The 63316-nt window shown below is 39.9% G+C and overlaps 3 protein-coding genes, 1 long non-coding RNA gene and 1 pseudogene across 5 annotated transcripts; 3 read left to right on the top strand and 2 right to left on the bottom strand.

The window, feature by feature from the left end:
• Positions 1-7111: 7111 nt before the first annotated feature.
• LOC121688918 lies at positions 7112-12206 on the top strand (annotated as a pseudogene).
• Positions 12207-16071: 3865 nt separating this feature from the next.
• On the top strand, positions 16072-17120 carry LOC121688891. The gene is made up of 2 exons (XR_006024719.1): positions 16072-16266; positions 16729-17120. It is a non-coding gene; the product is annotated as an uncharacterized LOC121688891 (long non-coding RNA).
• A 2577-nt stretch (positions 17121-19697) lies between these two features.
• LOC121688887 (highly reducing polyketide synthase 40-like) lies at positions 19698-45485 on the bottom strand. Of its 2 annotated transcripts, XM_042068808.1 has the most exons (8): positions 45425-45485; positions 44906-44950; positions 29299-29417; positions 28862-29015; positions 28607-28767; positions 26285-26488; positions 25720-25901; positions 19698-25455 (listed from the first exon to the last, which is right to left on the bottom strand). In XM_042068808.1, the coding sequence occupies exons 3-8, from the start codon at positions 29342-29344 to the stop codon at positions 19918-19920; spliced, it is 6285 nt and encodes a 2094-aa protein (XP_041924742.1). In that variant the 5' UTR covers positions 29345-29417; positions 44906-44950; positions 45425-45485; the 3' UTR covers positions 19698-19917. The 2 variants fall into 2 exon arrangements, with proteins under 2 accessions (XP_041924742.1, XP_041924743.1); XM_042068809.1 differs by lacking the exons at positions 44906-44950; positions 45425-45485 and adding an exon at positions 30382-30411.
• Positions 44237-47923, top strand: LOC121688890 (patched domain-containing protein 3-like). Its single transcript, XM_042068814.1, is given in 6 exon segments — positions 44237-44959; positions 45427-45554; positions 45951-45984; positions 45986-46103; positions 46233-47237; positions 47240-47923. Coding segments are annotated over 6 exon segments (1998 nt in total). The 5' UTR covers positions 44237-44863; the 3' UTR covers positions 47857-47923.
• Positions 47924-56426: 8503 nt separating this feature from the next.
• Positions 56427-62027, bottom strand: LOC121688821. The gene is made up of 10 exons (XM_042068694.1): positions 61187-62027; positions 60341-60655; positions 59823-60212; positions 59620-59668; positions 59166-59260; positions 58195-58250; positions 57334-57399; positions 57070-57135; positions 56891-56950; positions 56427-56542 (listed from the first exon to the last, which is right to left on the bottom strand). The coding sequence occupies exons 1-9, from the start codon at positions 61287-61289 to the stop codon at positions 56897-56899; spliced, it is 1194 nt and encodes a 397-aa protein (XP_041924628.1). The 5' UTR covers positions 61290-62027; the 3' UTR covers positions 56427-56542; positions 56891-56896.
• Positions 62028-63316: the final 1289 nt, after the last annotated feature.

Genomic DNA, 63316 nt, shown 5'->3' with positions numbered 1-63316 from the left:
TTATATGTAATGTGTCATGTTTCATTTTTTTGTAATGTTTCATACAGTGATGCAGGTCTACTGCAGTGAATAGGCTAAATACAACTTTGATCATTTTTATAGCCTACTACTGTATAGTTAACGTTGGCCTTAGTGCCCTGACATGTGGCCTTTGTGCCCTCCACCAAATATGCCCAACTGAAGGCCAAGTGGCCTTGCCCCCAGAATGTTGAAATTCCAAGCCTGATAACAACTCTCTATACAGATTCCAGCTCGTTCCTTCCCTTTCCTTGCCTTAGTGCTTTTTCTTAGCGTGTTTAATACATTTCCCCTGTGTTATTCCACTTCATTACATGACTATACTTATGGAGTTGTTTGTTTTTATGTGTGGATTACCTGAGTTATTACTAATGCCTGGTGAAAATGTTGTGCCCCCTGTATTTTCACGGGCCCTCTCCTCCATTGGGGCCCTACACTGTCCACCCCCCCCCCCCCCCCCCCCAGTACGACGCCCTTTAATCTGCTGAACCTTCTGCTCGTTTCCAAATATTAAAAAAACTCTCTGCAACTCAATATTGGCCTGCCTGCCTCAACTGCCTGTGAGGGGCTTTTCAGTTGTGCTGGATTACTGTTCACTGCAAAGCGACCCAAGGATGACTGCAACTAACTTTGAAAATTAACTACTGCTCAAACCTAAAGGAGAACTCCGGTGATTTTTCACATAGATCTCCATTTCTCAACGTCCTTTTCAGGCAAGTACCTCCACTCGGCAGCCATATTGCAACAGTTTTTGGGCACTTATCGTGCATCTATTTCAGCAGAAATGTGTGTGCGTAAGGCTTCACAACACCAATCTTGCTCCAGCAGCGAGATCACAACAGATGATTGGCACGATGTCTTCAGTGCACCCCACATGATTGGCTCAATGTATTTTACAACACACCACATGATTGGCTCAATGTATTCACATGTCGACGTTTTGCCGCGGAAGGGTTGTGATATGTGTAGACATATGATGTGTAGACAGCTGCCATATTGGCGTTACAAACTGACCCCATGCATTACTATGGAGGATTTTTTGAGTGCTGTATCTCCTCATTAGAAAGTCTTTGGTAAAACTGGTTGTTCTGGTACCCCCCCAAAAAAAAAAAGTAACTAAGTAACTTTTACTTGAAGTACATTTTAAATTAACTACTTTTTACTTTTACTTGAGTACATTTTTAGATCGGTATTTTAACTTGTACTTGAGTAATATTTCATCAAGGTATTGGTACTTTTACTTGAGTACAATATTTTCGTACTTTTTCCACCTCTGCTAGATATATAGCAAGACCTGCATTTCCAGGAAGCATTGGCAGACCGTTTTTGAACATCTGCAAGATGAAATGGTAATTTATATTAAGGCAACAGAGCTTGGAGTTAACGATTTTGAAAAATGCGGTTAATTCACAGACAAACAAGGTAGGTCTTAGTTGAGATCAAGCAAGTGGTGGTCAAATATCTTGGAAGCCCCTCTGACATTGTTGAGCAATATATTTACCACAATAACTTTACTGAAGCTGTTGAGGAACCAAAAGTTGAGGCGAAAATTACCTTGGTGTTTGCAGATGATTTGGGAATTGCCCATTCCCTTCAGCCCCATTTGAGCTGTAAAAGTGTATACGTGCCATTTGTTTATGGCACGGAAGTGTTGAACAATGGGTTGCAGGTGTTCCAGTTTAGATGGTGAGCAGATTAACTGGTGATATTTGCATAAAATCAGTGAATATTCAACAAGACCCTGCCTACTTCTTTAGAGCGTTCTGCTTTGCCTCCGCCTAGTGCAGGTTTACATTTTCACAAAGTGTTTCCAAGTGAGACAATAACGGATATCGCTGAAAAGATCACCAGTGTATGTCTAATACATGTCTGTTTAAGCATTATCCACACAAATATGACACATACTGAATGAATGGAAAAAAATAAAACTAGCGATCTAGCTGGGATTCGAACCATGCATGGACAAGAAAGTTGATCAGATAAGCTTCTACATCGTCTATACCACTACACTACTTTAACATGGGCATATGCCAGGCTCAAAACAACAAAGTAGGTTCATCTTTGCCTCACATACCAAAACCTAACTGATGTTCTATTACTGCTAGCTTGCTATTTTAGTGAGCAGTTCGAGGCCCACAAGTGATATTCATAATTTTTGCGCACAATGTGTGTTTCTGCACAAAAAACAAACAACGTCTGATGGGGTCATGCCAGTTTGTAGCTGTTTGTGATGCAAAATTAGAGGCAAAATTCATCTGCATTATTCAAGGCATGCATTTGCTGTGTTTGCTCATGTCATAGGCTATCACCAGTTAACATGGACATCAGGATAGTAAACTAGTTGACTAGTCTACTAATGACAAGCGTTGCTCTCTGGCGTATTGGTGATAGTGCTTGGTGCTTGGAACATTTTGCCTCAGTGAGACTCATGTTCAAAACCCAACAAAACCTTTGCTGATTTACTTTGACACATTGATGCTCACCATCTAAACTGGAACACAGGCACTGATGCAGAAGTTGAGTCTCAGATAATATGGACAACTTTGAGGACATTTTGTTTAAGTGGGATGTCACAAATATCACCACTCAGTGGATGCGGTGGTGGAGATTGGGGTTACCTGCTGTGAGATTTTTCGTAAAATCTTTGAAGAGCTGAAATCCATTAGGACAGTGACTCATGGATGTGCAGACAGCACAATCGATCACATCAGCCTCGGATTTGTGCTCTCAGGAATGACAAGAGCGTGTGCCACTGAGGTACCAGATCTCTTGTTTCAGCTGATTGACATCAGCACAGTCTTATCTGAGAATATCAAAGCTCTGGCTAGGATCTTAAGATCATATCAAAATTTCAACAATTAATGGAGTACTAAATTTGCACCATGCCACCAAATACTGCAACTTAGACTATTGCTATTCCTCAGTTGCTACTTTCACTGGGAGTCCTTCTCAGTCAGTCTATGCTGCAGCCAACTCATTCCTGGACATTCTTAATTACCGAAGGCATCTTGGGCTTACTGCACAGTCCATTAACTTGGGTGCCCTAAACCTCGTACTATTGTCAAACAAACATCATCTGCAGAAAATCTTAGAGACAAGAGGAATTATGCTCCTGGAGTTGAATGAAATACAGCAAAGCCTTCAGGATTGCCTGTTACTGAACAAACCACAGCAGCTTATTTATGACCGCCGCTAGCGAAGCGGTCATATAGGGATTGTCAAAGTTTTTTTTTTTTTTTTCCCCCGTCATCTACCGAATTCTTGGTCAACGATACCCGGGACCCCAAACCACCGGGGCACATGAAATTTGGTGGGTATGTAGCCCCACTAGACTTTTACGGAAAAAATTCATTTCGTCCCCGGGGGCCACTCCCCCCCCAGTGCTGGGCCCCCCGAACCGCAAAAAAAGCAGTTTTTCCTAAATAACTACCTGAACCGTGGCACTGAGGATGAAGAATCTTTTATGGTATGTTGGTCTCAAGGGCCCACATCAACCTGGCCCATAATCACTCATTTGTGATTTGCACCCCCCCCCCACCCCGGTAAAAAATGAAAATACAATATTATTCTGCTTTAATCGCCCCTATCTTCAGTTAAGATGTTCAGAACTGCACCAAATTTTATGTGTATGATTGACCTGGCATTCTTTGGGGGTATGCCAAGTTTCGTAGAATTTCATCCATGGGGGGGTCTAAAAAAAATTAGGTTATGTGTACATTTAGTGACTGTACACTCATTGGCCTGTAGATGGCGGTGCACACATATACACATGCACACACACACAGGCACCCACATACTATCGGTATTAGAACGGCCGATACATAATTACAGATTCAGTAGGATTAAAAGAAAGCCAAATATTCATCATCATCATCATGGCTGCATTTCCAGTATTGGCGATAAGTAGTCGTTTGTCCACTAGATGGCGCATCGTTGCAGTGAGACGTAACTTTGTTGGAAGTTAAAAGTGGGTTGGAAAAACAATGGACGCTTCCTACAAGGACTGTAGTTTACCGCAGAGAACGTCTAATAAGGATAGGACGATGTTCACATGAAATGTAATTCCCATTTCTTCTTGAAGCCGAAATAAATCTGAGGATGTTTATCGGACATGCTTGGTTTTTACTGCAGGTACGTTAATCTTATAATATCAATAAGGACCTAGGTAATGTTACCGTTAGCGTTGGTTGAGTGATGGAGGCCAATTCACCCTTCGCTAAGTCCCGCCCTCCTTAGTTACTGTTGCTATGCCTGACAAGCTTTAGCACCCTGCACGTCTAATACATAGGGGGAGAACCGGGACTTTTCAATGAAATGTAATTTACAAAGACATCGTACCACACTGAAAGCTAATATTTTGTCATTAGCAACCTACATCTGCCCTCTGTTAAATACAGTTGGAATTTCATCTCTGAACAAAACCGTTCATGAGTTATTTAAGCAGAAGTCGAATGTGCATTTTGTTTCATTCGACTCTCCTGGCCAGAATGAATGGAACAGGCATGGGGGACGAAAGAAACATACCATTTAAGCTATGTACTTCCCACAACTTCAATATTTGACAACATATCATGAATGTACTTCAAATAGGTGTTAAATAGATTGCTGATGGGCTATACATCTTGGTGAACGTCTGTTAACAACTTCTTGCCGTTATCGTGAAGCGTGTATCTCGCGGTTATGGAAATATCATGCAATATGCCATTTTTTATAGTTAGAACAATATGTGTTCCCAATTATATCATGTTTCTATAGTGTAACATGTTATTTCACTGTGTCTTTACGTGGGTTAGGGCACCACACATCCAAATAAGTGCCCTTCATTACCCACAGGCCTTCAGTCTCCACAGGTTAACATGGCAAAACTCGAAAAGCTTGTCAGACCTCCCGTGCCTAGTGACGGGTTGCTAAGCCACGATTGGCCTGTGGCGGTTTTCGGGTGTGGCTTAGCGAAGGGTGAATTTGATTGATTGCATTTGTAGAAAACTATAAATGCGGTTATACCAAGCAAATTGATAGCAGCACTGTAATTGTATCTTTCGACTGTCATTTGTTGCACGTGCTACAAAAATCATTCTGTGCAATGGAAGATTACCAACGTTACACCGGTCTGATACAGTTTTGCCTATATGCGTGAGACTGAGACGCCTGTTTATTTTTGTTTTAAGTGCGTGCAGGGTGTGAGAGGGGAATCGATGTGCTTTGATTCCAGCTTGGTAGTTGTAGTCTGTGAAATTAAAAAGCACGTGTGTGTGAAGTATCCAAACAATGACACCTTCATTTCATTGTGGCTGCTTTAGCAACACACCTTAAGCTACTGTGTAGTGGGTCCCATTTAGAAGTGGCTACTTCATTCATTCGCGCTTTTCTTGACTCATGGAGCTGCGTGAATTTTATTACAACTTTTCACCACGATATGGCAGTTTAAGTCCGCTTGATACTGTAAGGCGTAAGCCATTGGTTTCCAAAGGAGATTTTATTTGTGTCGCCAGCATAGCCTATTGACAATTTATGTTGTAAATAGGCCTACCTTATAAGCCTACCTGTAGCTTAGAGAAGCTAACAGCTTTCTATTAGGATCTAGTTTGTTAGTTACAGTTTTGTCATAACTCCCTGATGCATTTTTGCATTTAGAATAGCCAGAGCGTGGATATCTCAATCGGAAAATTAAACAATATCGGGTGCCTATGGACTAGGCTGGGTGAACCCAGCCTGATCTGCCCGCTATTTATTTTTTGATTTCTTAAAAGATTGAGCTTGGTCTGGTGAAAGCCAGACTAGCCATGGACCTCAGTTACACAATGCAAGGGAACATGAATCAGCCTATATTTGCACGAACAATAACGGACAACAGCTCTTCAACTTTGGCCAACTTTTCATCAAGGCCCATTTGGACATGTCAGTTATTTGCACCACTGGTTAGATGTAAAACAGCATTTCGTTTCAGACTACTGTTACTTAATTTGTGCATTAACAATGACGTTTCAGACTACTGTTACTTAATTTGTGCATTGACAATAAAGTATTACATGAACTAAAGATGACTAAAATCTTATGTAGAAGAAGAAACATTCACAAAAAATCCATGATCCAAAATGACCTTTGTTTTTGATAGCTGTTAAAAAACGGCATGGAACTGACAGAGATGTTTTTGTTTATAAATAAATAAATAACTAAAATTATGCTGATACCTTTTGCTTTTCCCAAATACAATGTAGCCTACAGGTGTAAGTGACCTTTCATCAATCCAGTTGCAATGGATGAACTGTGATGAACTGCCCTACTTGTGATTGTTTAGAGATTTAAAGGTTTTATAACAATGCTACATCTTCTTTGGCTATTCTACAATCTATTCACCTTTTCAGCACCAGTAGGCTACTTTCTGTGCAGCCGCACACACACACACTCAGGCATGCCAAACAAGCATACACAAAAGTTTCAAGAGTGGGGGATGGAGTAAAATATGGAGACAAATTGAAGTGAGATTTATTTTCGCAGAACGGATGTACAGGACTGAGCGGCGGTCATATTTTGTACCGCTATGCGGTACATCTAGTTATTATTCGGATGAGCCAGTAATGTAAATCTGAGTCTGAAATGTTGGGTACAAACAGTCTATACTGCTGTAACTGCACTGCTCCTATTATTAATTGTTAACTTCCGGGAACTATGAGGCTTCCATTAGCCGCCATTGTTGGAAAAAAATGGAACATTAGCGTCAATGGAGTTGTCGCAACTCTCTATCTATAAGCTCTGGTACATGCTATATCCACTGGATAATTGTGAAATGGAACCATATGACATGAAAACTAGATGTTTAAAGACAATTTAAATTGAAGAGGCAAGAAAATTGAATAGGCAAATCAATTCTAAATTAGTTTTGAAATTACACTGTATACTGTTTTAACAAGTCAATATTATTTTATATGCATCCTCTATTCTCTATTTTCTTTTACCTTTATCATGTCAGCATAAAGTTTTGAAAAATATCAGGTTTTGTTGTCATTCCATATAAGGGTGCTCTATATGCTCTGATAAGTCAATTGTTCAGCAAATGAATGCTTATTAATTTGTTTGATTTCATTAGGTTTGATGAATCGAGACAATGAACTGTCCAAAGTGAATGCCAGCCCAAACATCATAAACCACTGCACTGGCACTGGAATAGCCATGAGCATCGCTGCCAATCGGATTTCCTACACCTTCAACCTCACCGGGCCCTCCCTGTCCATCGACTGTGCCTGCTCCTCGTCTCTTGTTGCCCTTCACTTTGCATGCCAGGCCATAAAACAAGGTTTATTATCCTCATGCCTTTCCCTAGCGTATAGAGTATGACTCATGTGACCTTCCCTCTTTGCTCAATGAGACTTTACATCTCATTGACATGACACTTGAAGACACAGCAGATAAACTTGAGAAACAGATCATAGCTGATCTTCAAACTTTAGCATACTTTACTCACTTTAAGCACAGATACAGAAAGGCCTTACTCTCCACCTCACTGACAGATTTAACTGATCAATTTAGATCTGCTCTCAATAAAAAGATCATCCCAACAAGGCCAGGCCCAAATTAGTGATTGTGTTTTGTGGCAATGGTGTAACGTACAGAGGCATGTGCAGACAACTCCTTAGGGAAGAGCCTGTTTTCCGTGAGAAAGTACAGGAGATTGAGACTCTTTTCCAAAACTACAAAAGCCTAAGCATTATAGAGCATCTAACCACAGAAGCAGATGGTGAAGATGATGACTTCTCAAAGCCTGACGTCATTCAGCCCATCCTGTTTGCCATCCAGGTTGCCATTGCGACTCTCCTAAAACACTGGGGTATAACACCCGATGCTGTCCTTGGGCATTCTGTAGGAGAGGTGGCTGCTGCTCATTGCTCATTGAGGATGCTGTAAAGGTGATTCATTACCGCAGTGCTTTACAAAGCAAGGTCACTGGAGGGAAAATGCTGGTTGTCAGCAATATGGCGGTGTCAGAGGTCTTGAATCTCCTGCCTTCTTACTCAGGAAAGGTTTGTTTGGCAGCCCGCAACAGTCCTCAGTCTTGTACAGTATCAGGAGATGCAGAGGCCATTACCAACTTACACCAACAGTTAAGCTGCAGCGACAAATCCAAAAATGTTTTTCTTCACATTTTGGATGTTCCTGCTGCCTACCATAGTCACATGATGGATCCAATTCTGCCTGAGATAGAACATCACATAGGAACCATGCAAGAAAATGCCAAGGAGACAGAACTCTTCTCAACAGTGACAGGCAATGCCATGTCCCTTACTGATTTTGTCAGTGGCAAATACTGGGCTCAGAACATCCGTGAGCCTGTATTGTTTGAACAAGCTGTGAGGGCAGTGACCAAAGACCGCAAGCATGTGGTCTTTGTAGAGATAGGCCCAAGACAAGCTTTGCAGAAGAACATCATTGAGACTCTGGGTAATGATGTAACAGTTTTCGCCTCTGTGCACCCAGAGAGAGAACACAAGACCATGCTCCTGACAATAGGAAAATTGTTTGAGACTGGGTTCAATGTGGACTGGAATTTCCAATGTATTAGTTTGACAGTGTTAAAAAGGATGTAATTATTGAGTCAGCACACACTACCAAAGCTAGCAGCCATCCTGTGATATCAAAGTCCAGGACGGACTGTAATACCTTCACATGTGATCTGACATCTGACTCACTGTCTTATTTGTATGATCACAAAAATAACGGTGTTGCAATCATTCCAGGGGCCTTCTATGTTGAGCTAGGCCTTGCTGCATATATGGAGTATGCCAAACCAAAGGTCCCACTCAACACTCTGCAGCTCAGTATCAATTTCCAAAGTCCATTTGTTTTCAGCCAGAACACCCCTGACATTGAAAGCACAGCTTGAACCAGCAGGCAATCTGACCAATTTCAAAATCTTCTCCCACTCAACCACCTACGCCTCCAGGACTGTGGAGCACAGACAAGGGAGGCTTGTTGAGGAGCAGAGAATATCACTGGACAGCATTCACCAGAGATGCCAGTCAGTTGTCAATGCGGATGAGTTTTACAAGAACCTCTGTCTTGGGGGGTTTGAGTATGGTCCAGTGTTCAGGAACAAAGGAGATGTGCACTACGGAGAGGACCTCAGGGAAGCCTATTCTGTTGTAACCGTACCTGAGGAGCTGCTTGCTCAGCTACATGATTACTTCATTCATCCTGTTGTGTTAGACTATCTAATACAACTGGTGCCCGTCACAGTTGCTCATGAATTCCTTGCCCGGCCTCGGTTTCCCTCAAGGATAGGGACGTTAACCGTCATGGAGCCTCTACAGAGTGAAATGATGGTCTATTTGCAGGCAGTGAACGTGGGAGTGGATGATTTTGAAATCTGTGGGTGTTTCACAGACAAAGAGGGTGTGGTTTTGGTTGAGCTGAAGCATGTGATGGTCAGATGCCTAGGAAGTCGCTCTCGAGTTGTGGAGTTCTTCTACCATAACAACTTCAACCAAATTAATCCAGACAGTGAAGGCACTGAATTACCAAGAGCTCTGGTCTTTGCTGATCAGTCAGGGGTGTCTGAAACCTTAAAAAGTTATTTGAGCCCAGCATCCAGGTCTGTCTCCTTCAAAAGTGCCAAGGCGTTGTTAAATCATGGGTTCCCACCATTACTCTCAGAGCTGAAAATTCCCAACATGAGAAAATCCTTCATAGAGATTCTATTCATGTGGGGTCATGGAGACATTACCAACCACAAAGTTGATTTACATCCTTGAGAACATGGCCTGTTGCTTTGAAATTCTAAGGCAGATTGTTGCCAACCTTAAAGCTATTCATTTCGCACATTCCATCAGAGTGGTGACTTATCAGTCTACTGGAGATAGAATAGATCACATAAGTCCAGGGTTTGTGCTGACTGACATGACACGAGCATGTGCAGCAGAGATCTCAAACCTCTCCTTCCAGCTGATTGACATGGGCTCTGTCTTAGCAGAAGACATCAGGGCCCTTTCTCAGGTCCTGACTTCCTACCCCTGCAGCAAATACCCAGAACTGGTGGTGAAGGATGGGCAAGTTCTCCAGCCACAAATTACTCGCACCTCAACAACAGCCTTAGATAGTCCAGAGAGAAAAGTAAATTGTTCACAGGCAGACTGCTTTACTTTGCAGACGGCAGATGACCAGATTGTCAGCCATTCCATTAGAGAGAGAGGCTGGTCAGATGGATGAGCACTATGTTGAGGTTAAACTGAATTAATTGTGTGTGCATTCTTCAGACTAGATATTGACTTAGATTTTGGCCAGACAATATACTGGAATAAACACACATCTCAAAACCACAAGCTCCTGGCTCTTGACTTCAATGGCACTGTCACGGCTATGGGGAAAGGTGTGAGCAAACCTAGAGTGGGAGACCATGTTGCAGCCTGCTACCCAATCGAAGCAGCTTCAAGAGTCATTATTCCAGCAGGTGTTTGCTACAACACAAACAAACTTCCCATCTTCAAAGAAGCTCCATGTCTGTCACATTTTGCTCTTGCATGGCAGGTCTTGCATCATGCACTACCAAAGGCAAAACAACATAGCCATCTGGGCATTGTCACTACTGCCCCTAACTCTAATCTTGTGAGGGTCTTAATGCTCACAGCCAAAAAATCTGGATGGAATGTCACAGTAGGAGCTGATCCTAGTTCTGGTTTTAACAAAATCCATGCGATTGTTCTACTTCCTCCATTTCATGAATCTATGGTGGAAAAAGTGTGGAAAATTCCAACCTTCACAGAGGCCATTATCATTTGTGACAGCCACACAAACACTTTACTCACTCAAAGGGCTTACAGAGGTGAAAAGGTTTGAACACAGATTATCTGCATGTCCAGCATTATGCAGAAGTTGTCCCTGCAAACACACAAGCCACATATCTACCAATGGCTCAGATTAATGCTGCTGGACAAGAAGTCACTGGCTTTTATGAAGTGTATATTTCAAAGGAGGAATTCTTGTAGCATAGAATTCCTTCCCACTGAGGAATCAGAATCTTACTTCAGTTGTAAGACGTTGAGGGTGGTGGCGTTGAAAAACACCAATGCCTGATATTCCTTTGCTGCCAAAGCCAAAAACACTGTTCCATAAGAATGCAGTGTACATTGTGGCTGGTGGACTCTCTGGGCTGGGTTTTGAAACAGTGAAGTTCATTGCCCAGAGAGGTCACATTGTTGTCTTGTCGAGGAGCATGCCCACCGCACAAGTCCTGGAGGATTTCAGCAACATCCGAAAGCAATGTGCTGCTGTCATTACTAGCCTCAAATGTGATGTGTCCAATTCTGCAAATGTCCAGCAAGTAGTTGCTCAGGTTGGTCAGAGTTTCCCTGCTTGTCCAATCAGAGGAGTCTTTCACAGTGCTGTTGTGCTTCAAGATGGTCTCATTGAAAACCTCAACAAGTCCCTCTATGAGAAGGTCATGCAGCCAAAAGTAAATGGTGTTTTAAACCTGCACTATGCCACCAAGCACTGTAAGCTAGACTATTTTGTCTGCTACTCCTCCATCACTGCATTCCTGGGAAATGCTTCTCAGACAAACTATGCTGCTGCAAATACATTTATGGACACATTCTGTCAGTATCGCCGGAACCTTGGACTCCCTGGCCAGTCCATCAACTGGGGGGGGTCTGAATCTTGGTCTTCTCCTCAACAAAGAGCATTTTCACAGGTTTCTCGAATCAAAGGGGATTATGATGCTGGACATCACTGAAATCCACAAGAGCCTAGAGCAATGCCTCCTGTTAAACAAACCCCAACAGGCAGTGTGTAAATTCAACTTCAAAAATCTTAGGCACAGTGTGCTCTCTCAGAACACTTCCCTAAACATGCGCATGTCAGCAATAATGGAGGACAGTCTCCGGAGAGCCAAAATGTCTGATCATGAATCAGACCCTATGTCTTCTATGTCTTCGTCAAGTGAATATGTCCGGTCTGTTCTCAGTGAAACCATCTGTGTTGAGTATGATGATCTAAATGAGGAAACATCCCTCTCCACTCTTGGTATTGACTCCATGTTAGCCATGACACTCCAGAATCTCATCTTCCAGGAGAGAGGTGTAAACATGCCTATTGTGAAATTATTGGATCCTAACAGTACTGTTGCTACTCTAGCAAAAATACTGATAGAGCACGCTGAAGATGATCATGAATATGATCATGATGACACAAAGTTGTAAGTAACCTTGAAAAGAAAGTAGTGAGTCGAGTTGAGTAATGATTGTTTATGTTGTTAAAAGAATTATCCGGAGTAAAATGCACTTTAGATCGATTTACGTATGATTGGGAGTACATACGTTGAGTTGACATCCAAATCATGTCATTCGGATGTGTTTTGAGAAAGTTTGATGTTACCGTTTTTAGTCAAAGCTCGTTAGCGTGGAAGTGAGAAGGGTATATTATTTCGCCGCTACAAAACGCTATTTTTATACCTCTTCTACAGTTCCAAACAACATTGCACTTACGTGGTAGTGTACAATCTCTTACATCTCATTCAAACTGCATACTTGCAACGTGCATTAAACTAGGATTGCTGGGTTTTTAGTTACACCATGCTCCATCCGACAACTTCTGCTCTGGTCTCGTTGCTGATGACATCATACTGGCGCGCACGTTCTACAAGGATACAAGGATACAAGGAAGTTTATTGTCACATGCATATAGTTACTGGAAGTAAGAAATGCAGTGAAATTATGTCTGGTGTCAGCCTATTTGTGCATTAATGGGGGGGGGGGGGGGGTAAAAAGTGCAGTAGAAGAGGGGTTTAGTAGATTAAGTGGCAAGGGCTGCATAAAAAAAGGTGGGGGAGGATTGGGATTGGGTGGGGGGCACCAACAAGGAGCACCCAAGAGCAACAGGGGCAAGGAAAAACTCCCTTACCAAGGAAGAAACCTTGGGCAGATCCACGGCTCAAGGGGCTAACCCAAATGCCAGGGGTCTTGGTGTGTGTGTTGGGGGGATGACAGGGGAGATGGGATAGTGTGCTGTGTATGTGGGGAGAGGGCAGTGTGCAATATGTGTGTTGGAGAAGCTTCCTCATGAGACAATGTGCTGTGTATTGGGGGGGGGGGGGGGGCAGTGTGCTGTAAGTATGTTGGGGATGTGTGTTGGAGAAGCTTCCTGATGAAATAATGTGCTGTGTATGTAGGGGGGGGGGGGGGGGGGCAGGGACTTACTATTGCAAGCAGAGTACTGTATGTAATGTATGTGAGTGATGACAGTGAAGATGTGTGTGTGGGGGGGGGGGCAGGGACTTACTATTGTAAGCAGAGTACTGTATGTAATGTATGTGAGTGATGACAGTGAAGATGTGTGTGTGGGCGGGAGGGGAGTGGAGCAGTGACTGTGTGTGTGTGGGTAGGTGGGGGCAGTGTGCTGCAAGTATGTAGAGGAGGCTTACTGTAGCAAGCAGTGTGCTGTATGTATGTGAAGTGATGACAGTGATGATGTAAGTGTGTGTGTTGGGGATGGGGGTGGGGTGGGGGGTGGGGGGTCAGAAAGGCTAGGCAATCAAGGACATGGGTAGATGGAGGAGAAATCAAAAATAATAAATAAAAAGTGTGCAAAAGTTGGAGAAAGTCAGATATATGTGTGTGTGTGTGTGTGTGTGTGTTTTGACGTGTGATGAAATAAGAAAATAAATAAAAGGTCTGTAGCATAGGGAGAGGGATGTAAAAGTGCTAAAAGTCTTGTAGGTGTGTGTGGGTGTGTGTGTGTGTGTGTGGGGGGGGGGGGGTCATGAGTGCTGAGGAGTGAATGAGTGCATACTCATTCTCATTCAGTTCTTAAAGGGACCTTGTGTTTTACCCTGAACACCATATAGCTGTACAGCAGATTGCCCATTCTAAGTGACCCTTTCATCACCTGGCTACATAAATGCAGTATACATTTAAGTAGTTATGTGAATGTTATCGTCTCTGTATCTCAAATCTTAGTCATTTTAAATTCTGTAAATCATAATTCATATTGTATCAATTTACATTTAATATACATTTTAACTCTGAAATTATTGTACATTGTAAAATAAATAAAAAGTGGTTATATTTTTGTTGTGCTGTTGATGCTGTTAGCGTGATGATAATGTTGAAGCTGCTGTGTTGGGAAATTCATACTGTAGCTACACAATAGATCCACATATTAAGAAGTTGACATTTGTGGTCATAAGGTCATTTTTTAATGGGTGGATAGATATACTGTACCTGACTGATCTGCACATCAGTTTAGGATATCAGCTGGACTTAACAAAGTCAAGTTGAGGGAAAATTAGTGTGCTTTTTATTGTGTAAAACAAAACTGTATTTACACCTTATAAATGTGAGAAATTTAAAGTCATTTTACCATATACATCATTGGTGCCTTGTGCCTGCCATATCTTTTCCGATTTATTTTTATACACATTAGGTCTAAATCACTGTACAATGATGGCTCACTGTATTAGGATTCTTGTTTGTAGAGGGAAACAAACTGTCAATCACTGCAGCCTTTGCGACATATGACCTGGGGCCGGTTCCCAGATAACGCTCACTCTTAGCGCGCTAAAAAGACTCAAAAGATATATCTTACCAAAGTTGTTTATGTTCCTAAGTGTGTTCCCCGAAGTGTCCCTTAGGAAGCTTCTTAACACACTGCCTCTTACGTTTGACGTTACAAAGGCACTGTCCTAAGTGAAGGTGCAGAATTAGTTGGCATTGATTGCTCAGGAATCGATTTTCCACTTCACGCAAAGGTGCATGACGGCGTTAAGAAAGACAACACGTTCTATGCAAATGAAACATTCCTCAAATTATTCCAGTAACATTTATTTTAACATAGTGTAGTAGTAACAATGTCTAGGTCAAGGTACACATAGTAGCCAAAATCATAATTCAATCACTTCCTGAAATAATATTTGTTTTCAGTCCCATCCATAACTCAATACTGTTGTATTAAAACCTGGAATATGTAAAAAAAGACACCATTTTGGTCATTGTTTTATCATAAGCCATTACATTTTAATCTGAATTCAGCTAAACTCTGACAAAGCCATTTTATTCCAGGTGATATGGATATGATACACAAAATATTCCCATTGGCTTCCCGTGGGGACTATTTCTGTGGTCTCATCACGCAAAAGTGCTATATTACGTGTTGCCACTACAGATTTCACTCTTAGGAGTTCGTGTTCATTTTACAGATTTCTGTGAGATCAGGTTGAAGAGATCATGGCTCAGATGTGAGGCGTCCCTGATGATCTTGGTTGCTCGGTTCAAGCTGCGTTCAGCATATAGAGAGTGGACTGATGGAAGGTCACAACCAGTGATGTTGGAGGCTTTGGTGACAATTTCCTCTTGGTGCGACTGACAGCTCCCATACCAAACAGTGATTTAAGATGAGATGATGCTTTCAATAATGGTTTTGTATAAGAGCACCAAAAGGATTTTGTTGACATGAAACTTTTTCAGTTGTTTTAGGAAATAAAGTCTCTGATTTGCCTTTTTGATAAGGTAGGTGGTGTTAATGTCCCATTTCAAATTGTGGCTGATATGCAAGCCAAGAAATTTAAAGGAGTCAGTCAAGGTTATAGGCTATAATAGGCGGGGATTTGTTAGGCCACCTTCTCATGTCCACAACCATTTCTTTGGTTTTGGAGGCGTTAAGATGAGGCCAATGATGATGGCGTCATCTGCATACTTCAATACTTTGACAGAGTGATGGTGAGATCTCATGTCAGTGTAGATAGAGAACAGAAGAAGAGATAACACACAGCCTTGTGGTGCTCCAGTGTTGAGGGTCAAAGGGAATGATGTTGTATTGTTAACCTTGACTGGTTGAATTCTATTCCTCAGGAAGTCCAGTGTCCAGTGACAGAGCTGAGTTGATGTTCATGGCTTGTAACCTAAAAAAGAGGATGAGTGGATCAATGGTGTAAAAAGCTGAGCTAAAGTCAGTGAACATCATGCGTGTGTAGCCAGTTCACCTTGTTTCCCTGTCTTTTCCCTATGTCTCCCTGTTTTCCCTACATGTTCCACACTGGCCTGCTCCCGCTAACTAGGGGGGTGTGGTGATTAGTTACAGTTTGTTCGCACTGATTAATGGCCGGACAGTATAAAACCACCCAGGTACGAAGAAGCGTTGTAAGCTCTGCCTGTTTAACCCCCTAGCGTGTTGGATTCAGTCATCAGCTTCGCGGTCACCGGCTAGTCTTCTCCTGCTGCCCGTGTTTTAGACACCATCCCTTATTCATTCTACAGCTGAACGTGGGTGAGTGCTCTCCATACGGTGCTTTGTGCACTAATCGTAGTTACGAACATAGGTAGCGCGGCCCTTTCCATCTACGTGGGGTGCTTAGCGTAGGTCGTGCTGCTGTCTTGTCTGTGGTTAGTTTATTTTGGTGTAGCCTAATTGTGTGCCTTTTTTAAGTAAGGTCCGTGTCTGTTTTGTTTTCTTTTTGTGGGCATTAATTTAGTGTCTACGTCTGCCTGTGTTCTTTGGGTTTATTTGGCGTTTATATGTTGCTTGCCGCATTAGTAAAGAGGAACGGGGCATAAGTGGCATATGCTTCATTCTTGTAACTGCTTATAGTGCCTGTCTGGTGCTGGCTGTCAGTTGCGTGTGTTTGTATTTCTTTTGTCCTGGTCTGCCTGCATAATCTACCGTAACGTCTGTATAGGCCTACTGTATTTTTGCCCTCTTGTGGTGCTGTTTTATTTGTTTGTTTGGCAGATGTGGGGCCCTCTTTGAGGGAGGCTAGTCACCTGGTGGTGGGACCCTGTAGCTGCACGTTTGTGGTGTCATTGTTGCTTGCGGTGGGCTGCTGTGTCACTGGTAAGTCACTTTCTTGCAGTGTGTATGCATGTGTGATGGCTGGAACTTAGAACACACCTCCAGTTAGTCTGTCTCCCTCAGGTAAGCCCCCATCTGCTGTATCTTTTTAGCTCCAGTGGAGCCTTGGCCCCACTTTAGAAATCACCTGTTCATATTGTATTATAATAAAAGATAACAATAATAAATATTTTTGTACTTTCATAACCTCTGACTCGTTTCAGGTATTATTGCAGGACGCTCCTCCCTTCCCCCCTTTGGTAATTTAATAAACTTTTATGATTTGACTGGAATTCGCGTTGTCTGCTTGGTGCTTTCGGACCTGTGTCAAACCTTCCCTAGCAATTCTCTTAAAGAAGTCCCTGGGTAGCATTGTCAGGCTACTGGGAGTGGCTCATAGCCTCTCTCTCTCTCCATCCTTACTCCTCTGGTCACACGTGCATAGGTGTTGCTTGACTCCAGGTGTTGCAGTATAGAGTGAACTCCTAGGTTGATGGCATGGTAAGCAAATCAGCAGTGATACGGTGGTTTGCAGATGAGAGAGTACCACACGTTCAAATCCACATAGCCACTGAAGTGAGGGCAATGGGTCTGAAGTTGTTAAAGGAGAATTCCGGTGTGATTTTGACCTAAAGTGTGTTGAAACATGATACCGAGTGTGAACGTATGTCTCATAGCTCATCTCGGCTTGTTCCCCGCACTCAGAAATCTGGCGGTAGTTAGCCAATGCTACCAACAGTTTTTCGTTGGGGGTGCCTCGGGCATCGGCCTAGCCATGAAAATAAATCACTGTTTTACACCATTTACGAGGCTTAAAGTAGCTTCATACTTTATTGGTAGACTTCCGAGGGCCTTGACATTTAAAACGAGACATTGAGAACTTTGAAAAAGCACTGGTAGTTTATTTACAAGACGATTTATACAGACAGTACCGTAAGGAATTTTACAGTTTGACGGCATCTTGAATTTAAGTCATGATAAGTCGAGCGACGAGTACGAACAAACAGGTATGATAAGGGATCAGATTAAAAAAATAATTCAGTGGAAATGCATGGATTCAGTTGCTTCCAGTAGCAGGAATTCTCCTTTAAGCCCAGTTGTTTCACTCTACAAGCTGGGAGACCCATTAAAAGTTTGTTAAAGTGTGAAATGACCAGGTAAAGAGTTGTGTGGCATATTGAGATAGACATGGCCTGCTTTTTCTCATACTGAATCGAGTAAAATGGGATCTAGTGACAGAGGCGATATAGTCAAAGAAGGTAAGTTGGTCATCAATGATGACACCCAGGTTTCTTGGAAACTGTGTGATATAAAATAGATTTTTGATATTGTGATCTGCATGTAAGGACTGTGATCTACATGTAAGGATGTTGATATTGTGATCTACATGGAGGACTAGCAGTTTAATCCTTACTGTACAGTATGTACACACCGACTTGAGCGGCAAAAGATTCAGGAAGTCATTCATTTTCAATGGAAGCCGGCTTCTCTCAGCTGCAAAAAGTGGCAAATCCGTCGGCGTTGCGTTTTGGGTGTCTTGGGCAACATGAGCGTCAAGAGCAGTGAAAGTTAAAAGTTGGTCAACTTGGTAATATGGTATGAGCTTTGAATTTCCCCTTGAGGATCAATAAAGCATCTATCTATCTATCATGACGCGGTTCAGTGGCCAACGACCAGCAACGTACAGTAGTAGAATGCTGCCACGTCAGAGTGGCCAAAGCGTCAAAAGCTCCCCCGTACTTCTTGACAAGCGTCCTTGACAGGGCGGCCAGAGCTTCTTTTGCAGCTCAAGTTGCCGGCGGTGTGTATGTACAGTTACAGGTTCAGCTGAGGGTCATGTTCCTTCATCTACATTTGTGGATACACACGTCAGGATATCTAATTGGTGTTCAAAATCAAGAGGTTTTTTTCCCTTCTTTATGCTTCCCCATCTTTATGCTTTATGCCCAAACCAACTCTGAAGCTATGCTCCTGCATCTGTTGAGTTGAGCCTTTGGAGCTACCCCACCCCATGCGAGCAATTCTATTTGGTAGTATAATGCTTCTGTTTGTCCTATAAAACAGTGTGCAGGCAGACCATGCCATGAAATAAATAACTAATGCAGCCTATTTAGGTGTGTTGAAAATGTTCCACATTCTCCAATGACAAATCTCAGTCCAAGCTGAACTCAAAAGTTGGAAGCCCTGTCTTAGTTTGTTGGCCTGTGAGATTTAATGTACATAAAGTACAGCCACCATAATATTATCAATCAATACTTGTGATTATATATTATATAATGTATATTTTTCCGACTAAAAGATATTCTCTACAATGCCACATCCAATGATGTTTTCTAAAATTCTGTCATAATGTTTATTTATATGAATACATTGTAGTTCCAGATGTACAAAGTTTTAACAAATTTTACCCAGGTAAAGGGACATACAACAATATTTTACATACAGTCTTCCAAAGTGAATTAAATATCATTTAAAGCACTGACATTTACATTGAAAATACACACAAATTATCTAAAAGTTAGTTACATTATGTCACAATATGATTAATGACCATACTATGTGCAAGTAAATCACATATTCATATTAACACTTCCAAAATAAAATTTTCTTGTAAATCATTTTTACAAAAGCTTTTTAGATGAACCTACAGCTTAAACTTAGAATAATACAAAAAAGAATGGATATTTCTGAAAATGCAGTGTTTTTTTATTTCAAATATGTACAAAACTGCAAACAGAAAGTGGAAGTTTTTTTTATCTCTTGTTAGATACCTGTGCTAGCAACCTTAGCTTAAATAAAATAATGATGAAATAAATATTAATACAAATTATAAAAACAAACAAAAAAGCATAAAAACAGGTAAATGTGTGTGTTGTGATGAAATTGTTTTTTTATTTTCTAAAATTAAATGTTTTTTTATTATCTGAAAATGTTGTTTTCGTAATTATTGTGGGGGTAAAAATAAAATAAAATATCAAGTCGCGGGCCGGACTTGGGCCAGACCAGGCCGGTAGTGGCCCACGGACCGGGAGTTTTAGACCCCTGCTTTAAAGTCACTATCACCATTGCCTGGACATATAGACCTGTAGTCTATAATGGTGTGTCATCATTCCTTTCTTCTATATCATCTTGTGAATGTTCCATTAGTATTGCTGCCAAGATTGAAATATTACAGTTAGGATCCAGTAATTTGACAAGAGGGATGTTTACACCTCTCTCCTGGAAGATAAGATTCTGCAGGGTCATGCCCAACATGGAGTCAACACCCAGAGCTGAGAGGAATATCTCATCATTCAGCTCATCATACTCAACACCCAAGGTCTCACTGAGTATGGTCCTGATAAACTCATTTGGGGAAGAGAACGATTCTTTGTTATCAGCCGGCATATCAGACATTTCTGCATCAGTCAATTTACCTAAAACTAAAGTGCCCAACCGTTTAGAAAGAGAGGGATTTTGTGAAAACCCATGGTGATACATAACTTTTAAGTTGAACTTGCAAATGACTTGCTGAGCTTTGTTCAACATAAGACACTGCTCTAGGCTCTGAAGGATTTCTGGACCATGCATCACCATCAATCCTTGGGCCTCTAGAAATTTTTGCAGATGGTCTTTGTTCAACAGAAGGCCAAGGTTCAAGGCCCCCCAGTTGATGGACTGCGCTGCAAGTCCGAGACGCCTTCTATAATGACAGAAGGTGTCAAGAAATGAGTTAGCAGCTGCATAGTTTGTTTGGGATGCATTGCCTAAAAATGAGGCAATTGATGAGAAGCACACAAAATAGTCAAGCTTACAGTGCTTTGTGGCATGATGGAGATTCAGTGCTCCATTCACTTTGGGCTTCAAGACCTTCTCAAAGAGGGATTTGTCAAGGTTCCCTAAAACAGCATCATGAAGCACAACTGCGCTGTGAAATATCCCCTTTATGGGGCAAGAGGTGAGACTTTCCTCAATGTTAAGGATGGCCCTTTTCACTTGTTCAGGGATGGCAATGTCACATTGCAAACTGACAATCACTGCCCCACACTGCTGCTTCACGGCATCAATCGCTAGTTGCATCTCAGAGCTGGGGCTCCTCCTGGAGAGAATGACAATGTACCCTCCACCTCTCTCAGCAATGAACCTCACTGTCTCAAATCCAAGTCCTGTGAGTCCTCCAGTCACAATGTACACACAGTTCTTGTTGAAGAGCCTGTGTTCTCTTGGTAGCAGTGAAATGTCAGAGACTGCATGCTTACCTTTGCTTTCATGTAGCATCACCATGGGCATAGTTCTGACACTGAAGTAGGACTTTGGCTCATCAAAGGGCAATATGTCAATGCTTCCAGTTGTGCTCCTCTGAAATGTAATTGTTGGGAGAGCTAAAAATATTTTGTCAAGGTGCAGTGCCCTCAGCCATTTGTAAATCTGTGGCTGGTTTGCTCGGATTGAGCCTTTTGCCAGAATGCTGGAGACCTCAATGGTCTGAATGCAAGCAACATCATTGTCTTCTCTGAGAATGTTTTGGGAGCCAATAGTTGAAACCTTACTGTCACCAACAACAACAATATTTTTGACACCAGAGATGGTGCAAGCTTTGACTAATAGAGATTTGTCAAATGGAGGCAGTAAGACAAGTGCATCAAATTTGTTCAGATCTTGCAGAGGCCCACTCAGCTCAGTTGCAACAAAGGCATTCCATCCAGACTTATTTGCAATCAGAGTGAGAGCTTTCACCAAACCTGAGTCAGGGACAGAGGAGAGGATGCCCAACTTGCCATACCATTTCAGTTTGGGTAAAGTTGAGTGGATTATCCTCCAGACTACTACATAGTATGAAACACATGGGAGGTCACTCAAAAATGGAAGTTTCTTTGTTCTGTAGCAAACATCGTCTGGTAATACAATTTTTGAGGAGGCCATTACAGGGTAACATGCAGCAATGTGGTCTCCAACTTTTAGTTTCCTCACACCTTTCCCCACAGCTGTCACAATGCCACTGAAGTCAAGTGCCAGGAGCTTGTGATTCTGATTTGTGTGTTTGTTCCAGTATATTGATTGGCCAAAGTTGTGGTCAGAGACACTAACTGAATAGTAATCTGAAGAATGGACACAAATTTGACCAAGCTGAACCTCAACATTTTTGTCTGGTATTTGTCCAACTTCCACATCAGAGGGAACGGCAGATATACTGGTCATTCTGAAAGGGTCTGCTGTCTGTAAAGTGAAAGCCTTTGCTTGTGAACTGCAAACCTTCTTCTCTTGATTTACCGTGACAGGCATTGTTGTGTTTACAATTTCTGGTTGGAGAATCTGACCATCTTTCACTACCAACTCTGGGTATTCGCTGCAGGGGTAGGAGGTCAGGACCCGATTGAGGGCTTTAATGTCCTCAGTTGAGACAGAGCCGATGTCAATCAGCTGAAATGTAAATTCAGATATTTCAGCTGCACATGCTCTTGTCATGCCTGAAAGCACAAACCCTGGACTGATATGGTCCACTGTGGTCTCTGAAGATCGATAAGTCACTACTCTGACAGAGTTTGAGTAATTCATTTTCCTCAGTTCTAAAAGTATTTGGCGCAATTGTTCACAACAATTTGCCATGTTTGTCAAGACATCATCAACTGGCTGAGTGGAGAGGTCTTGATTGCCCCACATGAACAAAATATCTGTGAAATTTTTCCTCACATCTGAGATGTTTACCTTAGCAAACAATGCAGCCGGTCCCTGTTTTAACACTGTATTTGCATACTTTAAGGAGATGTATTTTGAGCCATTACTTATATATGGTTTTATGGCCAAGGAAATGGCATTATGGTCAGAAAAGACCAATGCATTGCCTTGAGGCTTTGTTGATTGTACATCCTCTGAAATGATGCTGACATCATTGTGAAAGAAGTACTCCTCAAGAACATGAGAAAAACTCCCAACATACTTGACCACTAAATCCCTCACCTCAGCAAGAACTATTCCTTCTCTGTCTGTGAGACAGCCACACACAACAAAGTGATCATCTGCCAGATCAGTGGCTTTTATATATATTACCATTTCCTTCTGGAGGGGTTCCAGCACAATGAAACTACCAACAGCTGAAGGAAAACTTGGTCTGACTACATTCCCTTGGCAACCTGTGATGAGTGTCATTTGCATTAAGTAATCCAGGATAACTGGATGAATGGAAAATTCATGTACTTGACTAAGTAACTCCTCTGGAACAGTCACAAGAGAATATGCCTCCCTGAATTCCTCCCCCCAAAGAATGTTTCCCTTGTTCTTGAAGACACCACCATATTGGAACCCTCCCATGTCTAATTTCCTGTACAACTCATCAGATTTGATAACAGATGTGCATCTGTTAGATATGCAATCTAACAAAATGTTCCTTTCGTCCACCATTTTCTCTCGTTTACATTCTATGCTTCCTGATGCAAAGATTGTGCTGCTGGAATGAATCTTAAATAGTGTTTCATGCTCAGCTGGTTCAAGTGTCACCTTCAGCTCAGGTTGACGCTTAGTCAGCAGAAATGGACTCAAGAAGTTGATACTCAGTTGCAGTGTGTTGAGAGGAGCCTTTGGTTTGGCATTCGCCATGTAAGCAGCCAGGCCAATCTCAATATATAAAGCCCCTGGGATGATGGATACGCCATTGTTTTTGTGTTCTGACAAATATGAGAGTTCTTGGGATGACAAATCACAAACAAACTCATGGGTTATCTGTGTCTGTTTAAGGACAGGGTGGCCGCTTGCTGTATTCTTTGGTGCATGTGAAAGGGTGATGTGTTTCTTAACACAGTCAAACTGATACCTCGGAAGGGAAGTTGGAACGACCTGCATGCCAGAATAGAATTCATCCCAGTTTGCACTGAATCCTAACTCAAACAGTTTACTGAAAGTGGCAAGCATTGTCTCATGATCTTTTTCAGGCTGTGCTGAAGACAGGACAGTAGAGTCATTCCCAAGTGTCTCCATGATGTTTCTGTACAAAGCTCGCCTGGGACCGATCTCTACAAACACTGCATTCTTATTGTTAGCTGCTGATATCAGTGCCTTCTCAAATTCAACATGTTCACGAATGTTCATGGACCAGTATGAGCCAGTACAGAAATCATGATCGCTAGCTATTTTGCCTGACACAGTTGAGTACAACTCTGCATCCATTTCATTTTTCTCCAAAGACCCTATGCTGCTCTCTACCTCTGAGAGAATTGGATCCATCATGTGGCTGTGGTATGCAGCAGGGACATCCAAGACATGAAGAAACAAAGTCTTGCTGTTTGCTGATTTGCTTAACATTCGATGCAGGGCCAAAATGGATTCTGCATCACCTGATAGAGTGCAAGATGTAGGACTATTATGGGCTGCCAAACAAATCTTCCCTGAGAATGAAGGCAGGTATTGAAGGACATCTGTTACAGCCATGTTACTGACAACCAGCATCTTCCCACCAGTGACCTTGTTCTGCAGTACACTGCGGTAATGGATGACCTTCACAGCATCCTCAAGTGACAACAGACCAGAGCAATGAGCAGCAGCAACCTCTCCTACAGAATGCCCAAGAACAGCATCTGGTTTAACACCCCAGTGCTTTAGGAGAGAAGCAATGGCAACCTGAACAGCAAACAGGAGAGGCTGAACAGTATCAGGTTTTGAGAAAACGAGTTCCTCAACGTCATTCTCAAGTGCCTCTATCAAGCTCTGACTTTTGTAGCTTCGTAAGGCAGTTTCAATTGCCATGATCTTTTCTCTGAAAACAGGCTCTTCTTTGAGCAGCTGTCTGCACATGCCTCTGTATGTCACACCGTTCCCACAGAAAACAAACACTAATCTGGGATCTGATTTGGAGGGAATTATCTTTTTGTCAAGACAAGATTTAAGTTGTATTCCCAAATCTGTCAAAGAAGAAGTTCTGAACACCTTCCTGTATTTGTGTTTTACATGACTTCTCTTACACGCTGATGTGTATGCAAGACTTTGTATGTCAGCTGTTGTCTCCTTGGTTAGCTGTTTAGCCATATCAGCAATCATGCTGGTAAGAGATTTTTCTGATGCTGCTGATAACACAAACATGTTCTGAGATTTCTGAACCTCTCTATCTGAATTGATTGGTTGATTATACTCTTTGATGATAACATGGGCATTGGTCCCCCCAAAACCAAAGTTGTTTATACCTGCAGCCCTTCCAGTGCTTGGGGCTATCCATTTTTGTGGCTGGGTAGGTATGATTACATTGAGTGCTTTAGCATCAATGCTAGATCCATCCTCTGTGTAGAACACTGAGGGCACAATTGTTTCATGTTTCATCATTAGGAGAACCTTAATCAGTCCTGCCACCCCTGCTGCTGATTCAGTGTGCCCTATGTTTCCTTTAACTGAGCCCATATAAATCTGCCTTGATCCTGCTGGTCTGGCTTTGGCAATGACCTTTGAGATGCTCCCTGCTTCTATTGGGTCACCTACTGGTGTTCCAGTCCCATGAGCCTCAATGTATTGGACACTGGTCAGGTCACTCTCTGTAGAGTAGATTCTGCTGAGAAGCTCCTCCTGTTGAGCCATGGATGGCTTGGTGATTGGAGTAACAGTGCGGCCATCTTGGTTCACAGCTGTTTTGCTGATAATGCCCCATATGTGATCACAGTCTGTTAAAGCCTGTAAAATGTAGTCAGAATATTGATGTGAATGTTAATGAAAATAACATTAATTATTAATATATGAATATGAATGTAACATTTAATATTGTACCTTTTAGCATATTACTGCTTGACTTTAAGGCAAATAATACACATTTAGATCCATATGTATTATTAAAAATATATGAACCATTGTAGTAATATGAGATATTACTTTATCATCTACTTTTTAACCATGAGTTAAAATTACAATGTTTATAATAAAAATGTTAACATGTGATACCCTTTTCAGAGGTTTTAAAAGGACAATGCCACAGCCCTCCCCTCTGCCATATCCATCTGCTTTATTGGAGAAAGGTTTGCTGGTGCCATCAGGTGAGATCATCTTGGCTTTGCTGAGAGCAACAAAAATGTTTGGCTCAACAATGCAGCTGACGCCTCCACACAGAGCCATATCACAGTCACCTGTATGATAACACAAATCCATTCATATGATCACACGGTGAAACCTTGGAACCTATGGTTTTCATATCACCAATATGAGAGAAATATTATAAGAACATTAGATTTCATAACTACTCTAAGTAGTCAGAATATGAATAGGCTACCATGCTGTCTTTTGTAGACACGCTACATGAATATTATTGACTAGTTACGATTAGAAACTTTTGTGTTGTAACTGTGGTTTTCATATCACAGATATGAGTGCAATTATTTCTAACTCTTAATAAAAGACCATTAGATTTCATACTTTTAGGTAGACAGAATATAATTAGGCTACCATGTTGTCTTTTGTAGACACGCTACATGAATATTATTGATTAGTTATGATTAGAAACTGCTTTCACCTTGTCTGATGCCTTGGCAGGCAGAGTGAAGGGCTACTAAGGAGGAGGAGCAGGCACTGTCCAGAGCAAATGAAGGCCCAGTGAGATTGAAAGTGTAGGAGATCCTGTTGGCTGCCACACTCATAGCCGTACCCGTGGAGAAATAGTGGGTTATTGTGTTGCTGCTGCTACTTAAACGGATCTCATAGTCCCTGTTCATGAGACCTGAAATGACAAAGTGACTTTGTTCAATGATATACCACATATTTTTTTTATATTGCACTATGTACGACACTTTACTGTGCTTTATAAATAATTAGGGGTCCGAGCAGCGTAGCTGCATTGTTTCTGTACCGTTCATTTTTGGCCAAAGTTCTGTAAAAGTCATACTGCAGCCTAAACCGTTACTCCAAAACTCTTTAAATTTGTAGGTATGGTTACCAGTACCCCCCCCCCCCCCCCCCACCCATAACCCAAAATTTGGGGTACTGCACCCAAAGGTGGCGCTATTGGAAAAAAAAGTTAATTATGCTAATTTCTCCTTACCAGATTGACCTAGACTCAAAATTCTTTCATAATATTAATCTCTAAACTTAGATGCATCTTTTTGGCCCTGGTCTTATGGTCTAAAATTTTTTACTTTTGACACAATTTCATGGAAAAGCCAAACAATATAAAAAGTTTCACACTCTTCAAAAATAATCAAATCTTCACCAGAATTGCCCCAGAATTTCAAAAAGATTTCAGGTGTACTCTTTCAGGAAAGCCCTTCATTTTATTGTCAAATGTATGATTGGAGTTTTTCTTGTGTGTTTACCAACACACATTTTCCTATAATGACCCTCACTATGACTTTTGTGATGTTTATCAGTTTGTAGAGTAGCTCTGCCATCATGTGTAAAGTTAAGGTCTTTGTTTGTTGGTTTGGTGTGTTGGAGTCCCATGTGAGAGATGATTAGGTGATGTTGGTTGACTTGGGATGTCAAGTATTGTTTAGTTGTACCTTATATAGCCATATGATTTCAGTTTATTGTTCAAATGTCAATTGGTTTGTTTGTGAGTTGGGATCTGTACTGATTTACCCCATTTCACTGATTACTCCATTTTCTGTTTGTTTCCTCTTTGATGCAGCACACATACAAGTAAAGAACAAAAGAACAGATGAATTGTAACTCAAATAAACTTGTGTTGCACCGAAACCTGCCATCTCCGTGTCATCACTCCATACCATTGAGCCTTCTGACCGAGGCTCTGCCTGCTTGCCACACACTCACTCTACCTCGACCCACATCGCCCCCTACAGTTCCTTCAGTTGGGTTGTGGAGGTTAGCATACTAGAATAGAATACTGTTAAGAATACTGTTGGGTTGTGGAGGTTAGCACACTATAACGTTACAGCTACTAGTCAGGACTTGTCGTCCAAACCAAGTATAACTGTATAATTATAGGCTGTTCATCTTATTGACTCCAACACAGAACCCACCCCCACCCCCCTTCACCTACCACCACAATTACAATTCCATTCTGTGGGAAACACTGCCTTCCATTATCAGACCCTTCATCTTACCCATGACAAATGCATAGTCCTGTACAATAGAGTATTGTTAGAATACTATTGAGTTGTGGAGATTAGCGCACTAGAATACTACTGTTAGAATACTGTTGGGCTGTGGAGGTTAGCACACTAGAATAGGGTATTGTTAGAATACTATTAGGTTGTGGAGGTTAGCACACTATAATGTTACAGCACAGGGTAATCCTAATTTTATGCATCGAATTTATTCCAATCCAACTCAAAAGTTTTGAACAACACAAAGTGAAGGTTTTATCCAGATCAAAAGCAAGAATAGATTATGTGATCTAATCTAATTTCAGGATCCTTGTTTCCCTTTGAACAACCCATTTTCAAGATTTGATCCAATCCAATAGCCGAAATCCGTTAACTGAAATCCAATAACCGAAATCCGATCATGTTTCTTTTGAACAATTGGGCCCAAACAATCAAAGCATATGTAAAACTAAAAAGCTATGCTACCTCATGTTCGTTTTGCTCGGACCCCGTAAATCACCGCTTGCGGTTATATTTTGTACTTGCTATTCAAGATTTATCATATTCTCATTTATTCACAATTTCTTCATTTTCTTATTTGTTATTATTTGCTGTTTGTTTCATGTTTATGCCACATGTTACTTTCATTAATTTCTTATTTGGCAACAACATTTGGATTCTATGCAGTATATGCAATATACTATGCAAACTATGGCATTAATATTGCAACAAATATTTTTTGTTGCACAATTCTTGCACAGGATATTTCCAGAAGTGTGCATTAACTACTGTACCTATATAGACCCCTGTTCTGGTGCCACTGGCCTTCTCCATGGGAATCCCAGCATCCTCCAGGGCTCTGTAGGAACACTGCAGCAGCAACTTGTGTTGAGGATCCATCTGGTCAGCCTCAGCATCCGTGATGCCAAAGAACTTGTTGTCAAACTCGTTAAACCTGTGTAAGGAGATTGAGAAGTTACTAAATCAATTCAACATTAGCTGTTGAGGACAGTCATCTTCAGAATTGAATAATTTTTGTAAAAATATACCCATTCATGAGAGCAGCCCTCTTGGTCCTTGTCTTTCCAGGTTTGTTCTCATCTGGATCATACCACTGGGAACAGTCAAATCTCTCATCTGGAATCTCTACTGCGCAATTCCTACCTTCCACCAGAACCTTCCATAAGTTGTCAAGGCCTTCACCTGCACAATGGTGGCAGACAAATGAAAATGATATGCTGTGTAAAAAAGAAATCTGAGACATATCTGTCTTCTATCAGAATTGGCTAGTATTTCTTGACAGTGGCAGACACAGACTGCCTTTTTCAGTGTAAATGAGAATATAAGGATAAAGTTGGTCTGAAAGTACTGTATGGGTCTCTACATGATTTTGTTTTGAATTGTTTTATAAGCACTTCAAACACACATAAAAAAATATAGATTCAACAAAACGATCTAAAAAAGTTAAGATAAATATTGTTCTCACCCCCTGGAAAATTGCATCCAATCCCAACCACAGCAATGTCATCCATGTTGCCAAAGGGAAAACCAGCAATCTCCTCTTTTCTCTACAGTGTCTCTTCAGCTATGTATGTTTTTTATAATCTGTAAGATAGTTAAACATTAAACATCTGCTCTAGTACGTAGTTATAATTGCTTGCACCCACTAAAACAATGTCATCATTGTGGCAATAAGGAAAACTATAAAACTTATGCCTTGTGGACTGCCGTGAATGATGTTTCAGCATGTCTAGGTCAATGTACTAGTAGCCAAAATCATAATTCAATCACTTCCTGAAGTTATAAATTGTTCAATCCCATCCATACTAATAAAAAAAATACTGTTGTATTAAAACCTGGAATATGTAAAAAAAAAAAAAGACCGTTTTGGTCATTGTTTTATCATACATGTAAGCCATGTTACATTTTGAACTAAATTCAGCTAAACTCTGACAAAGCCATTTTATTCCAAGCAAGTGTTTCTACTGGAGCATGGACGGTATGGGCTGTATTTGTTTGGATGTTGGGCTAAAAAAATTACACCTTTATGAAACAGCATCACATGATGAGGTTTGGTTAAAAAAAACACAATGACAATGACAATCCACAATGATGTCAAAAATGACAAAAACTGCAATTGACAAAATAAGACTATATATGAAAATATGTATGTACAATGAACAGGGGATCATTAAGCAAACATATTTATGCACTTTATTTGAGGAGTATGTTAACATTCTTCTATTAATTGAATCATCTGTTTTATGTTTTACATTACTCAATGCCCTGCGATATTGATGCTGCTAAATTAACACTGAGGCCAGGATCACACTTAAAACACAGCAGCAAGAGTAGCCAAACATAATGTAATGCTCAGACCATAATTATTCAGTGAATTCAAACAAAAGTCTATCTCATTGACTAAGTGATATGAAGTACACATGCAGGGGCATCGCTAGCTATTTAAAACATTCGGGGCTAGAGCCCAGAAGTTAGTCTTTTTTGTCCGGGGGTTTCTCCCCCGAGAGATTTTGAAAATCGGGCTGATGAACATGACATTTTAACCTACTTTGAGAATGAAAAGGAAGGCCAATCGTAATGACTCACGTCACGGCATTCCGAATATTTTGATGTTTAGACCGTGAAGACCGTGTAAGGAGAACGTCTCTTCTGCCAAAGTGCACCATACAACACCCAAAATATGACATTAAAATAGCCTGTAGAATAAACATCGTCATGCACCTCTGTCAAGTGCACAGGTGTGAGCGTTCGTCTCGGGATAAACATTTGGACGTCATCACCTTCAATTAATGGGCTATGGGTGCCTTGAAAGCAATGCATTTGGGTTGTGTATCACGAACTTTTGCCCAAAGAAAAAGTTCCATTCTGTCAAATGCGACAGGAGAGGAAGGGCGGAGAGAAAAGGCAGTGTGTAATTTCTCAATCTGTACATCTACTTTCATAATTCCATGGTATTCTGCAACTTTCACATCCAGTCAGCGATGGCTCAAGAGAGGATTATTGTGCAAGTCTAGTCAGTGTTCTCTTAGTCAGGTTTCACTTCACTTATGAATAACCCCTTACAAAAAAATAACTATAGAAATCTTTTAGTGTTTTGTATTGTATATTATATTAATACATGCATGATCACATCATATACTTTCCCAGATATGGGTAGCCTATACTGTCTTGAAAACTATATAACCTAGTATAACAGATGGCCCTTACATTGAGCTTACTGTAATAGTAAAATTAGGCCTACACTGAAAATTGCCTAGGCCTCAAAGGGTACCTAATTCATTGAAGCCCTTTTAAGGTGTGATTTACAACCCTGGGGGCTAAGCCCCCCCCTGTCTTTCAATCATAGTGATGTCCCTGTCTCTTACCAAAGACGTTAAATTAAAATATAGGCTACTACTGGACATAGACCTACCCTCTTGAACAAAGCATGACTGCACTTCACCACCACACCACTATATGAGCAAACTGCATACGATCGATTTGACAGCACTCGCAAGTCCGAAGAACTCACCCTGCTTTGATGCGAGTGTTTTGTCTATTTACATAGGCGTCCATTGGGCTAGACTACATGGTTTGATACGTGCTGAAAAAGTCCTGTTTGCTGTTGAACTTGCGCTTCGCCTCTTCTATGTTTATTGACAAACCCATGAATTATGACCCATAATACAGCCTACTTCAATGATTGTGTGAATTGATCTGTAGCTATCCTCTGCCTATGGTTCCAGATAGCCTATCTGAGACGGTGGTCTGGTATAAATGAGTTGCGTTATGAAATTGAGAATGACACTCCGACTAAATCGTTTAGTCTATTTCTTTGTATTGTGAAATTTAAATGAAATATGGACTATTGCAATCAATACTATGTTGAAATTATTTCAAAGGAATCAGTTTCTATGAAAATCTGTCAGGTGTGCGTGTGTCAAGTTATAGCCTAGGCCAGGGATGTCAAAGTCAAACACATTAGAGGGCCAAAAAAACAAATTTGCTACAATCCGAGGGCCGGACTGGTTCAATTTTTATTAAAACATATTAAAATGACTGCACGTAACCTATTGAACCAAGACGTGTACTGTATTTTATTTAATGATTAAATTAATAATGACTGACTGAAGTGCGGGCAAAGTTTGCACAAATGTACGATTTTTCCCATCCTCACGACCTTGTCATAAAACTTGTTTAAATGATCATATGATGCCTCCTTGCTGCTTTGTCGTTTACATCAGCCTTTCTCAAACTTCTTTGACATGAGGCCCAGTCAAGGCATACTTTGGGGTCATAGGGCCCACCTACATGAACCCACCCCCTCCTCCCACCCCCCATTAAATGATCATAATGATATCACAATTATTATTATTATTATACTATATTGCTATACATGCACTTCAAAACAGTCAATGTTTAAAGTGCTAAGATTGTTCACAAAAGTTTGTGAAAACATGCACATCAGAGTACTGCTTTACTAATGTAAAATATAATTAGGCCTACAATAGTTCCATTGTTTTTGCATTGTTGCATGATGCTTGCATGAGAAATACTTCTCAAAACAACAGCAGTTATATGGGTGCCGTTGTTTTGGGATGTTTCCCTCATGCAAGCATCATACACTGATAGAATATTTATATGTTATTTAATTACATTTAATTTGAATGCCTGAATGTAAGGATTCAGGAGACACAATACCAGCTTGTGTGAATGGTAAATGGCGGATCAGATCATGCGTAAATCATTTTAGATCTCAGATCTTTAACTATCTTTAACTAAGACTAATTAATAGCTTTTGGCTGACTTTAATACTTAAAGGTCACATTCACTGACAAACCGTTTAATACTTGTTACTTTCGAAATACTATAGCTCACTCCAAGTTGCATATGCATGCTGCACGTGAAAATGATCTTCTACCCCCATTGCCCGCATTAGCCAATAAAAGAAAATACACGGAAAAACAAGCGAATCAGAAAGAGCCCTTCCCTGTGACGCCGAAGGGAAACTGACTATTCATGGCCTCGCCCACCTTGGCTTGTGACCGCCTACAGGAAGACTGGAAGATTTTGCTGCTAGGGGATTGTCTCTCTGCAGCTAGTAGGAGCTAACAGCAAGTTGCCAACATGGCAGAAAAAAAATCGTGCCTGTTTTATTTTTGGCAATAACACATCAATGTTGCATGTCTTGCCTTAGAAACATGAGTTGAGGAAGAAATGGTTTGGATTTATCGTTGGAACACCACCACCGAAGTAGTGCAACATTAGTTCTGTGTTCCAATCATTTCAACAACACTCACTGCCTTAGAAAGTGGTTTTACATCGATGTTCTGAAAACCTGGTTCTGTACCGTCATGAAGATGGACCACCAGCTCACAGGCTGTAAGTACAAACAAACTTTTCCACCTAACATCTGTTACATATTCTTCACGTTAGCATGCATGAAAAGGGTACAAGCTAGGCTTAGGCTAGCCTATATTACAGGAAGCTACACCAGGCACGTAACTGAAGTGTTCTGTTCGCGACGTGTAAAATCAGAGAATGCCTAATAGGAAGGGCTCTGGTAAAATCCATTAGAGGAATGGTCTATTTTCCCGAACGTAGCCTACAGGCCACTAACACGCCAGGTGTAGCTACTTCCATTGATTAGGCCTATTGGAAGCTAATTGTTGCAGTACATAACGCGAACGGAAGGCTTCAGTTACGTGCCTGGTGTAGCTACACTCATAAGAAACTGACCACACTACCCAGAGATTTAGCTTGTTGAACCTATAATCTTCTAACCTAAACGTTAAACCACAAATAATAATATTAGCAACAATATTTTATGCTCAACTAAGTACGGGTATTGTTCTAGTCTAAACAGGGAAAATCAAAAACACAATACCCCTGCACTATTAGGCTAAGTTGCTATCACTAGAGCTCAGGTATTTACACTTCAGTCTAATTTGTCTTCTTGCCATTATTACATTGACATACAATGATGTTTTGTTTGATTACTTGCTGTTTACTTAGTGTTTTGTATGTCTTCCAGAGCACATCCTCATGTCAGGCTACACAGCTTTCTAGCCTACATTAGGTCATCACGTTAGAAGCAAAGGTTTGTGATCTAACTTTTATTGTTGTGCTAGTTAGTTTCTAGAAGTCTTTTTCTAGTAGGCTAATACAGGTTCTTATGTGCTCGTCAATGTTTTGGAAAGTCAATTCATGGGTTTCTTCAGGTCACTTTCCACAGGTGTATAAAATCAAGCACCTCGATTATGAATGCAGACTGCATGGTGCTTGATTAATACACCTGTGTAAATGGACCTGATGAAACCCATGAATTGCATAACAGATAGAATTGATATTACCGAATGTCTTCTTGTGGGTATGCTACTTAGTACATCATACACCTTACCACAGTCACTAAAATATTTTTGTTTCCATTGTGCCAGTACAGTTTTGTGAGATAGTGAATGTCCTGTGTACTATTAGTATCTTGTAACTTGACAGTAATACACATTTATTTACTTTAGCTACCCAAACAGAATACTTCATGAAAAGTATGAGTATTGATACAAGCACTTCGGATACACCATGGGCATGGGGGCCTGCTACCTCTACTGCCATCAAGCCTGTTCATCCAAGGCCAGCTAGAAGACCTCGGGTTGATCAAGAGGAGGAGGAGGATGAAAGCGACATCTCCACAATAACACCTGATGGCTCCACCTATGGCCCAGCGCAATTAAAGAGCAATGTAATAAAATCATCACAGCCAACGAATGTGTTTTGTGTGTTGTCCCTTCAGATCCCCAGGACAATACAAGCCGAAACAACAACTCAGACCAACTCAGACAAACTTTTCCCTAAATAATCCCAGCACCATTTTACAAAGGATCTGTAGGCCAGATGTCTGCATCGTCTGGCAAAAAGAGGACTGCAATATTACTATTTGTCAGTGTTTCACGGACCACCTAGCAAAAAAAACAGTAGACCTACTTCAACAGTATATTACACAATAGGCCTTCTTACTGAACCACCTTGCTTATTGTCTTTGCAACTTGCTTATGGTGTCAGAGGATTCATATGATTTAAACTGGCATAGGTTACATCAGTGTTGCAGAACTGTTTGGATTTACATACAAGTTGGTTCAATATTGCAAACAACTCCTCTATTATATTTTACCACATCTACTTGTGGAACACTTGAGATAGCTTGTGGACCACACTTTGAGTACCACTGCTGTATGTAAATATAATAAAGTTGTTTATAGAAAATTGACCTGTTTTGTATATTTGTTTTAGAAGTTTCATCAGTTTTTGTCCCTTTTAAGCTAAAGGTTTATCTTACCTTTCATATCTTCTGTCTCACAGAGGGCCATAGTCGTCATAGTCGAATGTTTAGTGCATTTTGAAGGGAGTACATTATGCTAAGGCAGACTGGTTCTAATCCTGGGTACAGGGTCATACAGACAACAGGGGTACTGGTGTTGCCCATTTTTCTAACCACATGAGCAATCCCCTTACGAAAAAGTAGTATAGGAATCTTATAGTATTTGGGGTAAAATATTATAGTAATCTTATAGGAATAATTGGGACATACTGTAGAAGTACTACTAATAACTATAATATCCTGTAACCACTATAGTTTTTCTATAGTAGTCTTATAGTACCTATAGTATGTCCAAATACTATAGTATTCCTATAAGATTACTGTAATATTTAGTCCCAAAATACTATAAGATTCCTATAGTAGGCTACTTTTTCTGTCATACGTGACAGAAAACAACTTGAGTAGGCTAACCTCTGCCAATGTCAGGCTATCATAGTTCTCATTACCGGAGAAGTCTTGCAGCACACATTCTCTGCTTCTGTAGGCATTCTGGTACAATTCCAGCAAAATATAGCTAGGTAGGCGTGTTTGCATTTAGATCTATATATATATTTGGCTATGACCAAGTGGTCTTTCAATGATAGTATCATGGAATTCAAACCATAACTATCTAGCTATTCCGATAACATTAGCAGGCTAGGTCAGTGGCTGAACTGCATTTAGGGTGCTTACCTGTGTTGTGAAGTAAAATATCTACTAGGAAGATTGCAAAGACTTTTGACTGTGTAAAGAAATAGGTCTTTATTTTAAAACGTTTCCAACTGTTTATTACTTGAAAGCAAGATGACGATTGTCACAAACGTTTACCTCTTTTAGGAGAAATTTTAAGCTGACAGGCAATTGTTACCATTCTATTAAACCAACGTTCACCGACAAACGATCAGGAAGCGGTTCTTCTTCCTACTCGAACACTAGGATCAAACACATGAAGTTGTATCTCCGAAGACATTTTGTGCAACAGTTTTGACTCGAGTTTTAGCCAGGTTTTAGCACTGTAAAGTTGAATATGGAGCATAGCACAGGCAGAATCGGATGAGGACGCACTGGAGGAAGCGTCACAGTACTGTTAGCCAATCAGAGGTGAATTCATTAGCATGTCATTAATATTCATGACTAGAGGCGAAATCCAGTCGTTCCTCCCCGCCCACCTTCCCCACCAAACTAGAACAGCATGAAACAGACGCAGGACAGCATTTTTTTCACCAAAACCGGCTCACAGGGCATTCATCAATACTACAGACCACTGCAAAATTAATGAAAAAACGATGAGATGAGACCTTTAATGCGAAACAGTGTTTTATATAGTCTGTGCTCTGTTTTTTATGGAAGTTGCATAAATCCACGTCGTTCTATTAAATGTCGTTTCATAGCCTTCCAATAGGTTGAAGCTTAGCTTTGCTACCAACGTGCACACGCATCCATTGAATAAACGCTCATACCACGACTTAATTCTATGCCTCTATGTTTGATGACACCAAATGAACAAGTATGTCCTACTAATTGCAGAAATGTTTGTTTTCTTTTTCTGTCCGCGGCTCCTTGACCAATTGCGCAGCAAATTATCAGACGATGGCCCAGGAATAATTTCACTCTGCAGACCATTGTCCACATTGCGGACCGCGGCCCATAGTTTGACAAATGGTGACCTGCATGCAAGGCCTTTTTACGGTGTGTTTTAGCCGGGGTTTCGCGTGGAAGGCTCTGTAGAAATCTGGCACCCTATTCAACGAAGTTAAACTGAAAGAGCGTGCCGTTCACAGACACCAGCATGAACGAGTTCACAGTAACGTTCATCAGGCAGTAGTACCCTACACAGTACGTTCAGTTCACGTTCGCTCAAAATACATATGAACGAGTGACTTTCGTTCAATGAACGCGTTCAGGCACAACACTGGGGAGGGGGGTAGCTGAAAGTTGACATCTGCCCTGACTGAATACTGATGAATAATGAAGCCGAGGTCCACTTGCGGCGCCGCAGTGAGTTCGTGGGCTACCGTTGCATTTTGGGGAATGGAGTAGGCTATTGATGCGCAAAACAGCAGCCGGCGGCTGTTGTCTGCGGGCCGGTTCTAATACTAATCAAATATCATCCCGGGGGCCGTACATAATTCATTCGCGGGCCGGATCCGGCCCGCGGGCCTTGACTTTGACATGTCTGGGCTACAGTACACATTCCTGTAAAAGCGGGTCTTACAAGCGTCAGCGCCACGGAGAGCAACTATGTAATTTTGAAGTCCATCGAACGTACATGAAGTGTAACCAAGAGAACAACAACAAAAACATTAGGCTACATGACCCCTAATAATAAAACAACAATAATACGCAGCACTATTTGAAGGGCATACAACGAGCCTTGCGCTCCGCGAACTCGTCCACGATGCTCTGTGTATGTCCATTTTCTTTGCTCTCTCATTCTCTATGGTGGTTTTTAATGATCTTTAACTTGGAGAATGAGCGCTCAGAGGTTGCAACGGTGACGGGAAGGGTCAAAAATAAAATTAGGGCGGTGCAAATCTCACTGAATGCAGAAGTTACTGCTGGGTGGTTGCATTGGCGGAGCGAGGGGGTGGTTTCGGTGTGGTTTCGGAATCTCTTTTCAAAAGCCCCGAATATTTTTTTGTATGTGTTTTCAATTTCCAACGATTCTAATTTTTAATACATGTTACAAAATGTAGCCTACTATTACTGAGCAAATATACCTTACTTTCAAAGCCCAATATTGACAGATAATCTGATTTCCCACACGATGAGTTTAGGCCATAGACTGTAGGCTATAGACCCTTTCAACAAGGTAAACAAAAACAATGCTTGAACGTTCTATTTGGGCCCCAATCTACTTCCTCTGCATTAATATAACATATGGAATGTTAAAAAGGAAGTCTTGTGGGGCCAACTATGATGCTAATAATGGAACTCTCTTGAAAGGGTACAGTCAGAGAGGGTTAAAGCGGAGCTAGTAATCAAGGATCTTTGGTACAGTCTATGGTTTAGGCAATGCCAGAGCCGAGATGCGGTTTACGTCATAAACCTGGCAGGAAAGTTCAGAGCGGCGCAGTCAGTTTAAACAGCAAGCCGGTAACTATTGACGAAAAACTATTGTCAAGACATTATGCAATTAGGCCCGGAATACAGAAATAAACTTCAGAAAGACAGAAAGTTTGTTGTACTGTATTCTGTAGTCTGTATTCTGTAGTCTCAATGACCGAATCAGTAGATATACCTGTTGTCAGTTGAGTTCGTTCAATGAATTGTAGGCTAGCCTAGGCAAATATGAAACGGAGATGTAACGTGGCTACCGGCGGGATCTTGAACTTGTTTCATGCATTTTAGGGCAAAAAATACCATGGGATTGATGTGTTCTCCATTTGAGGAACGTAATCAATTGCGGACGTGCACAGACAGCTCAGACACAGAGCGCATATAGGCCTAGATTAGGCTACTTTCACTTTCTAGAGCGCATTCATTAGGCTACGTAAAAGATGCTTCATACCAAAACAACGATCAAACATTATCAAATGTATCATGACGTGTTGTCACAAAGACTTAGGCTACTCCAATTAGAAAATCAAAACCAAAATCATGTAGAACATGACGTCTAGCTCTACCACCGGTACGCTCAAGTCAATCCAAACTTTTCTCATCTGTTGTTCCTCGTTGGTGGAACACACTGCCAGTTCCTACAAGGGCAGGGACATCCTTTTCCACTTTCAAAAAACTCCTGAAGACCCAGCTCTTTAGAGAACATCTACTCTCATAGCAACACTTACAACAAGTCTTTCTGATCCTAGCACTCACCAGCCGTTTTAAACTGACAAGTAACTGTTAAAAACAGCACTCACCGACGCACTTATTCTTACTGTACTCTAATGTTTTTTTAAACTGTCCTAAAATTGTGAGAATTGTTCTAAAACTTACTGTTTACCATGTTGTTAGTCGCTTTGGTTAAAAAGCGTCAGCCAAATGTAATGTAATGTAATGTAATGTAATGTAATGTAACATTTTATTCAATATTTTACACCTACTAAATCATCAAAGTAAATTTCAAAACTTTTTAGCAACCGTGAGTCGTAACTCGTCCTGACTGGGGCAACCTATAAGCCTAATACGTCCCACTCTGATGAAAATGATTGAAAAGAAACCGTTTGCATGATCTTAGCTCCTCCGGCCTTGTGCCGTGGGAGAGGACCGTCCCACCTTACCCGGAGGTGGGGGAGGGGTGCCCTCGCACCGGGCCCTGCAGGTCCCGGGCCGGGGGCGTGCCGCACCCTCCGCACCCCCTCAAGCTCCGCCCCTGCTCAGAGGATCAGTAAATAAGTTCTACAACATCTGTGGCCCTTTCTTGAGAGCGTAACAGCTCCAGACAGTGTACTGTAGTTGAGGAGTAGTCTCTGGACTGGATGGTTCAACTCGCTCATTTAACACTGTGGCTTCTCATATGAAATACAATCACAAGCACAGAGATAACTTATCATGATTGGTCAATATTTGTTATTTATTTATTTTTATTATATATTTTTTTTTAATCTTTTTTTTTCAAGTTTAATTTATTTATTTTAGTTTATTTACTCCTTTATTTCCTTATGTTATGGGTGTGTATCTGGGGTGCGGGAGGTGGTGGGGTTTGCAATTATGTCGAACTGTTAAACTTCATATCTTGTCTGTAATAAGATTGAAAAAGTCAATAAAAAGACCATTGATAAAAAAGACCTGGTGATTAAGATGTTATTATACATCTATAAGACCATGGTACGTATGTCTCTAATTGATGTTAGTAACACTTACGGGTGAAACATTAATTAATGTTCTCACAAAGACTGTCTGGTAATGCCATAAAATATCATAATTCCCATAACTTTCTTTTTTGTTACCATTATCAGTGGTTATATAGATAAAGGCCACTATGAGACCTTTATGGTTTACTGTATCTCAAATTGACAACATTTCTTGGCAAAGCATGACTGCATGTTTTTAAAAAATCTTGGAGACTTCCTCCCCACAAAAAAATAAATAAAAATAATAATAATAATAATAATAATAATAATAATAATAATAATAATAATTTGACAGCTCATGAACCCAGTTAGATATTATGATGCTTAAATTTATCCTTGTGATCCTTGTTTTTCCATGTTATCCATGTTTTTGTAGATCACTTCTATAAGACCATGGCACTTATGTCTCTTACTGGTGAAACATGAATGAATGTTCTCACAAAGACTGTCTGGTAATGCCATAAAATATCAGAATTTCCATAACTTTCTTTTTTGTTACCATTATCAGAGGTTATATAGTTTAAAAAGTATTAAAGTCTCATGACCTCATCACTTAAGGATATTTCAGTCTGGATGAAAGATCGGCACATTCAGCTTAATCTCTCCAAAACGGAGCTTTTGATGTTTCCAGCTAAAACAGCTATTCCCCAACAGATTAACGTCCTGCTTGACTCAACTTCTCTGACCCCAACTACATCTGCACGTAACTTCTCTACACATGTAGCCTCGATTGCAAAATAATGTCGGATTGTCCTTTACAACATTACATCCGACCTTGTCTGACACAAGACCCCACATAACTTCTTGTACAGGCCATGGTTATCTCCAAACTGGACTATTGCAATTGGGGCAGTTTGGTCTTGTCATTTCAGCTGGGAGGGCAGCAACGGCAGACGGGCTGCAGCGTCCGTACCATACACGGGTCCGAGTGCCCACGGGGACCCAGGTTCGAGTCCGACCTGCGGTCATGTCCCGCTCCCACCCCATCGCTCTCTCCCATTCACTTCCTGTCTGTCTTCACTGTCCTATCATAATAAAGGTAAAAAGCCCAAAAAATATACTTTAAAAAAAAAAAGAAAGAAAAAAAAAGAGGCAAATGTCTCCTATAAATAGGTATTGAAAACAGCAGAGCCCTTAGTCATGCCATGCCATGAATGTGTTATCCTGCATTGATGGAGCAAAGAGGTGATTTAACACTATGGGACTTAGAAGAGAGAATTTCTGAAGACAAAATGTCTTCCTGAACTGAGCCCACACGCCCTAAGAGAGTGGTCCACAACTGGGTTATTTGTAGGTGTACAGGAAAAGCAGCACCCAAATATGCTGACAGAGAGGTCTGCTTGCAAGCACTGCTTTCCATGAGAACCCAGGATGGACAATCAAGGCTGAGATGGTAACGCCACCAAGATGCATTGTGTGTTGGCCATCCAGTAGTAGTATTTAAAATTAGGAAGAGCCATGCCACCCTGGTCTTTTGGTCTTTGAAGAAAGGCTTTGCGAAGTCTAGGCTGTTTACCATTCCAAATGAATGATGAAATTATAGAATCCAAATATTTGAAAAATGATAAGGGAAGAAAGACAGGTACTGTATGCATTGGAACAGATACAAATACTTGGGAAGAATGGTCATTTTAATTGAGTTGATACATCCAATGAGAGTCATGTTCAGAGGGGACCATCTTGAGAGGTCCTGTTTAGTTTGTTGTAGTAGTTGAGCAAAATTAGCCTTGAAGAGGTGGTTGTAAAAGTGCATAACGTTGGCCCCTAGGTATGTAAAATTACTCTTAGCAATCCTAAAAGGTACCGTTAAGTGCAGTTGTAATGCTTTATGACTAATAGGGAAAAGTTTGCTCTTGTGCAAGTTCAATTTGTATCAAATGGTTTGTTCACTGTTGTAGACTTGTCTTATTGAGTTAGAGCATGAAAGTTCTAAAGTGACCTTGTAGAGAATATGAGGAAGAGTGTGCCTTTTGAAACACATTTGAACATGTTATTTATAATGCAAAACATTGCATTTGAACAATCATTGAGCAACCAGTAGGACAGCATGTACTGTAAGACTTGCCGTTTACAAGGAGTTGCAGGAGTAGGAGATGGAGTGAAATTGAGAAGAGATTTTCTTTGGATTGTACATATAGCACCGTGCTGTGGATATATCTCATATTATATATATAACTCCTCTCGCAGTTACTCTCCATTGGCTCCCTATAGTAGCCAGAATTAAATTTAAATCTCTCACTTTGGACTATAGGACACTGACTGGATCTGCTCCTAGTTATTTCAACTCAATAATCCCTCAACCCCCCCTGCGATCTTCTGATGAGCGTCTGTTCGACCAGTCCTAAACGCTGGAATGAATAGCCCGGTGCTCTCCGTTCCTGTGATAGTTTTGGGTCGTTTAAGAGGGGTCTAAAGATATTTCTGTTCAACATGCACTTAGTTCTTTAAGTGCTTCTTGTATTACAGTTTTATTTCCATTAGACTGTTGATTAATTTGACATTGTTTATTATTGATATTCTCCTTAATGTAGTCTTACCATGTTATTGTTTTTATATTATTGATTGATTGGACATTATTGTTTATTATTGCTTTTTCCCCTCATTTTCATTCCTTATTTTATTTTAGGCTATTGATTGAATTGACATTGTTGTTTATTATTGCTATTCTCCTTATTATAGTTTGACCAACATTCTAATCTGTTCCCTGTTACATTTTAAATATTATATTTAAAAATGTTTAGTTTTTTATTTGTTTGTCGCTTTGGACAGAGCGTCTGCCAAATCCCATAACCAAATATTATGAAACCCCATATTGTCAATGTCAATGTCAATGTCAAATTTATTTATAAAGCGCATTTACAGACGGCTTAGCCGCACCAAAGTGCTTCACAATACAGTGCAATAAATAAAAAAAGGAAGGCACAAAAACAAAACAAAAAGGGCTACAGTTAAAATAAATTAAGAAAAGCAGAAAAAGAACATTTAAAACTAAACACTGGGGCATAAAGGGAGACACTAGCCAAAGGCAAGTGAAAGATGAGATAAGATATTGTACATCTATTTTATACAAGTAAAACACCATATATATAAAAACGCATGCCTGGGACCTCTTATCAGAAGAGAAAATTTTACTTTTCCCCTTCCTTCAATAAATGAATAGGTGTGCTTCTGTATAACTATAATTTTTTTTGGCACAAACAACTATGCAATTGTTCATTGTTGAAGTGTTGATAAGATGATATAGCTTGACTGACTTATTATCAAGGTGTAACTGTCTGGGGTAGCTGTAGCACTAGTGCAGATACAGTACAGTAGTCATAAGGGGAACATCTGTAAAAGTACATTCATTAATGTTTTACTTGTCATCTCAATGACGGGATATAAACTTGACAGCGCCCTTCTCAAAATTGTTTTTGTTTCAAAATGAGTTATGGGTTCATCCTTGCAGCTGCCAGTGCCAGTTATATTTGTTTATACTTTTATACAATTATACATGCCTTCAAAGTCATTCAAAGTCAGTCAAAGTCAAAGTCATTCAAAGTCAATTTTATCTTAAAGAGGCAGAACTGAATGGTTTACATTTGATATCTAAAAAGCTTGTAAATGCCCCTGTCCTGTACCACAGTTTGCCAATATGCAGGACTAACAGAATCTTTGTGCATGCCTGCAGCCACTGGTCTTTTAAGTGACTTATTATTTCAACCCTGCAGATTTCTAGAAGCCCGGGATGTGTCATTGCAAAATTTACTAAATTGAGAACACTATTTAGGAAAACGTGCACATTTTAGTAAAATGAGTGCACACTTTCTGGATATATACAGAAAAAAATATCTTACAATGACACCTCTGTTTAGATTTAGTTTCTGGTAGCCTATTGTAATGTTTTTTTATGTTTTGATTTTATGTCATTGTCCATCTTTTCAGTTATGATTTGTGTGGCTGAAGTTGTGTGGATACTGCTGTCTGCTTGCCCCTTGGGAAAAGATTATTTTCTTATTATAGGCCTACTTAATCACCTATCCTATCTGGAATTTGTGCACATTTTTGCTTATACGACTTTTTGTTCAAATACTTCTGTGTCGTTGCTGTGAGCATACAGGTGCTATATTTTTTATTAGATTTTTTTTTATTTCCATTGCTTGTGCTGTCGAAATATCTCATCATCCGTTAATGTTTAACCAACTTCGCTCTGTCCCGATAATGCGCCATAAGCCTAATAAACTACAGTTCAAGTTCAGCATTGCATGAGTCTGGTATCTTAGAACCAGAGAAGGATAGAGAATCATTCTTAGTGTACAAATATCGGCTTTAAAATGCAGAAATGCAACACAAATTGCGTAGAGAAACCGTTATCAAAAGGCTTTGAAAAACTTGGACGTATCGTCGGCAAATATCCGTGGGTGTTCTTTGTTTTACCCATGATAATATCAGCGGGTTTCGGTGTAGGGTTTTATTTTCTAAACGACAGAGAGGCAAACGACATCGAAGAGCAATTCACTCCAAAAAATGGTCCAGCTAAGGCAGAAAGAGCATTTATCAAAGAGTATTTTCCGCAAAGCGAGCAGTTTTCTAGTTTGAGGGTTTACACAGAAGGAACATTTGCTTCACTAATCGCTGTACACCAAATAAACATTCTCAACTTAGATTCTTTCGAAGAATTAGTAAAGTTAGACCATAAAGTAAAATAGATCAGAGTAAATGACAGTAAGCTGACATTTTCAGACTTGTGTGCCAAGGAAAGCGGAGAATGCGTGATAAACCCGATTCTGGATTTAATGAACGCCTCTATTAATGATAACACATTGATAGATTTCCCCTGGCACGGCAGATAATTCATAGGGACAGCAATTGGCGGCGTGAGTACATACTCGAACAATACCATTCAGTCTGCGCAGGCAATACGAATGTTCTATTATTTGAAGGAAGACCAGAAAAATGAAACAGACCTTTGGTTGAAGAAGTTCATTCAGACTTTGTCAGAAGATGCAAATCTCAACATGGTAAGTTGAAGCAGCAAAAGCAGAAAAATCTACCTGGACCGAGGCCGCTAAGAAATTCATGCATGTTATGTGAAAGAAAGTCTACTTTGCTTCAGGGCACATATTTGGCCTATACCAAATGTCATCCTTGTGGTGAGAATGAAGTGTATGTGGAAATGAGAAGTCATCATGTTTAGGTTTTAGGAGTAGGCTACTTAACACCATCTTAATCAAAATTAATTTGTGCATATGACATGAAATGTCCTTGCCATATGAAGATCTTGTCCATTTTCATTGAAATGAGTTTTCCTGTATAATCTAAGACAGGCCTATAGGCCATTGTTTTATAAATTAAATGTTTGTGGTATATTTCATTTGTGCTGAGCCCAGCCTGTATTCTCCTCTATTATAATATAGACTATATTATAGATGTTTTGAGATCAAAGAAGAGATTGAATTGCTTTGTGTGTACGTTCTTGCTGTTACAGATCTCTGTTTCCTATTTCACTTCAATATCACGAGCAGAGGAATTTGAAACAAATCCACAGACAGTGATACCATTGTTCTCCGTTACTTACTTTCTGGCTATTACCTTCTCCATAGTTTCGTGTATGAGGTACTGTTTTGAAATCATCAATCATGTATTGTTGTTTCGACTGTAAATTATTATTTGATTACGTAAATATGGAATGTAGCCTATCTGTGTGTGAATCTGTTCACTTGACATAATATCACTTCAGCTCATTGAAAGCAATACTGTGTCAACTGTTGAAGTAATTTAATTATGTTCAACCTTTAAAATGAACAGTCTTTGAAATTCTACAGGACACAAAAAAGTGCACGCTAACTATATGATCTTGTTATAACAGCGACAGACTCAAACAATCATTCATTTTCAACTGTAGGTTTCAACTGTTTCCCATTCTGTTTCAACAGAAAGAGTTTGCTAATGCTTGTGATTGCTTTCGATATGCATGTTAAACTGCATGGTGTCATATCTGTGCTCAATCAGGCTGGACTGTGTGAGGAATAAGGTCTGGGTGGCTGGCCACCTTCGGGGTGCTGTCGGCAGGCATGGTGGTGCTCACCAGTTTTGGACTGCTGCTGTTCTGTGGGATGCCATCCGTGATGACGAAGGTGGCGTCTTCTCCCTTTCTCATTCTTGGTATGCTAAAAGACATCCAGTTTGTGTTCTTTTCTTTCAAAGTTTTTCTCAACACACTGAATCTAAAAACTCCTGGGATCATGAGATGTAGTCCATAGCTTTTACATCATTTGCCCTCTCTTCGCACAGGTATTGGTGTGGATGACATGTTCATCATGATTTCATGCTGGCAGAAAACAAAAGTCAAAGCTAAGGTGGAAGATCGCATGGCTGACACATACAGTACAAGGAGGCTGCTGTTTCCATCATCCATCACCACTCTGACTGATGCCTTGGCCTTTTACATCGGCCTCCTGACTCCTTTTTGCTCTGTGCAGTCCTTCTGCATGTACACCGGCACAGCCATCCTCTTCTGCTACACCTACAACGTCACATTCTTCGGTGCTTTTCTGGCCCTGAATGGACGACGAGAGGGAAGCAGGAAGGTTGAAACTCCAAATTCAGACAACAAGGGCAATGCCTGCTCAGTTGGAGGAGCTTATGATCCTGAGACAGGTGCAGAGATGCCCATTAATATCCTCTTTAGAAAGTACTATGGTCCATTTCTGACAAAGCCTTGGACTAAAGTGTTTGTTATTTTGATCTACTTGGGATATTTGGCCGGTAGCATATATGGTTGTTTTCAAATGCAGGAGGGAATTGATCTAAAAAATTTAGCACCTGATGATTCATATATTGCTAGCTACTATGATAATGAAGACAGATATTTTTCAGAGTATGGCCCTTTTGTCATGTTAGTTATTAAAGATGAAAACTTTCAGTATTGGGAGGAAAGTGCTCAAGCAAACCTCAACACATGCCTAAATGAATTTGAATCATCCAATATGGTTGCCACAAACATTACTATATCTTGGCTTGGATCCTATATTAGTTATGGAAATGGTTTGGGATTAAATCTTACAGATGAAAAGGGTTTTATGGAAAATTTACCTCTATTTCTTCTACTGTCAGGTTTGACACAGGATGTTAATATTTCCAATGGCAAAATACTGGCTTCCCGAATATTCATCCCCACTGTAAACATCATCACTGCAATTGATGAAAAGAACATGTTGAACTTTTTTAGGGAAACAGCTTCCACTTGTGGGCAAAACATGGATCTGATGGTCTACCATCCTGCCTTTATTTTCTATGAAAATATGCAGTCATTGTTAGCAATACCATCCAAAATATTGTAGTTGCTACTGTGGTCATGCTTGTAATTTCTCTTCTGTTGATTCCACATCCTCTCTGTTCTCTGTGGGTGACCTTTGCCATTGCCTCTGTAATAGCAGGTGTAGCCGGTTTCATGGCTTTGTGGGACGTTAATCTGGACTCCATCTCCATGATCAACCTGGTAATCTGCATCGGCTTTTCTGTTGACTTTTCTGCGCACATTTCTTATGCTTTTGTCTCAAGTGAAAAGAGAACAGCCAATGAACAAGCTATTGATGCCATATACAAACTTGGGTATCCAATTATACAAGGAGCTGTCTCTACTCTTGTTGGTGTTGTGGCCCTCTCAGCAGCAAAGAGCTACATTTTCAGGACCTTTTTCAAGATTATGTTTCTGGTCATCTCATTTGGTGCACTCCACGGCATCATGTTCATCCCCATATTCCTGACATTGTTTGGGTGCTGTAGTGATTCAAGCAGCGTGCAAGATGAAAAGAACCAAACTGAAAGTGGACAAAATTGTAGCAGTAAGATGCAAATGTCTGGGAAAAGCCAACAAAGCCATCCAAACTGTTCAACAGGTTCTGACTGTTCATAAAATTGTGGGGAAGTATCAAGAAACTAAAGCACAAATATTGCAATGTATTACAGTGCTGTCAACTTATCATGGGAAATGTATATATTTAGAGCTATATATATATATATATATATATATATATTTAGAGCTTTTTTTTTAAATGCGATGTTGATTTGATTATATTTTAATATGAATGTTTTACAATACACACTAGATTTCAATATCAGAATAGTAATAATGCTAATCATGCTTTATATCAGCCATACAGTTTCTGTCTTATATTTATGTTCTATGTCTTGGTAGCTAATATTTAAATATTTTCTAACCACACTACAGATCCCTACTTTATATTTAATTACTTATTTTCCATAATGTGTGGGTGAAATGGTAACATTCTCTATAGAACATTCTTTGTCATTATTTCTGTGTAATCATGATAATAAACTGATAATTTAATTAGATGTGGAAAAATGTGCTATTAGATATTTCTGAAATAAAGGCTATATAATATACAGTACTGTGCAAAAGTCTTAGGCACCTTACGTTATGTTTTGTCTTATGTTTTGCTTCAGTAATGCCAGTAATATAGACCATATTGTTTATTTCTCACTCTCACTCTTAATTAGAATGACCAGAGAACACAGGAAATATGTACACAGTCAAATACACATAAAATGTAGTTTTTTTCTGATACCAGTCCATTTTCAGTCTCAAGCTGCCATTGGATTTGTTGTTTCAGCAGTGTTATAATGACCAGTCACCCAAGGGAGAAGCTCTGACAGAGCTGTCTTTCCCCTCCCAGGCCACTGACGGGCGTGCTTGGCCTGCCAGAAGCTGCTGGTAGATCCAGCTACGATGGGGCTCTTCGAGATCAGCTGCTGACTTTCCAACCATTTTTTGTGTGTTTTATATTCTGTCTATCTTCTGGTTGAATTCTAGTGAAGACAATTAAAAATAAACATATACTGTATGGTCATCATAGCATTGCTAAAACAACAAACAGTGCCGCTGCTGGCCATTTGGGTGCCCCCCCCCCCCCCCCCCCCCCACACACACACACACCTAAAAAGTAAAAAGTATTTTTTTTGTTTAAAATATGAATTTCTTAAGATACTAGGCTACTATTAAAATATTACTAGTTTGAAGTACTAATATAAATGGTGCACTGTCACTTTAAGGGCATTTAGTCTACATAGACCTTTTTGCCAGCTCATTCAAATATAGACTATGGCTGATAAACAAACTCTAGCATTGTTTGTGCTACATTTATAGCACAATATTAACAATGATATGCATAATATTATAATGCATATATTATAATATTATATTATATATTATAATTATAAGACATTTGTTGCAAGATAAGCATCCTCACCAGTCACAATGCCTCCCTTGAGGTGTAAGACTGGACATGGATGCATGGATTTTAAAACATGAACCAACATTTCCAAAGTGATCACTGTTATACAGTATGTGCATGTGTGTTACATGTATGTCTGTGCTCTTTCCTTTCAACTGTATGATTGTTTATGTATACAGTCAGGGGATGCATAAGCGTGAAAAACATTTTTTTTATAAACCCTCAACTCAAAAATGCAGGGAAAAAACACACAACAAAGATGTCCATTGATTTGATTTATTTATTTATTTTAATTCTGATTAAGCTAGATTAAAAATATCAGAACAACTCATTGATTTTTTCTTAATCCTTGTGTGTCCTGAAGTATCAATATGCTGCCATCTACAGGAGAGACATGAGAAGCTCAAGTCACAATCTGCCAGTTAAAACATCAGGGGCTAACTTCTTTGGCAGGCAAAGAGCAAATATCAGCAAGCGAAACTCTGCATGAAATACAGCTACTGTGTGGCATATGGGACCATTGACTGACTCATTAATATCTGCACATCAATGTCTTGTCCGTTATGTTCAACTAAATATATTTTGTGTAGTTCTAAAGTTAGCTTAAGACCCATCATTTAAATTAGGGGCCCAGATATTTCACTTTAAATTGTAAAATGACCCTGTTTCACTTTGTTGCCACTTCACTGTAGATGACATCTGCAACTTGGGATCTAAGGGACTAGAAACAGGTACACATGTGCAGACACAGACAGAAGGGTATAAGCTCATGTTAATGGTTGCACTGTAACAAATCACTCATCAGATCAATTATAAGAAATACATTAAAAAATACTTTTCTCAGGCCTCTATTGTGTGCGGCGACAGTGCTGTAAGTGACATCAACATGGGTGTCAGCCTGTTGAGAGAATAGACATTAACCTTCAAGAAACCTTAAAATATATATTGTCCAGTAATGGTCATCTATGTCCAGTGGCAAATGTGGAGATCAGAGTCCTCCTTGGAATTTTGCTGTAAAAAAATGTAAGAAAAAAAGACAATGATGGTTAGTGCTCAGTCATCTATCCATCATTTAACTTAGCATTATATGAATGTAGAATATGGTGTCCAAACAAAAAAAACTCATTTTAATTGTATATATTTAGGGCTTTATGCCTTTAGTCAGACAGGACAGTGAAGAGTGACAGGAAGCGAGATGGGAGAAAGAGACGGGGTGGTATCAAGACCACGTCAGATTTGAAGCCTGGTCCCTGTGGGCACTTGGATATGAATGTGGTATGGACACTGCAGCTGCTTACCCCTAGTTCCCTCCCGTCAAAAGTTTTGACAAAGAATAAATGGTCAACATTTTGAATATGTTGTTGTTATCATACAAAAGAACAGTAGAGGTCAGTCATGGGCTGTAAACAGGGCTCTTCGCTCTCTCAAGTTTATTTTCCCTTGAATCTTCAGTAGTATGAGATGGCAAAATGAACATTGGCCTTTCAGTTCCTCCTTGGTGGATTGTCTTATCATGTCTAATTATGTCAAAACATTTCCTCATTGTCACTCACCAAAGCTGCTGTACTCTTTCTCTCAAAAACAGCTTAATCAGGGTCTGCAGCACGCCCTGTATATAAATGGTGTGTCATTTATTTCATTACACATACATTTACACTTACAGTACATTTCTTCCTAAAACACCACTGCTTATTATGACCGCCGCTAGCGAAGCGGTCATATAGGGATTGTCAAAGTTTTTTTTTTTTTCCCCGTCATCTACTTCCTGAATTTTTGGTCAACGATACCCGGGACACCGAACCACCGGGGCACATGAAATTTGGTGGGTATGTAGCCCCACTAGACTTTTACGGAAAAATTTTGTTTCGTCCCCGGGGGCCATAATATTGTATTTTTCATTTTTTAACGGGGAGGGTGCAAATCACAAATGAGTGATTATGTGAAATTAAAGCAGAATAATATTGCATTTTCATTTTTTACCGGGGGGTGCAAATCACAAATGAGTGATTATGGGCCAGGTTGATGTGGTCTCAAGGGCCCACATCAACCTGGCCCATAATCACTCATTTGTGATTTGCACCCCCCGGTAAAAAATGAAAATGCAATATTATTCTGCTTTAATCGCCCCTATCTTCAGTTAAGATGTTCAGAACTGCACAAAATTTTATGTGTATGATTGACCTGGCATTCTCTGGGGGTATGCCAAGTTTCGTAGAATTTCATCCATGGGGGGGTCTAAAAAAAATTAGGTTATGTGTACATTTAGTGACACACACATGCACACACACACAGGCACCCACATACTATCGGTATTAGAACGGCCGATACATAATTACAAATTCAGTAGGATTAAAAGAAAGCCAAATATTCATCATCATCATTATCATAATCATGGCTGCATTTCCAGTATTGGCGATTAGTAGTCGTTTGTCCACTAGATGGCACATCGTTGCAGTGAGACGTAATTTTGTTGGAAGTTAAAAGTGGGTTGGAAAAACAATGGACGCTTCCTACAAGGACTGTAGTTTACCGCAGAGAACGTCTAATAAGGATAGGAAGATGTTCACATAATCAATGTAATTCCCATTTCTTCTTGAAGCCGAAATAAATCTGAGGATTTTTATCGGACATGCTTGGTTTTTACTGCAGGTACGTTAATCTTATAATATCAATAAGGACCTACGTAATGTTACCGTTAGCGTTGGTTGAGTGATGGAGGCCAATTTGATTGATTGTATTTGTAGAAAACTATAAATGCGGTTATACCAAGCAAATTGATTGCAGCACTGTAATTGTATCTTTCGACTGTCATTTGTTGCACGTGCTACAAAAATCATTCTGTGCAATGGAAGATTTACCAACGTTACACCGGTCTGATACAGTTTTGCCTATACATGCGTGAGACTGAGACGCCTGTTTATTTTGTTTTAAGTGCGTGCAGGGTGTGAGAGGAGAATCGATGTGCTTTGATTCTAGCTTGGTAGTTGTAGTCTGTGAAATTAAAAAGCATGTGTGTGTGAAGTATCCAAACAATGACACCTTCATTTCATTATGGCTGCTTTAGCAACACACCTTAAGCTACTGTGTAGTGGGTCCCATTTAGAAGTGGCTACTTCATTCGCGCTTTCCTTGACTCATGGAGCTGCGTGAATTTTATTACAATTTTTCGCCACGATATGGCAGTTGAAGTCCGCTTGATACTGTAAGCCATTGGTTTCCAAAGGAGATTTTATTTGTGTCGCCAGCATAGCCTATTGACAATTTATGTTGTAAATAGGCCTACCTTATAAGCCTACCTGTAGCTTAGGGAAGCTAACAGCTTTCTATTAGGATCTAGTTTGTTAGTTACAGTTTTGTCATAACCCAGCTAACAATTTATGGTTCCCCATAGTTTTTGGTTTCGGGAACGTTTGTTTTTGGTTCCCAAACGTTATTCCCGTGGAACGTGGTTCCCGAAGGTTATTTTTTGAGTAAATTTTGGTTCTCATGGAAAGTTTGCTGAATGTTCCGGGAACGTTAGTTCTTGGTTATATAAAACGTTCGCTGAACGTTCCCCTAACGTTATCTAAAGGTTGCAACCTTTAGAGAACCTTCCCCTAACGTTCCCTAACCGTTGCAACCTTCATAGACCTTCCCCTAACGTTCCCTAAACGTTGCAACCTTTAGGGAACATTCCCATAACGTTCCCTAAACGTTGCAACATTTAGGAAATGTTCCCTTCCCTAAACATTGCAACCTTTAGGGAACCTTTGCAATTGCAAAGGGAACATTGCAATTTGCATACCAATTTTATTATTACTTTAAACTACTTTAAACTGCATGAGCAGGAATGCATTATTATATATTTGCAGGAATTAATGAACAGGCAAAATTGATGGGATTTATAACTTTAATATAAAATAATCAAAACACAAAAGGTCTAAAAATATATATAAACATCAGACTCCATGTTACCCAAGTATACTAACACAAGGAATTTGACTTTGGTAGGTGCTCTATACATTCAACAAATAGACAGACAATACAATAGAGAGTACAATAGAGACAACAATATACATTGTGACAGATACCAACACAATATACAAAACAACTATAGAAATAAGACATAATACCAATATAAGTACACATGGAGTGTGATGTAGAGTGCAAAGTAATAGTGCAAATGTAGTGTGCAAGACACATATTGGAATGATAAAGTATGTAATGTGCAGGTGAATGGTCAAAGTGGGGATGACCCCACTTATCTGCAGTTCAGGAGAGTGACGGCAGTGGGAAGAGAGTTGTTCTTGTGTGCAGGGATCTGTAGCGCCTCCCTGATGCATTTTTGCATTTAGAATAGCCAGAGCGTGGATATCTCAATCGGAAAATTAAACAATATCGGGTGCCTATGGACTAGGCTGGCTGAACCCAGCCTGATCTGCCCGCTATTTATTTTTTGATTTCTTAAAAGATTGAGCTTGGTCTGGTGAAAGCCAGACTAGCCATGGACCTCAGTTACACAATGCAAGGGAACATGAATCAGCCTATATTTGCACGAACAATAACGGACAACAGCTCTTCAACTTTGGCCCGTTAAAATGTGTATGAACAGTCTAGCGACGCATTTCATCAAGGCCCATTTGGACATGTCAGTTATTTGCACCACTGGTTAGATGTAAAACAGCATTTCGTTTCAGACTACTGTTACTTAATTTGTGCATTAACAATAACGTTTCAGACTACTGTTACTTAATTTGTGCATTGACAATAAAGTATTACATGAACTAAAGATGACTAAAATCTTATGTAGAAGAAGAAACATTCACAAAAAATCCATCCATCCAAAAATGACCTTTGTTTTTGATAGCTGTTGATAACGGCATGGAACTGACAGAGATGTTTTTGTTTATAAATAAATAAATAAATAACATTATGCTGATACCTTTTGCTTTTCCAAAATACAATGTAGCCTACAGGTGTAAGTGACCTTTCATCAATCCAGTTGCAATGGATGAACTGTGATGAACTGCCCTACTTGTGATTGTTTAGAGATTTTAAAGGTTTTATAACAATGCTACATCTTCTTTGGCTATTCTACAATCTATTCACCTTTTCAGCACCAGTAGGCTACTTTCTGTGCAGCCGCACACACACACTCAGGCATGCCAAACAAGCATACACAAAAGTTTCAAGTGTGAAGAGTGGGGGATGGAGTAAAATATGGAGACAAATTGAAGTGTGATTTATTTTCGCGGAACGGATGTACAGGACTGAGCGGCGGTCATATTTTGTACCGCTATGCGGTACATCTAGTTCTATATAATATTATAGCCATGTAAGGTAAAATTGTTAAAGGTGTGTTGCTTCATTTGCAAAAACATGCTTTGTTTAGTTTGAGGCTTTCATGACACGACTATCTACAATTAAGATTGTGGGGATGTATTGCTCACTCTAAGAACAGCTTTGGAATATTTGGCATGTGATGTGTGAAATGTGGTGAGCTTGCAACTGGAGGTGTGTATGCACTCACTGTAGGCAAAGCTTTCAGAACATGTGTCTCGTGAGGGATGAAATATGGCGAGCTTGCCACTGTGGGTGTGAGTTAATGTCTGTTCTTTGTTTGTCTCTCAACTTTAAACTGACCATAAGACCACAAACCATGCACAGAGCATTTTGCAGTGAAAATGTTCCACCTCTTAAAATCGTGTGTAAACCAGGTAGCATTATCACTGCACACATAGGACAAAGTAGTTCAAGCACCAGTTTTGCTCACTTAATTAAAATGTTTTAAAACATGTAAAAAGTTATTTATTAATTATTATTATTAAGCTATTTCTCTTTTTTGTTGAGTGGGTGAAGAATTGCGGGCCTGTCAAATCTTCCTCCATTCTTCAGAAGACTGTCTGTCTAGAGTTACTCATTCAGACATGTAGCTCGGGTCAGGAAAGGATCTGTGTGATCCTCATTCTCACCTCTTTGGCATGACTGGCTTGGGTGCAGTGAATTCAAAATGAATGGACTTGTACAGGGCTTATGGTAACAAAATGTTCATTATTAATAATTCTCAATATTTCCTCAGTGAAATATCTGATTTAATTTGAAATAAAACACATCCAGGACTATTTGTTCAGCAAAATTAATACAATTTCGGCCAAGTTTCAAGACAGACACACAGATACACACTTGCACGCACACATGCATAAACAGATAAGTATAAGTAAGTATATACTCTTTTGATTCCGTGAGGGAAATTTGGTCTCTGCTCTTGTCCCAATTCATGAATTAGTGAAACACACACAGCACAAAGTGAACACACAGTGAGGTGAAGCACACACTAACCCGGAGCAGTGAGCTGCCTGCTACAGCGGCACTTGGGGAGCAGTGAGGGGTTACAGTAGGTGCCTTGCTCAAGGGCACTTCTGCTCAACCACTTTCCCCTGCCTACATTTTTCCTACTGGTCGGGGATCGATGATGATGTTGATCGTTGATGTGCCGTGAGAAAGGTTGGAAATAGGCGAGACAACAGGCCAGCACTAACCTCCGAGTGTGGTAAACAAAATCGGGTATTTCAGGCATTAAAAGGCCCGGTAAGAACCAAACCAGATTTTGTTCAAATCTACACACCTATGGCTACTGAAAAATGTAAGGTTCATTTATCAAATGTTATTTTTAAGTATTAAAAAACATTGTTGTTTTAGAATTTTCGAACGAAAGGGCCGGTAATTGGTGCTTTTTTTTGTTCCTTCTCTAGCCACTAGGCTAGATTGTGATATGTAGTTCCATATAGAACCACAGGTAATCCGGATTTTGTAATCCTGAAAAGGTTGTATCTGGGTCCGTTTGTTCCAATCCCAAATTGCTTTGAAAAACCGGCATGAAAGTAAGATGGATTACCTGATCCTTGATTGTAAAACATGGGATTTCCAAATCCGGATCGTTCTGATCCAGATTCAACTTTTTGAACAACTGGGCCCAGATGCTCACATTACGGACTGGGCTGTCTACCTAGTTACCGAGGACGACCACCATTATAACGTGGTAACGTGGCAGGAATTCCATTCTGGAGCACCTCACTGATTGGCCAACCAGCTATTTTGCTGCAGCTTGATATGCATATGCATTTCTTATATATTCAACTGTAGGATTGGTTATGTATACATAATCAAAGAATGTTTAGCATAAGTGTGGAAAAACAATGTTTTATAAACTCTCAACTCAAGAATGCTGGGGGGAAAAAACACAACTAGGATGTCGAATGATTTGATTTATTTCAAGCATTTTCTGATTAAACTAGATTAAAAATCTCAAAATAGCTCATTGAATTTTTATTAATCCTTGTGTGTCCTGAAGGATCAATATGCTGCCATCTACGGGAGAGACATGAGAAGCTCAAGTCACAATCTGCCAGTGAAAACATCAGGGGCTAATTTCTTTTACAGGCAAAGTGCAAATTCTGTCAGCAAGCAAAGTTCTCATGCTTGAAATACAGCTACTGTGTGGCATATGGGAGCATTGAGCTGACTCATCAATATTTGCACATCAATGTCTTGTCCGTTATGTTCAACTAGCAAATATATTTTTAATATAGTTATAAATGTTAAAACTAAGACTTTGTCCATCATTTGAATTAGGGCCTCTTAAGATAAAATATTTCATTTCACACTTTGTTTCAGTTAAACAAATCTCAGAAAGGTTTATTGGATTTGTAAAATTACCCTGCTTCACTTTGTTGCCACTTCACTGTAGATGACATCTGCAACTTGGTATCTAAGGGACTAGAAACAGGTACACATGTGCAGACACAGACAGAGGGGTATAAGCATAATATAATTAATGTTTGCAATGTAACAAATCACTTATCATTTAAGTATAATAAAAATACATGAAAAAATACTTTTCTCAGGCCTCTATTGTGTGTGACTACAGTGCTGTAGGTGACATCGCCATGGGTGTCATCAGCCTGTTGAGAGAATAGACATCTCATGAAATCTTAAAAATGTGTTGTAATGGTCATCTATGCCCAGTCCCAAATGTGGACATCAGTAATAATGACAGATTTAGTTGCTATCATACCAGAGATACCAGAGATATGTGTGTGTGTGTGTGTGTGTGTGTGTAAGAGAGAGACAGAGAGAGAGAAAGAAATATGGAGACATACTGCATTCTTTGAAGGAGTCATAGCTATCATGCTATAAGTGACTTCAGTGTCCTCCTGAGAATTTTGCTGTAAAAAATAGGAAAAAAGACAATGCTGGTTAGTGCTCAGTCATATATCCATCATGTAACTTTTCATTGTATGAATGAAGGATATGGTGTCCAAAAAAAAAGGTTTTAAATGTATTGTTAAACCTTGAATGTATGACTAAAGGACTGGGTAAATAAGACAAAGGGAGGAATGGAGAGATGGTGGAACTATTGGTACTATGCAATTACTATTTTCTAAATTCATTTAATTAGATAGGACAGTGATGAGTGACAGGAAGCGAGTGGGAGAATAAATGGTCAACATTTTGAATTTGCTGTTATCATACAAAAGAACAGCAGAGGTCAGTCATGGGCAGTTTACAGGACTCTTCGCTCTCTCAAGTTTATTTCCCCAATTTGATTTAGTTTATTTTTGTATGCATAAGCATATGCACGTGTGTAAATATTGTATTTGCATATTTATTCACATTAGCATCCTGGTTCAGTCTTCTTACAAGATCTAAAAAAAACCTTCTGTTTGTCACAGATGACAGTGCTACACAAATGCTGCTATCATCAATGGCTGAAAGAAAACGTATGCCACACATGAGAAACCAAGTCCTTGACATTTTATTGCCTTGACACCCCGACTATCTGCTATCCTTCTGCTGTTCTCTCCCGAGTTTGCCTGTCCTTCTCTCGGCCTAAATGATAGCCCATCATGACCCCCTCTAACTTCAGCTTCAGCAGTATGAGATGAATGAACACTGGCCTTCCTTGGTGGATTGTCTTATCATGTCTAATTATGTCAAAATGTTTCCTCATCGTCACTCACCAGAGTTGCTGTAGTCTTTCTCTGAGAAAAAGCTTCATCCGGGCCTGCATCACGTCCTGTATATAAATGGTGTGTCATTTGTTTCATTACACATACTAGGGCTGTCACTTTACGTTCGAAAATCGATTGCACAATCGATTGGACCAACCAACACAAGTTTCGAAAACTAAAATAGGGAATCGATTTAACCAAATATGTACACTATTCATTTTAAACGAATTAAACAAATGAAAAAGATAGATGTAACAAAACTCAGGAACAAGCAGAAAAATAACAAAGAATTCCGAAGTGCAGTTTGCATTGCGAAAGCTAAAAAGAAAATTCCCACCAATTTTACGCACCGGAAACAGCTTTTTCAATCGGCTGCTGTGCTGCTGGTTTTTTGCCAAAAAATTGAGGACAACGCGATCAACCTGTGCGACATGAGAGATACGAGTGATAGGCCCTAATAACTTGAGGAGTTCGATATGGAAGCACTTCGGGGTTTGGGTATATCAGACTATGGAGAAGGACAAAGCGGTATGCAAACTGTGCAGTCGTGAGTTCTACGTAGGCGAAATTTGTTTGACATTTCTAATTGTAAACGCAGCCACGTTGAAGCCTGCAGTAATGTTTTTCACTGATGTTATGGCAGTCCACTCTGCTTATTGTTTTTCGAGAATGTTGCATTCCTGTTTGTCATTGTGCACGAAACTTCACGCCATTGTGCGTCTTCAAGCGCCCCCTTTACGTTCGTCCTAATGCCTGTTAGTTGTTCGTGGATTGTCCTATATTTGGTGTTGAAAATGAAAACGTCTTTAGACATGAAAAATCGATTTTACAATCGATTCAATGAACAATTATGTCTCAAGAATCGAATAGGATTTTTTCACAAAAGTGACAGCCCTAACACATACACTTATGTTTCTAAAACACCACTGCTCATTACAAAGTGTGTTTGAGTTGAAATGATACACTATTCATAAACATACTACGTTTTTTCAGCCTGATGAGAGTCAGTGTTCCACAGATGACCACCAGCAGCAACAGCCCCAGCAGACCCAACAGCAGAGTCAGACTGAAACCACTGTGATACACAGTATGAGAAAACCAACATAATCAATACAGAAATAAAGGTCAGAAATCCTTACAGGAAATCCTAGATGGTGATTAAAAATATCTCTGAAACCAGGAACTTGTGTGTTTCAGTTCCTAGATTAATTGCAGCTGGTATCATGTGCTCATTTTGTAACTTGAAAGTCTGAAAATTATTTATAGAGAACTTTCATATAAAACTTTTTAAACCTGTGTTTATGAAAAAACATAATCAAGCACAATAGGAATTTATGTTTTTACATGGGCCATTTTTGTATGCTTTTTCTCTAAAATTAAAGAAAGGTATAACATTTTAGAAGATATTAAAAAGGTATAGACATACAATCTTACTTTGGAGTATTGGTCTTGTTTGTGGTTGATGTGGAAGACAAATCATCAACTGAAGGTTAGATGGGGAGACAAGAAATTGTTACTGAGGGAATAAGAAGAAATTAATCAATTCTATCTTTACTATTTCTATTACCTATATGCTTTCAGCTTTAGTTGGGTTATTTAATTGAAGCATTCTGATGTGAACAAAGAAGATATCCCACCTTTAGTAAGATTAAACTTGTCTATACCTGTGATGGTTGTCCTGATGGTGGATGTTTTGATTGCAGGCTGCTGTGTTATTGTCCTCTGAGTATATGTGTTCTGTTTGACAGTGATGTGCACAGGCATCTGTAGGTCTCCCACAGAGCAATAGTACCAGCCAGTGTGCTTCAGTTGTAGACCTCTCATAATCACCTTAAACACTCCTTTATTGGCATCAGTACTCGTGTCCACACGCATTCCATCTGAATATCTATAACTCTGATAGACACAGCGGCCATCAATCCGGCACCATTTCCTCACTCCATAGTTACTGTAGTAGCAATTTATTGTGACGCCTCCATCTACATATCCAGTCTCAACTTGACTATGAACATAGAGTGTTGGAAAATCTAAACAAGATAAATGTAGGAATTTGGAACAAATCACTAAATGTGTTAATATTTTGGTAATAATAGTGGTAATATTAATAGTGTTCAACACAGAGAGGGAGCTACAATAAATATGTGAGTATTGTTACCTTCGACTAATATGTAGACATTCTGGTATTCATTCCAATATGAATTATTTTCAATACCACATTGGTACAAGCCTTCATCAGTCGCACCCATGTTCTTCATTGTGACTGTGAAAACTGTTTGGTCTGGGTCATCTGAGATTGAAACTCTCTCTAACCGAGACATATATTTACTATTCACAATAAAATGCCAACGATCCCAATAACCATAAAATATCTTATTATTAGATCTATATGCTTCTCTATAGTGACATGGGATGATGATGGTCTCTCCTTTTCTCACGGTCACCTTTTTCACTGTGGAGATGCTGTTAATGCCTGAAGGAAAATTGAAGTCATGATAAAAATTGTACGTATATGTGCACACACAGACATGAGACATGCGCAATCTTCCTAAAGGTACATTTTACATGCATAAACTCATGAGTTCCTCCAAAACATCTTGAACCTCCATCTTTGTGTTTCACTTGGATGCCACAACATCCATTTGTCCTCCAAACATGCATGCAGACATTAAGCTGGTTCAATATTTTCTGCATAACACCCTGTCTCGCTCTGCTACTACAGACTCGTAGTAGGTCAATTATTTGGACATGTGAATCAAATATTCAGCAGACAGAAAGAAATGTACCTCCTCACATACAGTACCTGACTGTGTACACTGCATACAAAGGTAAAACAAATGTAATTTTTCTCACTTTCTTTGATACTTCTATTGGATATATACGGTTTAATTTTTAACTAAAGGTCCTTACTATTCCAAACTGAACATTTCACAACAAACAAGTCAAGATCAATGTAATGGCATATTATCATATATATATCATATACATATAATGACCATTCTACCTGCAAAGTTTGCAAGAAGGATGAGGATAATGAAGTCCATGCTGTTAGGGTGAACGTCAAACTGTACTGTGACTGCGTGCCACATGAAAGTTTTTGCAAGCATTCTGCTGGTTTATACTTCTCCTTTCAGTCTTGCCCTAACAATATCCTCTTTTTGTAGTCTTTTTCTGTGTGCACGTTTTTATGAATCTGCTCATCTAGTAATGATACTGCATTTTTGTAACTTAAGTTATGTATTCCTCTAAAGTCTATTTCTCTCTCTCCCTCCCTCTCTCTCTCTTTCTGCCCTTTATTATATATACCAGTATGTCTGATGCAGTCCAGAGCTTCCATCTGTTTGGCTGCATTTTTCTCTTCCTCTTTTGGACTCTCTCTGTTGGTTACCATATGGTGTTGCCTTGACTAGTCTACCAGGCTATTATCAGTTTTTACTGTATCATTATCATTATGCAAGAAGAGCATCCACTTCCTCATTTGTCTCAGCTGGGTTACATCTGCACTGCCGCTGGATGGTGAAAAAGAAGGACTTCATGTCTTGGGTTACATTGTCAGACTATCTAATTCCCATGGCTGTGCAAATTTGGCTCCACCCCACAGGAAGTGGAATTGAACTTTGAATTGGAGTGACAAGAAGAAAAACAACAACAACAACAACAACAACTAGACTGCATTTCCGGCGGGAACTGCGAAAGTGTGCTTGCCCTGGTCCGGTCAGCAACGTGAGCAGACAGTGGCATACGCTATGCTGAACCTGGCTTGATCCAGGCATTGTAACGGTGCCTTTCAGTGTTGGAGCAGTGGCAATATCCCAAAAGCTCTAGGAGCTCTAGGCTCTAGGCTATTCAACTATTGGCTTGCGGGTTGAATGTGATTCGTTGGATTTTACCTTTGGCCTGCCTTCGAATTTAGCTTCTATGACTGAGATCAAATCAATAAAATAAAATGACAGCAGTGATTGGCTGCAAAAATAAATAATGTCACGTGTCTTGCGCCTCTCAAACTGGGCTATCAGGTAACCTACAGAGGAATTGAAATTATGAAATATGACCAAGGCATTAAAAAGCTACTTGTTTGTCAGGATACTTTTTCACTGATTTATTTAAAAAAAATATGAGCTATGAGTGTGAATGTTATATATTCCATCCCACAAATTATGTTTTACTGGTTTATTTGACAAATAATCTATATGGATTTGCTCTATAAAGACCGTATGTCTATTTGGGATTGTTTTGTGAGCCTGGGGTTGTTTTGAGAGCCTATTGATGTAGCCTATCTCAGAATAAAGGAATACTTCATATTACTCTAAACCACCGTCTGTAAATCAACTGTATACTACTGTCTACATTGCACTATATTTCTTGACCTGTCTCTGTATGTTTCATCACCTTTCTATACTTTGCCTCACATTGCAACACAGCTCAGATCTTTGGTTGCTATGAAGGCCAGTCGTTCTAAATGGATGGTTGCTATGGCCAAAGGCCAGTTCTATCTCTGCCGTTGTCAAGCGGGCATATCGTAGAATTCTGATTAACCTTATCTTATTTAAAACATCTCTATTTTACTTATCACTGTATGGAAGTGGGTCCCATTAAGAAGTGGCCACTTCATTCGCGCTTACCGTGATTCACACAGCAGCATTAATACATTAATCTGTCACCATATGCCTATGCTTACGTTTGCAAAGAAAACATTTTAATTTGATCCACATGAAACGTTACATTTCATGTACATGTTGACAATAGGCTAGTTTTGGTTGTTGGTGGTGTTATTGCATCCCTTAGTTATGCCTACAATGCAAGTTCCCTCGCGATTGGAAGCTCCTGTAGACAATAGTAGACGCATTTCAAAACATCGCGTTAGGAGTCCTTGCCACTTCTTTTAAGCCGTCACAGACGTAGGTGCTACTTTTAGGGCTAAAGTGCTTCGTGAATTACTGTTAGTAAAAAAAAAATAGCAGTCCTAAAGTTACACGTGACGAAGTTACGAGTGCAAGCATCTCATATCAAATGACCATGGCATTACGCTAAACAACATAAATCCCAATTAGCAACATAGCACTACATCTCCTCCTCCCTATAGCTAGCCACACAAGAAATGAATGATACTAAATATCTGCTTAGCATGCTTCTC

The sequence above is a fragment of the Alosa sapidissima genome, chromosome 17, assembly GCF_018492685.1.
Source record: "Alosa sapidissima isolate fAloSap1 chromosome 17, fAloSap1.pri, whole genome shotgun sequence".
NCBI lineage: Eukaryota > Metazoa > Chordata > Actinopteri > Clupeiformes > Clupeidae > Alosa > Alosa sapidissima.
Note: the sequence above shows the minus strand (reverse complement) of the source record. Positions and strands in the feature narration are given on the sequence as shown.

Coding starts and splice junctions, on each gene's coding strand:
- LOC121688887 (XM_042068808.1), bottom strand. CDS start 29,344: ATGGATGACATTGCTGTGGTTGGGATTGGATGCAATTTTCCAGGGG. Junction 28,768..28,861: donor AGGGCTGCTCTCATGAATGG/GTATATTTTTAC, acceptor CTCCTTACACAG/GTTTAACGAGTTTGACAACA. Junction 26,489..28,606: donor CAGAACAGGGGTCTATATAG/GTACAGTAGTTA, acceptor TTGTCATTTCAG/GTCTCATGAACAGGGACTAT.
- LOC121688821 (XM_042068694.1), bottom strand. CDS start 61,289: ATGCTTGCAAAAACTTTCATGTGGCACGCAGTCACAGTACAGTTTGAC. Junction 60,656..61,186: donor CCTTCTTGCAAACTTTGCAG/GTAGAATGGTCA, acceptor ATTTTCCTTCAG/GCATTAACAGCATCTCCACA. Junction 56,951..57,069: donor ACAATAGAGGCCTGAGAAAA/GTATTTTTTCAT, acceptor ACCTGTTTCTAG/TCCCTTAGATACCAAGTTGC.